The sequence below is a fragment of the Xenopus laevis genome, chromosome 1L, assembly GCF_017654675.1.
Source record: "Xenopus laevis strain J_2021 chromosome 1L, Xenopus_laevis_v10.1, whole genome shotgun sequence".
Classification (NCBI taxonomy): Eukaryota; Metazoa; Chordata; class Amphibia; order Anura; family Pipidae; genus Xenopus; species Xenopus laevis.
This window is the reverse complement of record NC_054371.1, coordinates 150,625,511-150,678,035: the sequence shown is the minus strand read 5'-3', so window position 1 is coordinate 150,678,035 and position 52,525 is coordinate 150,625,511. Positions and strand designations below refer to the sequence as shown.

At 39.8% G+C, this 52,525-nt stretch overlaps 1 protein-coding gene across 1 annotated transcript; it reads left to right on the top strand.

Moving 5' to 3' along the window:
* Positions 1-34,209: 34,209 nt before the first annotated feature.
* Positions 34,210-44,269, top strand: pck2.L (phosphoenolpyruvate carboxykinase 2 (mitochondrial) L homeolog). The gene is given in 10 exon segments (NM_001090833.1): positions 34,210-34,281; positions 37,906-38,160; positions 38,386-38,570; positions 38,875-39,078; positions 39,163-39,350; positions 39,485-39,647; positions 39,999-40,217; positions 40,364-40,501; positions 43,199-43,294; positions 43,437-44,269. Coding segments are annotated over 10 exon segments (1,932 nt in total). The 5' UTR covers positions 34,210-34,252; the 3' UTR covers positions 43,892-44,269.
* Positions 44,270-52,525: the final 8,256 nt, after the last annotated feature.

Below are 52,525 nucleotides of genomic sequence, written 5' to 3'. Positions count from 1 at the left end.
TCTCAGTACGCCTTATAGGTTCACTTTCTTCAGGCCTATTGAAGTTGACATCAGGAGTAGGAAAATGTCCTTCATCAAATGGAGCTTCTCCAAAGTCATATCTAACAGGAGCAAGATAACTTGCATTCCATATGCGTCCATCAGACTGTTCATATGTGTATGATCCTCGCTGGCGTCTCACTTGAAGTGGTGTAGTAAATTTAGATAGTCCTTGTTTCAGTATTCCTGGTTTCTTAATTCTGACTAAAGATCCAGGCTGAAAGTGCACTTCTCTGGCACCACGTTTTCTGTCAACTTACCTTTGTGTACAAAGTTCTTTGCACAGCCCAGTGAAGTGTTGCTTTGTCGTGAAACTTTAGACACTGGCTGTGTGGCAGGCACTGGTGCTGTAGTAATGAGACCATCAACTAATTGTAGGTTTAATGCAGATCCCTTCCAAGTATAGCAGTACCCTTATTCACAATGTAAAAGTCAGATTTTGCAGTATTTGATTCAAATTGTACAGTCACTGGCAAGCAACCAAGCACAGGGATTGGATCCTTTAAGTAACTGACCAGTCTCAGGGCAGGTGCAACAAGCGGATCTTTTGCAAAGTATTTCAAGAAAATATCCTTTGGTAGTATAGAAACAGCTGAACCTGTATCAAGCATCAGGTTAATGGAGTGTCCCTTGTCAGCAGACGCAGTATTGACACTGACAGTGCATATAAACTTGTCTGGAATAAATATACCAGCTTTATCCACACTTAATACTGTAACATTTGTAGTAGTGACTTCATCTTTAGCAGAACTACGGCAGATCTTAGCAAAATGTCCTACTTTTGTGCATTTGTGGCACCATTTAGCTTTTGCAGGACATGTAACATGATTTGCAGTGTGTTGTGTTGAACCACAGCGAAAACAGTATTTTCTATTTGTATTTGCTGCACGGTTTTGCAGTGTAGGTGAATCCCTTTCCTTAGCACTGTATTTTGCATGTGACTGTGCATTATTAGGCCACAGTGTTGAATTCACAATCTGTACATTCCCAGCAGTTTCCTGACTGGGATTTTTAGACTCTGCCACTGCTGTTTCAATTTGGCTGGCAACTGTTAAAGCCTTTGCAAGGGTTAAAGCCTGCTCTAGGAGCAGTCTCTCTCTAATGTGAGGTGAGTTTGTTTTTTCCACTATTTGGTCTCTTAGCATTTCATCTGTTAGATTCCCAAACTCACAGGTAACAACCAGCTCTCTCAAAGCTGCTACAAATTGTTCTGTGGATTCGCCATTGCGCTGTCCACGTTGGCAGAATTTATATCTTTCAACAACCACATTTACTCTTGGCATGAAAAAGTTCTTTATAGCAGTAAGAGCAGTTTCATAAGTCTCATCAGGTAATGGTAATGTATAGAATATGCACTGTCCCTCTACTCCCAGGCAGTGCATAAGTAAAGCACGCTTTCTAACAGCAGAAATCTCCCCTTGGTCAGCAGCAATAATGTAATTTTCAAACATATGAATTCAAGCAGTAAAAGGTATGGTAGTTTCACCAGGGTTTGCAAAAGGTGCAGGCTGCTGCAGAGGTAGAAGATCCATCTCGTCGTCAATCTGTTATGTTTTGGGTAGCCGAGGATGAGGAAAGTATAACAGTACTTTATTAGCAGGCTCTCATGCAGCCAGTACACACCAGTAACTTTCACTTTTAAGCTGTCAGGAAGTATGCACAGTATAAGTCTGAGCACAGTGACATCTACAGGCCATTTGTATAAACACCACAGACATACACACCCACAGGTGATAAAAATGGGTCAGGGTGCCAAGACAGGAATATCACAGCCCGCACTTGTTTTTTCCCTTTGCACCATGCCCCACCATCAGTAAATGACCCTCCCCCGCCTTATTTTTTTCCAAATTGTATATAGATATATAGAAGAGATGTAAGGAAATTGTATATTATGAGTTCTAAGGCTTGAAGACCAGCATTTTCATCAAAACAATCTTAAACTACTCATTCACATGGGAAACTCCTGTTTATACCTTATTCTTAAGCAATACTTACTACCATGTACCATGTGTGTGCAATTCCTATACACTTTAATAATTGCATGTTCCAGGTGTTTTACTAACTGCATGTTACGCTGAAGAGATTGCATCAATCCATATGTTGAGAGTTATGATGAATAAATATGTAGGTATCCTGTAATTTTGTGGCCCCTCTAAAGACAAGATGACAATACCAGGGCCTGTTTATTATAATATTTATAACTGAGTTTAAAGGGGTAGTTAAGTGTTAAGTTAACTTTTAGTATGATGTAGACCAGTGGTCCCCAACCAGTGGCTCATGAGCAACATGTTGCACCCCAGCCCCTTGGATGTTACTGCCAGTGGCTTCAAAGCAGGTGCTTCTTTTTGAATTCCAGGCAAGTTTTGATTCCATAAAAAACATGGATACTGCCAGACCGAGCCTTCTATAGGTTGCCAGTCCACATAGGGACAACCAAATAGCCAATCACAGCCCTTATGTGGTACCCCCTGTGACTTTTTCATACTTATGTTGCTCCTCAACTCTTTTTACATTTGAATGTGATTTACTGGTAAAAAAAGGTTGGTCCCTGATGTAGACAGTGCTAATCTGCAACAATTTACTAAAGCACTGCGTATCTTGACATGAGATACGCGTCCGTGAACTCCAATGCCCTGAATCTGCACCGAGGGGTAAGTAAAGAGTTAGGGGCTTTTACCAAAGGTACCACCTAGGCTGGGGGAGAGTAGAGAGGGGGTTCTATGTAGGCTAGGGGGTAGGGGTTGTTATTAGCAAGGGTTTGGTTCTCCTTTAAGGAAAACTAACCTAGAATGTCCTTTCTGACAGCCAGAGCTAAATCATATCGTGTTAAGATTTTGTGGCATGGAACACACAACAAGAAGGGAATATGATTCTAGGGGTGTCATTGGGTAGTAGAGATGGGCAACGTGTGATACATGTAATCAATGTTTGCAGGGTTATCTGTTTTATACTGAGCATAAATTGGAACTAGGTGCATTTTACACATCAAGTACACAGCTTTCAGAAATAAATACATAGTACAATTTATTTATATAAATAGGTAGGTATCTTAGGAGTGCCTTAATTCTCTTATTGATGTATACATTTAGTTATACTTTCAGCTTGATTTTCCTAACCTCAGATTAGAGGTTAAAGTAAAGTTCTTTTGTATTTCATTATCAATGTGAGCTGTGTGTGATTCATGTCTGACAAATGGACTTTGCTCCATTATTAGAATAATTTTCTAAGAACAATTTGTTTATCTTTTTTTATGCCTTCTCTGATAAAGTCCCATAGTCAGAGTTAGAGTAAATACTTATGAGTGTCTCCTTGTACTTTATAGCTCTGTGTCCATCGTGTAGTTGTAGCATTAATCCAGTATCATTAGAGAGACAGTTGGGTGTGCAATAACAGGCAGTTCTAGCAAACACCTTATTAGGCCACACATAGGCCAATGTTCTGCATATAACATTTGTTGTCTAGTCTGAAATTGTGCAATATAGTTTGGATAGCCAATCAAACTAATCTGGTTCAACAGTTTATATAGTAATTGATTGGATTACTAAATACATATCTATCTTTTGTCAGGGTAGGCTAACTTTCCCATTTATTTGGCCATGGGTGCAATCAGCCAAAAAGCCCACAGTTATTGAAAATATTAATTTAAAGAACACATGCAAATTTGGCGATCTCTTTGGTCCTTGTGGTTCATCCAAAGGAAAAAAGTGGTCTATACTGATTCCCAAATAAAATAAGGAAAGAAAGAATGACTAAAAATGTCGCAGATGCACTGGACAAATCTGTACTGGAAATGGATCAGATGAACAGTTTTTAATGCTCTGCTATCTTATATCATTATCAGAAGCTCAGGGAACATCGCTCCAGCTGGCAGTTTCAGGTGGAAGAGGATATGATTTTGTTTATGAAAGAAAGCTGCCAAAAAGGAAATTGAAGATGCCATTTCCAAACATCTTTTTAATAAAGAACGGGCAATGTCTTTTAACTGAAATAGTACAAACGTTCGAGAAGTGTGTTTACAAAGTCAGACATAATTTTCAATCTGAATATACAGTAAATACAGTTAAAAGTCAGTGTGCAACCTAAAGCCTCCCATCAGCCACATGGTCACATACAGATTATACAGATTTTAATTTTCTGAGTTGTTGTATTATGTGCTTGGATTCACAATTTCAAAATACAGACATACAGTGCAACACCACCATAAAAACCTGATTGCCAATACCACGCAGTCCCATATTCTGCAGCAAACTATGGATATGATAACAACATAAATTATGCTTTTTGTTACCTACAGTATTCATTTTTAATACCAGTTGCTACTAGTACCACAGATTGGGCATCCTGATATATGCTGTAGGCTAGGGTCTGAAGCCTTTCAGCTGGTGTGGACTGACAATTCCTTAGTAAAATGACGGTAGAAAAAATGCCAATATGGAACACAATGCCCTCAATGCATATGAAGTGACAGGGAAGGTATCAGCCTGTGCACATGGGACAGATTTTGGTCACCCAGTGTGCGCAATGACTAGGGATGCACCGAATCCACTTTTTTGTATTCGGCCGAACCCCCGAATCCTTTGTGAAAGATTCGGCCGAATACCAAACCGAATCCGAACCCTAATTTGCATATGGAAATTAGGGATGGGAAGGGGAAAATTTTTTTACTTCCTTGTTTTCTGACAAAAAGTCACGTGATTTCCCTCCCCGTCCCTAATTTGCATATGCAAATTAGGATTCGGATTCGGTTCTGCCAGGCAGAAGGATTCGGCCGAACCCAAATCCTGCTGAAAAAGGCCGAATCCTGGCCGAATCCCGAACCGAATCCTGGATTCGGTGCATCCCTAGCAATGGCAGACAGATACAATTCCTTTATGTAAATACACAAACAGGGTGGTAGGGGGCCATGTTGGCCAACATGCGATACATGTAGAATGTAATATATTTATAAATATATATATTGGAACATATTTTTAAATAATTCTAGAAAAGTGGGCTAATCTAAGTCTAATGATTTTTAGAGAATGTGTAGCCCAATGGGAAATTCGGAAATAAAAAGAGGCTTTGAGCCACAAGCCTTTGACACAGCTTTTATGCCACTTTTAATGCTAAAGCTTCTTTGCCACCAGTGGTCCAATTGACTTCTGTGAGTTCTTCTGGGTCAGAGGTCTTGTAAAATAACAATGTAACATACTTCTTTATACCTTTGCAATGGATTATTTCTGCCATTGTAATACTTGGGGGCAAATTTACTAAAGGGCGATTTTTCACCTCAGAAGGCTCCACCACAGTTCGCGCCACTTCGTCAGACATAATTCATATCGCATGAGATTATTCATCAAAATGCAAAGTTATGTCTGGCAAACAAACCCTGGTGACGTTTCGCAGAAAAAAATCATCAGCGCAAGCATTTCTGAGCAAACTTTCTGCCTAGCAAAACTCTGTTAGCACACTTATGCTTAGGTCATTTTGAATAGGGTGGGTACATATAGGTCATATATACTGTATGTCTTTATTAGTGATGTTGGGGAAATTGCTTGATGTGGCCACTTATTAAAAATGCCCAAGGAAGCAAAATAAAGACAAAAGAGATCCTCTATTGTCCTAGCTATGAGCCTATTCTAAAAAAAATGTAGCATGACCCTCAAATGGTTAAAACATTTATTTAAAAAATGTATTTAAAAATTACAACTTTTAAACACAATCCTACTTTAAAATATGAAAAAATGTCAGAGTTCTCTAGGTATAGAGAGAAACTTTGTTAGCGCCAGTGAATTGTCCTTTACACCTCTTAGTAAATTTGCGTTTGTCCTTGCGGATTGTATTTCTGGCTAATTTCCGCTAGAGACTGCCACTTCGCGCTTTAGTTAATTTGTCCCATGGTGTTAAATGAACTAAAATAATTGCATGCTTTGGAATAAAATATTTTACATATCTTTGTAAATATGTCCCAAGGAGTTTTATGTTTTGCTAGATTCAGTGTGGTGTAAGAAAATTCAGAATGAGACGTAAAATCAGTGGAGAAGGTGTAGAAAAAACATGAGATACTGCCCTCCAGTGGAACATATGAGAATTAAATGGATACAAGGCAATGGACTTGTGCGAATAGCTTCTCTGCAATAGTCCAATTCAATATAGACTGAGAATGAAAGTAATTGTTTGTCATGCTTTAAAGACATATGCTTTATCCTATAATAGTAACAAGGATAAATTTAACAGGAATAAGAAAACATGGCACCATAACAAAGTTATACTGTATCTGAATTATTTTTACCATCGTTTCTTTTTTTTTTTTTTTCAAATGTGTTTGGTGTAAAAACCTGATCAAAATTCAAAGACAAGAACATCTTAATGAAAATGAATATGGCTATTAAAAAAAGGAATGCTCTGTATGCAGCATGCTCTATAGCCTTGTCCATCTGTCAGCCGTACTATTGAATATCTCCCAGAAGCATACAGGTATACTGGAGTTTGCATTTTTTTGCAAATCATGAAAAAAAATAAAACTCCTCCTTTTATTTCCCATCATTTAGAAAAGTACCTAATTAGGCCCATCAGTAAGCTCTTAATAGGGGCTCCACCCCAAAATCTTGGAAAAATCATCAGTGAGTTGCAAGTCCTCTGTACGGCAGCAACCCCTAAATTATGAAGCTCAGATCTTGGCCTCATTCAAATAACTGCACAACCATTGGGGGGTTTCACAAATTGCCACATAGTTCCATGTGGTTTCTACATTTAATTTGGACAACATACCTTATCCTCCTCTACCAGGGATGGCAAAGAAGCAGACCCAGAAGCAACTGCACAATCGTCTGGAAAGGTAAACCAGGTCAGAGGTAGGTTTTTAAAAGACCATCCTGTAAACCTGTTGTGTGCACAGGGGATTTGTTTTGTTTGAAATGCAACCTACTGATGCACCATATTGGTTGTTAGAGTTCAGACTGTTAGTCTGAACAAAAAAATGTGTGAAAATCACAAAACCCATTGAAGTCAATAAGCAACAAATTTATATAACGTACGACAATATTTAATGGGCATTTTTTCTTGTGGTGACTTTTTTGTCATGGAGACTTTTTGTCCAAATGTATTATAAGTCAATGGGCGGTTTTTCCCAAGTTATTGCTCAGTCAAAATGCATTAAAGTCAGTGGGGGGGGGGGGGGTTTACTTTTTTTGTCACGCCACATTTTTGATGAAATGCTGAATTTTACACCAAATCCATACCTGGTGAAAAAATGTACTCATCACTAACATCTATCTATATACCCACACAAACTATATACCGGTACACCAATATCTATACTATATCTATATATCAATATGTATGTTGTGGGGCTTAAGATGAGCTTGCTCCCCATTCATTAGCTAGCATCTCACCAGAGCAAAAGCAAAAAGTGGAAGGTTTACATAAATGGATTATGTTTCCTCTGCACAGGGGATGTTTCCTGGTTTCACCATTTAGAAAGGGTAAAGCTGGCCGTACATATGCTCACAGTACACTGTATGAAAAACATGTCAATTATCTGTGCATGTATTTTGGCCACCAGTGCCATAGTACGTGGATGTCGGTCAGTCAAGGAATCGGGCAGGTTTGAACATTTCTCCTGCTGATGCACTATACCTGCTAGTGTATGGGTGCATAGGCAGCTGAGAAATTAAGATGAGCTGGAATTAAATAAACAGGCTGGCACAAATCCAAACTAAATGTGAAGACAGAATCAGCTTTTATTCAAAGAGGTTTAGTGACATCTTTATAGTCTCATGAAAAGCAGCATTTCGTGTCATCAGGGGCACTCAATCAGAATCTGCTTCTGTCTTCAACTTTAATCCAGAATTGTGCCAGTCTGTTTATTAGATTCCTCCCTATGCTGAAGGTCTGGGGCAAATGCACCCGGACCCACCGTTTATATCGGGAAACGTATACCTAACGGGCTACTAGTATAGAGGAGCCTCGGCATCTCTTGACTTTCTGTGTTTTCGTTTATTTGTGCACTCTGCGTGAATGATGGTAAAAATAGAAAGGTGCTGTTTGTGGCCACCATAAGGCTTGTGTAATATCAGCAAGACTTTATTGGATTTTTTCCAGCATAATGCAGCATTTATTACCCAATCATGCCATGCTCTGGCAAAGTTACACAAATATGTAATTTAATAATAATAATAATAATAATAATAATAATAATAATAACAATAATAATAATAATAATAATAATAATAACAATAATAATAACAATAATAATAATAAAATAATCGTGCATTATGTTTTTGTTTTATTGGATTCTCATTACCTAATATAAAAAAAATAGATCACATTTATTATTATTCATAATATGTATTCAGAAATATTACAAAGAGTTCACAAAAATGTAATCACCAGTGTTATTCAGGAGCATTGGGGGTATGCAGATAAATGCATTTAAATGGACACAAAACTGTACTGTTTCCTGCTTATTTGTGCTTAGAACTAGTAACATGTGGGTCGACAAAAAGTTAATTACATGTAGCCCCTGCGGCCCTAGCTAAGAGTTAATATAAACACTAGTGAATCATTGTGGCACTGTACAATTATTATTACACTTTCAAAGTGTAAGGTATTGCTTTAAATCATTCTTACAGAAGAAAGAGAAAGGTTAAAAACAAACAGCACAAACCAACCAAGAGGGGGCGACAGAGTACATCCAAAAACTGAAATAAAAAGGTAAGGAAGTCCAGTCTTATTCCTCTACTGAAAGAAAGGTGGAACTCAGTATATTTAGTAATATTTCTGCATGTTTTACATATTTATTTCTCCTCTTCAATTCTAGCTACAGTAATTTTTAATACTGGAACATAGAGTTTGCATTCTCTGTGATGTCACTGGCAGCAACTGCAGGTACAGCGCTTGCTGAGTTTAAAGGAACAGTAACACCAAAAAATGAAAGTGTTTTAATGGAATGACAATATTATGTACTGTTGCCCTATATTGGTACATTTGGGGTGTTCAGTGTCAGACTGGGGTGTCCGGGGCCCACCGGGTCTGCTGCCTGGGGGCCCCCCACCCCAGTTTCAAGTGTCACCACCACCAATCGCAAACCACCCCCCCCCAGAACATATCTTTTGCGTGCTGAGTTTGTGTGCCGAGTTTGTACGCGCCGGCTACGCAAGGGCACCGCATTTCCTGTGGAAGTTTCGAGCAGCGGACCTGGGTCGTCAGGGGCCCATAAGGGCCGGGGCTCAGTCCGACGCTGGGTGTGTTTGCTTCAAAAAGTCGACTATAGTTTATATAAACAAGCTGCTGTGTAGCCATGGGGGCAGCCATTCAGGAACAGGTTAGACTTGGTTTTTTCCAGGATAATGCAGCATTTGTTACCCAATCATGCCATGCTCTGGCAAAATTACACAAATATGAATCTTTGAATAATTTTCCTCAGTAAATAATTAACCGTGCATTATGGTTTTGACTCATTTGTTTTATTGCATTCTAATTATTTAGTATGAGAAAAATTAGATCACATTTATTATTATTCATCATAATATATATTCAGAAATATTACATTCAAAAGGGTTAACAAAATTTTTATCAACAGTGATATGAGATAATGCTCTGTGCATTATAACCCCCCACTCATTGTGTACAGAAAATAACACTCAGATGGTTATGAAACATAGGACATATATATGTTATAACAAGCAAAAGATATTGCTTATGCATTAGCAACAACAACAGCTGCACGGCCTGAAACGTTGCTGTGATGCCCCAAAGCTGAAATAAAGGCTTTTTTACAAGAAGACTACAAGTCTGGTGCTGTTCTAAAAACGTTTTTTTCAATGTGATATCAGACAAGAGTGGCCACTGAAGGACGCTCACCATCTCTCTTAAGGAGTGATAATCGTTGTGCTGACTGCTTTTGCTAACATTAGCAACAACAACCCATTGCTATAAGATAAAGTACATTACCTACAACAAAAGTAGTATGAGCAATAAAACCATTGGGCAGTACCGGAGAATTAATGTAGTCTTTCAGGTTTTTTTGCCTAGTGGCAATTGAAAGTATGGAGTGCCCCAAGAACTGTAGAAGACGGAGAACTCTGCAAAATTACAATTTACCCTTGAGATTTTAAGTTGGGGTATAGTCATGGCCAGACCCTACTGCTTACACTGAGGCATGGCCTCTCTGGTTAGTGCCAGATGGTCTCTAAGCAGCATTGTGTGGCAGACATTGGATGTTACATCTAGTGTAGCAACTGTAAATAGTATGTAGATGTATTAATGTAATAAATGGACACTGAATAATGCACTTGGGCATCAGGATGTAAAACAATTACAAATGTACAATACAATATGAATTAGTAGCATGCAATAGCACATAGTTCTCTTACACAGGTTGGTTTTACTGATGGTGCCTTAGATGCAATGGTCATCCTCTCTCTACAATCCCTTCATACCATTGAAGACCCTGCACCCAACATTAAGTTCTCAAATGTTTACCAGTTCCCAACCAGAATTCATGCCCCATTCCTATTGTTGGAGCATTGAGGTACTTGCTAACAGACTAGAGGTATCAGTAGGTCAGTATCCAAATTATGTCTGTGGGCATTTGTTAGACCTGTTTGCTATAGTTTTACAGTGGCTACATTTATGGCATCTCTTTGTACCTGACAAAACTTTGCTGTTTTAAGCTTGTCAAACCTGCCAGAAGACTTCAGATGCCACCATCCCAAATCTCCAGGTCATACCCACTATAAGCTTCTTGTGTTTTGAGCTTTAGACTGCTTAAGTGCTGTCGCACATGCTACAAATAGCAGTACAATTCAAATGTGAATTTGACTGCTCCTCTTTCACCATAGCATATGTAGTAAGAAGCTTGTGGCCCGAAAACATGCTAAACATGCTAAACATGCTAACCAACAGCAAATAGGAAGCATGCCCCATGTAATAATGATACATCTCTGTCTAGCTACCATCAGTACTGTTCTTGGGCAGATTCCCAGGGTTAGTAAATAGGGCCCATCGACTATAAATGGCAACATTTTAGAGAACATATAAATGGCAGAATTTTAGAGAACAGTCTATATAAGTATATTAGTTCTGTTAGCTCCTGTAAAAATCTGCAGATAAACTACACAGTGTCTCCTCACAAACAGCAATAAACTTTCAATATGCCTGTGGGACAAAATACAATTTAGCTTGTAAATATTTGTTTAGACAGACCTTGGGTAACAAAATCCTTGAAAATAAGCCACAGTTTATATCAAAGCAGAAAATAGAATAGACATATAAATGATAAATGACCACACTTAAATATAAATACAGGTATGGGATACATTACACAAAAATACATTATATAGAAAGGTCCAAATTACAGAATTATACTGAAAACCTGGGGCTACAGGGTACCCAACTCAAGGGCCAACCACCCACTGAAATGCTCACCACCCACCAAAATGCTCACTACCCAGCAACTGCCATTCCCCTCTCCTGTCATGCCCCCATCCACTGCCATTCCTGCTCTTCTGTGCTACTTACTTCGCTGTTAAAAAGTAAAGCAAAATGGAGTGCATGGCAGCTGATTGGGGACGCTGGAGGCTGAGGCTGCTGGCTTGCAGGCAGGTGGCAGGGCCAAACAGGGTCAGTGCCCACAGAGATTGTTTCCTGGTTTTCCTCTACTATGTTTTTTTAATTATTAATTCTTATGTGTTAGCAGTGGTTTAACTAGATTTTACTGGACCCATAAAAAAATCCAGAGCTTGTCCTGTTTTACAAATATACATTAAAACTGCTTGTTAATCAGGGCCTCTTGGGGTTTCCTTTACCTCCTGTGTCCCACTACAGCCACAGGGTCTACAAATATGAACATGAGCTTATTAATTTGCCAATTTCGTTTTTAGAAAAGCAGAGTCTGGAGGAAACATGGAGAAAATATAAATGCCTTGGATACAATTGTCTGGTCAAAAGTGAAGTACCGTATGCAGTTTTAATCACCAATCGTCTTCCACCCATACGGAGTAAAAAAGTCAGAGTGAAATAACATAGGTAATAAAGGTTATATAGTAATATACAGATTATCAGATTATAGTAATATACAGATTATCATCAGAAAGGAAAAAAAAGAGTCCAAAGTCCCATTATTCTAGCACTGGAGTCTATGTAATAACAGGGAGAGTTAAATGTGCTAGGAGTCACTATATTAGGCAGCAACAGACAGTCCATGGCCAGCCAGGGAATCTGACTAAAAGTCCTAAAGGGCAAAAACTAAAGAAGGCAAAACATGCAATTGAACTGATGTTTGTGAACAATGGGAACTGATCCTGAGTAAAGTTCATGTTATTGAGGTTTTACTGGTTCCCAGTAAAGTTGTCCAACCAGATATGTTTAAAGGGCAACATCCATCAAAATAAAAAAAATAATTACCTGTGCCTTCTGAAATACCTAAGTGAGGATCGAAATGTAGTACTCAAATGTCAAATGATTTAACCTAATTATTAGTCAAAATTACATTCTTATTTACAATTTCTTCCATGGATGCAAGGGGAGTCCGGTTTGGAGGAGGGGGTACTACCAGGGTTCCCATAGCATGTGGCACCTACATATGTAATTTGCTAATTTAAAAAACCTGAAAAAATTTAAGTTTTCAAGGGTATTTTTCAGTCAAAATTTGAATTTTCTTGTAAAAAGAATTTAGTTGAAATTAAAATTGAATACTCCAACTAAAACCTGTCAAGGTCATGTAGAAGTCTATGGCAGAGGTCCCTTGAACCATTTGAAGATGTTTGTAGCCTTCATGACGTTTGGGTTTTTTTCCGTTGGGTTTCATTTGAGAACTCGATTAATTCCAATGATTCTTTTTTTTCTGGGGAAAACTCAATAAATTTGAGTATTCCGTTTTTTTATCCCAAATTCACTGATTCCAGTTTTTCCATTCAAGTTTTTTCATAAATCAGAAAACATTCGAGTTGTGAGTTTATTTGAGGTATAAAAACCTCATATAGCTCATAAAAACGACCTTTGATAAATAACCCCCTTCATGAGAGGAGTACTTTTATTGTCATTGTGACTGCTCTCACAGGTAGGGTTGCTACCCAGCCGGTATTTTACCTGCCTAGCCGGTAAAACACCTGCCAAGGCCGGGGCCGGTATTACAAATTTACTGGCAATATAGTTGCAGGTCATTTGTAATACCCTTAAGAAAAGCCTTCGGTGGAAATTTACTTTTTCTTTATCCTCTCGGCATCTCACAACATGGCCCGCCCCTTTTGGCGGCAAGATCCCTCCACCCATTTTGCGTCACACTTTCTCTGCCCCGCCCCTTTTTGCATCATGACTCGCCCCTTTAGTTCCCGCTCCCACCACTGGCCGGTAAGTTTTTTTTTTTAAAAGGTGGCAACACTCACAGGCAGGAATAATTTTCTCCACCGCAGTCAATTAAACCTCTTTTTAGCTATAATCAAGGTTCTAATCTTCATGACTGATGTTAGCCTAATGTGTTTTGCAGGCCCATTAATTCGCTACCACTGTCTATACCAAGTTAGCCACAAGTTTTTTTCACTGCAGTGCGTTAGAACAGGGGTCCCCAACCTTTTTTAACTGTGACCCATATTCAAATGTGAAAAAAATTTGAGGAGCAACACAAGCATGAAAAAGTCCCTTGGGGTGCCAAATAAGGGCTGTGATTGAATATTTGGTTGCCCCTGTGTGGACTGACAGCCTACAATAGGCTCTATTTGGCACTATACTTAGTTTTTATGCAATTAAAACTTGCTTTCAAGCTTGGAATTCATAAATAAGCACCTGCTTTGAGGACCCTGAGAGCAAAATTCAAGGGGTTGGAGAGCAACATGCTGCTCACGAGCTACTGGTTGGGGATCACTGCATTCGAGGAAGCAAGACAAAACCCATTAATGCAAGTAAGTAATGTCAAAGTATACACCTCCATAGCAATGTGTTAGACCCCTAACATTTTCTCCTGAGTCTTCTCAACTTGATGAGGCCAGAAGGAACCTATCTAAGGTCAGAACGCTTTTCTCCTGCAGGTGTCTTCTTACTCAGAGGCCTAGAGACAATCCTGACTAGTGCAGCACACTCCAGTTTATCAACCTGGATTATCTTTAAAGGCAATATATTCTCCATTTTATTAACCTGGATTATCTTTTAAGGCAATATATTTTAACACATGCAAGAAGAGGAACCATATCCATGAAATGGTAACTTAACCTAACTTCTAATGAAACAAAGACTATAGTCAACAGGCATCTGAGTACTGCTGGATTTCATAAAATCAGCTTGATTCGATAAGGATCAGTCTGTCTATAAATGATGCAAGAGGAGAAAATTCTCACATCAATGAATCTTATATTCCACTGAAATTAAAATGTAACATTCTAATATTTTCTAATTACAGATACAGGTATGGGACCTGTTATCCGGAATTCTTGGGAACTAGGGTTTTCTGGATAAGTGGTATTTCTGTAATGTGGATCTCCATACCTTAAGTCTGCTTAAAAAAATGATTAAACAATTAATTAAATCCAATAGAACTGTTTTGCTTCCAATAAGGATTAATTATATCTTGGTTGGGATCAAATACAAGGTACTGTTTGATTATTACAGAGAAAAAGGAAATTATGTTTTTAAAATGATAAAAATGTATTAAAAAAATTATACAAAAATGAATTAAAATGAAATCTATGGAGATGGTCTTGGAGCTTTCTGCATAACGGTTTTCTGAATAATGGATGCTTTACCTGTATACATTTTTGCTGCATTGATCACTATCTATTAATGAATGAAAGGGCTGATATGGCACCACTCTTTTTTTCTTTTTTTCTTCAATCAGATTAGAAAGAATACCAGTTTACCAACTTTCTTACCTTCTTATTTTTCCTTGTTTGAAAAATGAATCTATACTGTTAAAACCATATACTGTGACTCAAATGAAATCTGAAAAATGATCTATATACTGATAAGCCCTTTGGTATTTATGTATGATATGATGTTTTTGATGTTTATTTTCTCAGCTTTTGGATATATGCTGAGCACTTCAGAAGAGATTAATTTTTAAACCTATTGCCAAAACTAAATATGTTGTCATGCACTTGGGTAACAAAGGTAACGGTCAATGTGGTTCTGTTCTCTTTGTTATAAAATTTTGTCCCTGAGACTAACCGCTATCATTTTTGTCTAAAAAAACATTAATATGGACAAAGGGCACAGCTGTTTTCAGCTCAGGACTGAAAATCCTATCCGTGTGATTAGTTTATGACAGAAGGAGGCAGAGCCCTAGACAGGAAAGTGCTTTGGAGTGCCGTCTTCTTTTCACACCACACTTAGGGTAAGGGCACATGTGAAGATTTGTGGAGATTAAGTCGCCCAGCGACTAATCGCTTCTTCTTCCGGCAACTAATCTCCCCGAAAAGCCTTCCAGTGGGCTAGAATCGAAATCACCGGCGGGATGGCACTTGGATCACTTTGTTTTGCGAACTCGCATGAAGTTGCCTCATGAGAAAACTTTGGGCAACTTCTGAAAACGAAGTGCTCCGAGTGCCATCCCACCAGCAATTTAGATTCTAGTCTGGGGGAAGGGTTTTCGGGAGATTATGTCGTTCAAAGAAAAGGCGATTAGTCACGGGGCGACTAAATCTCCCCAAATCTTCATGTGTGCTCTTACCCTTACCAGGAAAATTCTGAAAGGTCAGGGAAGTGCCACTACATAAGAAATAACCCCTATGTTATCCATAGCCTTTCCTGCCCCTCACTCCTGCACAAAAAAGCATTAAACGCAACCCGGCACAATTAGGAAAGTTCACATACCATGGGACTGCATTTGTGCGCAGTGATTATGACTTGAGGGCTTTCCATGCCCCCTTTCCCATTTCTGGGTTCCTGGAATTAGATAGCACCAGCCAAGGACACCCAGACTACTACATACACACCTGAAAATAGTATGATTTACAAGACAGTTCTGTTTGATTGATTTAGTAAGATGATGTTATTGCATGGCGATTGCACAGATACATTTTCATGTAGTCATCTCTTACTAAATTTGAGTGATAAATAAAGGTGTCAACAATGAGGTAAAGGGGATTCAGGTCCAGAGTCGATCAACAGGATAATCTAATTGGCTGCAGGGGCATGGAAAAAATACTGATCCATTGCTTGGCTATCATTTTGCTATCATTTTGCTTTGTACTGCTGCTACAAGACCATCCACTAAAGCTGGCCATAGACGCAAAGATCCAATCGTACTAATCCTCGATTTGTATGATTTTCAAATTGTGTGTGATGTGTCCCTACAGTTTACAAGTACATTAGAGGACATTATAGACAAATAGCAGGGAAACTTTTTACCCATAAAGTGGATCACCGTACCAGAGGCCACCCCTTTAGACTAGAAGAAAAGAACTTTCATTTGAAGCAAAGTAGGTGGTTCTTCACAGTCAGGACAGTGAGGTTGTAAAATGTATTGCCGGGTAATGTTGTGATGGCTGATTCAGTTAATGCCTTTAAGAATGGCTTGGATGATTTTTTGGACAGACATAATATCAAAGGCTATTGTGATACTAAGCGCTATAGTTAGTATAGGTATGGGTATATAGCATTTAATTAAAAGTAGGGAGGGGTATGTGTATGGATGCTGGGTTTTCATTTGGAGGGGTTGAACTTGATGGACTTTGTCTTTTTTCAACCCAATTTAACTATGTAACTATGTTTAATATGTACAGTTGATCGGACAGGTTAGAATATTTCTGCCGGCTCCTGATAATCTGTCTGCGTGTATTGCCGATCTGACGATCTCCAGTGGGAGACTGTCACTAGCTTTTGTCGGACATAACTTTTGTACGATAGCTGTAGGTGCAGAATATTGGCTGATCTGTTCTTTTTATACTTTATTCTATCTGAAAGGTTAGTGGCAGGTCAGGAGATGGGGAAGTCCGATAAGTCAGATCGTTCGAGGATTCGAATGATCGGATCTTTGCATCTATGGCCAGCTTAAGAGAAAAGAAGAAGAGTGAGTAATGGAACAGGTGGAGGACAGGTGGAGAAAAAAATACAAAATGAGACAATACAAGGAGAACGGGATCAAGCAGATATCTGTACATCAGTGATAAATATAGGTTAAACAATGAGGTAAAGGGGATTCAGGGCCAGAGTCATCCACACTGTAATAAAACCATGACAAAAAATATTCTTGCATGAAGAAGTGAAATAATTGGTGTAGTAATTCATATCAACAATTAACATTGTTGGTATTATTGGTCCTTTAACAATGGTTTATATGTATTTCCGTTTTGTTGAAGGATGAAAATGTATTTATGTACTACCATCATAAATAATAGGATCTTTCCCATTGGGGGCAATTAGTGTTGGCATGCATGCCTTCATAACACTACAGTTATAACTGTACACCAATATTTCAGAAAATACTTTCTGGTTTACATATTAATATATGCAACAATTTGTCCCAGTTCAGCTGTCCATTCAGAGCTCTGAACCTGCATAAGTAGTGCCTGTCACGCTGGTTCTACAGCCTGACCATGGAAAAGAGACTATCCCAACGAGCTCTTATATACGGTTAGACATGGCCCCCTGTGTGATTGGTTGAATTATAATTGTTTTTCTATGAAAGCTTTAAAAAAAAGAAGAGATCCTGCCATTGAGCTGATTGGATTTACTTTCACCAAAGGGGTTAGTGTCCCACAATGATTATATAGACCGTCACCCGAGCACTGGCATTCAGCACCCACCTTACCGTGAATTGAGATTCATAGATTTTGTACCTCCTTTTCTCCCAAATTTAGAATATGTGGCCTAATACTTTACTATCAGAGGAGTTTGCAGAATAGAAACATTTTCCACCCTGTAAGTAATTGGCTGTGTTTGTTTTCTCTTTAGGCAGGAAAAGAAGTGCCGAGGGAAGGAACACTACACTCGTACAAGTAATGAGTATCTTGTGAGTATCTACCTGGGGGTGCTGGGACAGAGTTGTAGAGGGACATAGATTTCCCATCAGTGCTGTGAACACTGGCAGCTTAACAGAATTCTCATGAGAGGAGGCAAGTGGAAATATTTTGACCAAAACCAGAGCAGAAAAACATGTGAAACCATCGTATGTTCCAGGCCTCAGGCTTAATCACTGCCTTTATGCTGTTGCTGTTTTTGAGAAGATTTGGGGTTACAACACACACTGTATTGCCCTTACTGAGTGGCATGTATATTACCCCCTTGTGGAAATGATTTGTATGTGATTTTTCTGTGATTGTGTATTCCTCAGCCTGGTTCTGTTGGTCCTACTCAATGTCACCCTGTTCCTAAAGCTGAGTAAGATTGAGCAAGCAGCCCAAAGCTTCCAGCAAGCTCAGCACAAGCAGGAGCACTATGCCAGGTAAGCACAGGCTGAATATATTGTTGGGATTTTTACATATTCTTCCTTAATCTTGCAGCATCCAACAAGATGGAATTGGTGGAGCGGATCAGCCCTACAAAGAAAAAGTATTCGGACCAGGGCTAATGGGACTTCTACAGGACTCCACCATTGAGTAGGTAATGTTGATACATGAAGAGCCAATATTATTTGGCCCCTGGGCTAACAATCAGATTTTATGGTGGCCTGTTGAGCTGGATTGAGGGTCTGATTTGGCACCCTCTCATTGGCCCATGTATGACCAGCTTTGTTCTTCGATTGGCTGAAGGTAGGTCAAGCCCTACAGACTTTAAAACTGGTGTTTCTTTATTTCAATTGAAGAACTCTCTGCTCCTCCCTCAGAAAAGCTTTGATCTGCTCAATAGGATGCGGGAAGAGGGTGTTGCTGGGAGTTAGCACCCGGATATGACTTTGGTGAAGGAGAAGCATTTGGGAGTTGTAGTTGCAGAGGATTGGTTACAGAGACTGGGGACGTAACTCAGGAGCGGCTCTGCCACCAACCAAACCTCGGGGCCCAGTTTAACCCCATGAAAGTGGCGTCACACCCTTGGTACTTTTATTTAACTCCTACTTTGTATTTGTGAATTGTAATTCTGTTTTCTAATGTTCTAGAGTTATATAGAGACTCAGCAATGGCCGTTATTTATAATAATACTCCCATGTAAATGTGCACTTATAATAATAATACTCCCGTGCATGGGAGGGGCTAGAGGTGCCCCCACAAGTGCTGCTAATGAGGTTCTGAGTGTATATACAGGAGTTTACACTGAATGGATTTACAGGAAAATAGCTGGAGGAAGGGGGTGACTGCTCCCTGTCCCTCACTTTCCAAAATTTCTGTTAAGGGTTAATAAAGGGAATATTTAGCTGGCCTATTTGTGTCAGTGTCACCCCCAAACCCAATTGTATGGGGATCATAATCTATTCACACCGGCAGCCCTTAGATTGACTGTATGGGAGAGACTGGCATTGCCCCTGCCCAGGACTCTATTTTTTAATTTGTCATTTAAGTGTAATTTTATCCTTAGCCCAGGTGGCATTTGGCCCATTTATATTTTAATTTCCTTGGACAGAAGAACCTATAGACTGGTCTTGTCTGATCTTCCCTCTCAATATTGAGGAGGATCAAGTAGATTTTGGAGTGTGTGTGCCTATTGGGTCCCTTCAAAACCCGCCTCCTCAGGGTCACATGGCATTTGTTTCTCCCAGTAAATACAGGGGAATGTGACAGTTGCAAGGTTCAGATTTCCGTTTTCCTTTGTATTTTATTTCTTTGGGGGCTAGAGATTCATATTCGAGGTCTAATGCCCCCAAATACCTAAAGGTGGGTAATTTATTGCATAGTGTGGCTACTGATTATTTATTTAGGTGCTGGGATCAGCTGCACTGCTGTCTTCTCTTTGGTGCCATATACAATGTTTGTTCTGTATAGTTTAACTACAGCTCCCAGCAACCACTTCTGCTTCCTAAAGAACACATAATTGTACGTCCCATTTACAGATTCTCTCTATGTCGCTCCTGAATGATTTCTCTCACTGAAAGTGATTCATTTCTGAAACAGGAAGGATATAACTTTTCCCAATGTCCATTCCTGTAGCCCCATCATCCTACAATTTGGCTACCACCCAGGGCTGTGCTTATTGGCAGTTGGATCCTGTTATTCATATGACTATTCAGCCCTCAGTACACATCCCACCCCCCCACAGTTTACAGGACAGGCAGGAACTGGCAATTAAAGGGTAATTATACAGTGAGTGCCAGCTCTGAGCCAAATATTCAGCACTTGTTTCACGCCACAATTAGGGAGACGCTTTCCCCACACCCACCTTAGTCATCTGAACCCAGAAAGTACTGTATAGCACTGGCAGAGCCAAGGGCAGGTATGGGATCTGTTATCCAGAAAGCCCTTAAATGCACCAGTGTTATTTAACCCATTTACTTCTGAGACAAAAACTTGTAACCAATGGGAACGGAGCTGCAGAACTCCATGTTGGTGGCACAACAGTCTCATTGGGTTTTTCTGATGTTTAGCCTTAAAGTATGGTGACCAAATTATGGAAAGATCCATTCTCAGAAAATCTATAGGCGAATAGTCAGTCAGAGGTCTGTGGGGGTGTATAGTGCAGCTAAGGATCTAGAATCCACTACAATCCCTCCCACCTACAGACTCATATCATCCTTTTTGCCTTTTTCACAGATGCCCAACCATTTTCTTGTGTAAAATCAATAAAATTTGAAAATTGAAATCCGTGTATTGTACAGTTATTTATTGTCTCTTACAGGAAATTAAATATAACATAATCATTCAATAGCAAGTATGTAAACATTGGGATTTACAGATCTGCACACTGTTCTGAGAGCAGAAAATTGTATTCCTGTTGGAGGGCTTTTCCCAGATTCTGTAAATATATGGGTATGCCATTCAGCCTCATGCCTTTATATGGTCACAGAACCCCTCAGTGTCTTCTAATATCCTTATAATTTACAGTAGGGGGTACATTACCCCTTATAATACATGAGTGATACTCATATATGATATATACATACAGTATGTATATTTGGTCACAGACTAAAGGTGGCCATACACGGATAGATCCGCTCGTTTGGCGATGTCGCCAAACGAGCGGATCTCCCTCCGATATGCCCACCTTGAGGTGGGCAATATCGGGCTGATCCGATCGTGGGCCCTAGGGCCCAACGATCGGATCCTAGCGTTCGCCAAACGGGCGGTCGGATCGCGGGACCGCATCAACGAACAGATGCGGCCGCGATCCGACGGGATTTTTAACCCCATCCGATCGAGATCTGGCCGACTTTCGGCCAGATCTCGATCGGGGAAGCCCGTCGGGGGCCCCCATACACGGGCCAATAAGCTGCCGACTTGGTCTGTCGGCAGCTTTTATCGGCCCGTGTATGGCCACCTTTACTTGCTGTGTATAACAGGGATACAGTCCTTCTCCAGTAGAATTGCACATAAACCGCTTCTCTCAGCCAGGCAATAGAGTGAATGGCCTGGAAACACACAGTTTCCATATAAAATCCAGTAAAACTCATGTAAAGTCTGTATAATGTGGCAAAGAAACTCATTGTTCAGACTGGAGCCCAGATACAACTTGTATGAGTGTTATTATTATTGTCAGCTGTACAGAGCAAATCTACAGATGGAGCAGATAAAGGAATGTCAACTAAATGGCCTGTGGCTTCTAAATATTACTAAACATTCATTTAAAGGTGAACAACCCTATAACGCTAAAAGCATGGATCAGCCTGTAGCAAAGGACTTTAGGCAATGGACACACGTGCAGATTCTCAACGCAGTTTTTTTTTTTTTTAATAAAAGCAAACCACTGTGTAAATACATTGGCGGTTTCAAATTTAAGCAATAACACATTACACTAGCATATTTACGCAGCAGTCGGCTTTTAAAAAACTGCACCGTGAAGTGAAAATCTGCACGTGTGTTCATAGCCTTACAGAACAGAGACATAGGGGCACAATGCAGGAAAATGTGCAAAGTACAAATAAAGACAACAATGGGCCCCAGACAGGGTCAGACTGGGCCGGTGGAACACCGGCCCCCATGGGCCCCGCCATCCCAGACCCGCTCCCCCAATGGTGCGGGCTGGCATGTTGTCGTCTGTGCATGCGCGCAGCACGTTGCTGTTGGCACATGCGTGCAGGGAGATGCCATTTGCGCATGTGAGCAGGGGGCCCCTGAAGTTTGGAATCCAGTGGGCCCCTAATGAGCCAGTCCAACCCTGGCCCCAGAAACCTGCAGGATGGAACTCCTCTGTAACTTATAATATCCTTATATTTTACAAGAGGGGGAACTTTATTCACTATATCATATTTGCCACTGCCAGGGATTCCCCATCTCTATCTTTGGGAATGGACGGATACATATTTCCATCTTTATTGAATGATTTCTCTGCACAAGCACTTTCCCTGCCTAATGAACCCCTGGGATACCCCCTCATTTATACCCTGAATATTGGGAGGATTCTTACTCCATGGACTCGTTTCTATTCATTCTGTTTATTAGCTTTACAGCACTTCCCTGGGCTATTGAATTTGGGGCAGACATACTGCACCCGAAACGCTTTATTCTTTCTCCCCTTTTACTAGCAAATAAGGTTGGTTATAGATTTATATACATTATTTATTTATTTTATTTTTTTTATAAATTCTTTATTTACGTGTTTTGCAAAATACAAAATGTACAATGGCATGAGATTCCTGCAATAGAGAATTCAAGCATATGATGCAGTGTTTGAACATACAGTATCCCAAAATAAAGATTATTACAAGACACCAGCAGGTTACATATCTCGTAGTCGTACTTTGTGAGTAAGAAACCATTGAACAAAAAAAAAACCAAAACAGAAAAACAAACTATGTTGGGCACATCTACAATCCTGCAGATAGTAGCAAAATGGTGGGTGGAGGAGTAAGCACAGAAAAGATAGGGTGGCAAGCACTATGCATTAACTGAGTGTCGTGATCGTATATCAATGAAATATCAATTGGATATCAGGGGGTCTCATGGAAGCAACGGACTAACAGTGGCCATTTCAAGAAGTAAGGGTCCGGTATTCCTGTGATTCGGTGAACTGGAGCCAATAGAACCATTTCTGTGTCAAGCTTTCTTGGTATTGCGGATTACTCGTCTCTGTCTTGTAGTGTTCAAATTGGTAAATTTCATTACTTTAAGCGCCCAGTCTTTGAGTGTAGGGATTACTTTCGATTTCCAAAATATAGGTATCAAGGATTTAGCTACTGTAGTTAAAGTTGTGATGAGCGTTTTGCGATATCGTGCGGGAGACATTTAGTTGCAATGCAATTATATACATTATATACATTATTTTATTCTTAATTTATCCAGTGGGGTATCAGTGCAGTATTGCCGGGATGCTTAGTCTTGTATCTTATTTATCTAGTGAATCTGTTATGACTTTATATGAGATGTGGCTACTGAGACTCCCATGCTCCCCAGTCAGGCAGAAGTCGGGAACAGCAGTGCAGCTGGGGGCCACAGGTTGAAGATCCATTGGGACCAAGAGTTACCGGACTAAACGGCTGCAGGTTCCAAGGCAGCAGCATCTGAACTGCTATATCCTCTATGCTGAGTGTACCCCACCTGTCCCTGACTCTGACTCTCTCTGCATAAAGACCTGGGTCCCCCCAAAATATATATATATATATATATATATATATATATATATATATATATATACATAAATAACTAAATGAATGAAGCATATAAGATGCTACTGGATTAAGGTGGCCATACACGGAGAGATCTGCTTGTTTGGCGATGTCGCCTTGAGGTGGGCAATATCGGGCCGATCGTGGGCCCTAGGGCCCAACGATCGGATCCTAAAGAATAGTAATGGGCGGTCGGATCGTGGGACGGCATCAAGGAATAGATGCGGCCGGGATCCAACAGGATTTTTCGTCCCATCCGATCGAGATCTGGATGAACGGGGAAGCCCCTCAGGGGGCCCCCATGAGGTGGCTCCCATTGACTTCAGTGTCTTAAGTGTCGTACCTTTAGGCCCAAGGTCCCCTCAAAATATCTTCTTCTGGGCACTACCCTCCACCTGTCAGATATTGCAGGTCACCTGGGGGCCCCCATACAGAAGAAACAGACCCCTGCAGCTATAGGGTCTGTACCCCTTGTAATTAGCCTGTGCACTTTCATATACTGATATGCTCCCCCCCCCCCCCCCGTGGCTATTTTGGAAAATGCTTTTGTCAGACCGTACGATGCACAGTGGAATTTTGGCGCTGCTCTTTTCCCATCCCTTCCTTTATATTACACAAACATAAGCCATAGAGAAAAAATAGAGAAACCCTGATGCTTCACATGAACCTGACTCTATTATTTGGCCTGTGGGATAGAAGCAGCGCACCCAGAAGGCACCCACACAATCACTGGCACAAATCACACACACATACAGTATATATTATATATAGCGTGCAGACCATGCTGAGAGGACACAGTAGCTGCTTATTAACCTGTGCAGTTGACTTGGCCACATTTCTATAAGGGATATAGAGAAAAGCTGAACAGCTACTGAGGCAGTTCAAGTGTCAGTGATACGAAATTAAAGGGGAAATTAATCTTAATTTAAGCTTAAGCAACTTTGTAATATACATCAATTAAAAATATGCAGAGTTCCCTAAGCCTAGCCCCCCGCTCTCCTGCTGATCTGTCTGACTACTTAGCTGAGCTGTTTGACCACTGTTACTTTCCATCAACAGACAGCTGTCCTTAGACTGCATCCTCCAAACCCCACAATTTCCTGCCCACGTGATTTTAATAAGGAAAGGAATGTGGAATGCATTTTAGGACATCCTCCAGAAAATTCCTGTCCTCCATGCGATGTCCTACAGCTTAGGAATGCCGCATCAGGTGCTTTTACCGTCACTCATCTTCCAAATCTGCAGTCATACCTCTGTCCTTTACCCTCCCTTCTCAGCTGTCAGCCATACGAACTCCGCCCTCAGCCCTCCGTCTTCCTCCCTCAGTCCTCCGCCCTCTTCCCTCCGCCCTCAGCCTTCCGCACTCCCTGCTCAGCCCTCTACCCTCTTTCCTCAACATTATGTAAAATGAACATGGTAATTAGGGGGTGTGGTCAAAGAAATAGGAGTGGCCAACAAAAAAAATTTCCCTCTTTTTATTTCCAAAATGTTGGGAGGTATGCTGAGCCTGAAGGGGGGGACGGCTTTGTTGCACTTTTCAAATTAGCCAGGCCCCCCCTTAACATTTCATGCACTTCTGAAGTCCCAAAGACCCAAAGCTGTGCCGAAAGGACTCGAAGTTGAAGTCACGAGAACCTGGAGGAGCTGCCTTCTGCCCCAAACCCCATAGAGGAACATGGCAGATGCTGAGACAACGTTGCGCGCTGGAAGTGGATTGATCTCCAGGATTGAATATTGCCCTGCTGCTCGCAAAGCCTCTCCAGCCGCCGCTAATACAAGTGGGGAGCTCGCAGTGTGAGCTAAACGTGAGCATCCAGCTGCTTCTGCCAAGACTTCTGCAGGGTCTATCTTGGTATGGGCACATAGCACAGTGGCAACCAGGTCCGGACTGAGAATTAAAATAGGCCCTGGCATTTCAGGTACAGAAAGGTCCAATCAGCCTACATAGAGGCCTACTAAATACTGACTTTCTATGGCAACTTATAACAGCCCCTCAGGCATTTGCCAGAACCCACAGATTGCCTGATTCCTGGCTGTGCAGAAGCAACAGAAGAGCAGTCAAGGTATATGGGGCTGTTGTATAGGGCAGCGACAAGTTTGCACAGTAATTGGTGCATGGAACAGGTGATTATGTTGGGCAGAATTGTCTATATTACAGAAGTGATATCATTGGACAGGGACCATTGCATTGGACCAAAGTGATTTAGTAGTAAGTCATTGAGTATATTGGGTTGTATTGATGTGTATCAGGCAGTACTGTAGCTAACATCAATGGTATTATATAGAGCAGTAATGGGTATATACTGGGCAGAAGTGATTGTACTGGACAGCTGTACAAGGCAAGAGTGATTGTGTCTGATAGTAATGGGAGTATTAGGCAAGAGTAACTTCTGGTGAGTACTATGTGTATTAGGGTCATGTATAGGGGGGCCCTGACCACCAATGATTTTTATAACTTGTGAGTGAGGGGGTTTACCGTTTTTAGCGCTGATGTCTGTGTGGCCTTTTTATTGTGGACGGAATCCGGATGTGTGTGGCTTGTGGGTGGGATCTGGGGTGGTCGGGGACCAGGGGGCCAGAAAATTTTGCTGTAGGGGCCCTGTGATTTATGATGGTAGTCCTGATATTAACCAATCTGATATTAATGTTTATAATGTTTAACTACAGTATATCAGTTTAAGCTTACTTCTTATTAAATGCTCTTTGATAGACATGGGTATGTTAATGGCTGCTAGTGCTGAGAACTGTGCCTAAATCATAATAAATGTGCTCAGATCATACAGGAAGTACACTGGATGAAGTAATTATGCAGCCTATTAGCTGTGTAGTTTTAAATAGTATAGTATAGTATAGTAACACAGTTGCTGATGTTTTGGCAAATGTATTTAAAGTTTTGTAAGATGAAGTAGTTATGCTACAGGTATTAACTGGAATGTGTGCCATGAGCCTTAGTCTGGAACAGATATAGCTGCTACTATGGAGCATTACTCATAACTGGTGTAGTATGTTGTTAAATTCTACTAGTTTGACATCCTAGCTCTAAAGAGTCAAAAAGAGTCCATCAAGAAAAAATTGAGACATTTTGGTAGTGCTTTGATAATAAACTGGCAATATTGATTTACAACACTGTAAACATTCTTAAAAATGTAGTTTTAAGTAGTCTTGGTAACCATGCACTGGCCAAACCAACAATAAAGGTCAATATGTTACAAAAGGAAAAACAGCATGATGATGGCCTCTGGCTGTAGTGGCTCCTTAGGGCAAGGGCACATAGGAGAGCTCGCTACGGAGCACTGATCGGAATAATCCAGGAGACGGTTACATAATATCAATCCGGCTTTATTACAACGCTTAAAATTACATGGAATGGAGGGGTATGTGAATCTCTCTAACGCGTTTCGTGCCTACATCCTTGGCACTTCAAGGATTTTTTTTTATATAATATTTTAATTATAGAAGGAATGTGATTAAAAAGTAGTGTTTCGGGTTGATTTATGGAAAATGTCTGCAAAAACCCCTTCTAGTCCCACCCATTTGTTTTACTCCTGTCTCCTTTCTCAGGCTGTGCAGGGGAGCCGGTGACACTCAGCACACTGCACTGTAGGATAGGAAACATAGGAATCAGCAGCTAGACAGACCTGATAGGTAACCGAAGCCTGTCTTTGCTTGTGTGAGTGCAGGGCTGTGATTGGCTATCTCCTTCCTACTGTGCTTCTGGCCGGAACAGTTAGGACACGCCCACCCGTCATTTAAAACAGGTCTTAGCAGATGTATAGGGAGCTCCAATAAAGGGACCGATTTAAAGATAATATAAAATTCCAGCCCAAAGTAAAACCAGCACCATATATTATTCAATATTGCTTACAAGATAGAAGGGGTTTTTAGTTATGCTTTATGTCTCCTATAAAACTCCCTCTTGCTCACTGTAACATAAATATCATTCTGCTTTTTTGCTGCTGAATGTGTCAAAGATCATAGCACAAAGCAGGGAAGGATATTCAAAGTTAAACAAACACATGGCTGCTCACTGTGCCTGTCAGCACATTATTATGGAAGTCATTATTACTGTGGTACGTAAAATTTGAGTATGTCAGATAAAGAAAGGGGTAAATGTGTAAAGAATGGTACACAGCAAAATGGGAAAGATAAGATACAGATTTAACTCTGCGACAGATCAATTGTTACAATTTAATTAATCAGTTGCTGAAATGTCTCAGCTGCCATGTTCCCAGTAGTAGCTTGCAACAAAAAGGCTGCTGAACTGCTACTGGGAAACATGAAAGTTGGGGAACTAAACTAATAGAGCTTTTAAAATTTTAGTTTTTGAAAAAAATAAGAATAAAGTTAACTGTGGTGTATTGCTTAAAAAACAACTTTTGTAAAGGGAGATGCATGTTATGCCAACTGGTTGGACCTTGTTTCTTGTTTATTATCAGTGGAACTATTGTCTGCTGAGTATGGAAATCTACGTAGAGGCTCCAAGCGTACAGTAAAGGACAGAGAGAACTTAACATAACAAGTATGTCACTGTACTTCAACTTAAGAGCCTGGTCATTGTGGGAATCTGAGAACTGGCTGGAGGAGAACAGAATGCCACGACATTGTTAGATTTACAAATAACTTAAATATTGTTATACAGTGTAGAAAGTACCCTCTCAAGTAAAATATAAGGATATTATAAGTTACCGGGGAGTCCCATGACCTTCGGCCTCCTGTTTTTATACAGGTCATGGAACTCGGAGTTGTCTTCTAATATCCTCATATTTTGCATCAGGGGGCACTTTATTTATTATAATACACACATTTCAGTGAGTCAGTGAGTCAATCGCTGCGATTATAACCAATGACATCAAGCACTGTTTCTAATGATACAATTAACAGGATATTCATGGCTCTTCTGTATTATAAATGTAGAACTCATTTTACAATTATAATACATGTTACTTGGAATTAACTTTGCTTGGAATTAACTTCACTTATGCAAAATTTTACATTTGATACAGTTAATAGTTACAGGTATGTGATCCAGAATCCAGTTTCCAGAAAGTTCTGAATTATAGCTTCATTTAGACTCTGTTTTATCTAAATAATCCAATTTTTTTCTCTGTAATAATAAAATAGTACCTTGTACTTGATCCTAACTAATAATTAACCTTATTGGATGCAAATCTAGCCTATTGGGTTTATGTAATGTTTTCATGATTTTCTAGTAGACTTAAGCTGGGCATTGATGTTGAGATTTTTAAAAGATCCAATCCTCATCGTGAGACCACGATTATCTCGGTACGATTGTACGAATTGACCATCAACTAAAAAGACCAATTTGCCAGGAAAATAAAAGGAGCTGCCTGCTTGGCCCTGCAAACATAGAGAGATTGCACTGGGACCGACAAAGATTTTTTAGCCTGGCCGATCAATTTCCTGACAGATGTCGGGTGAAAAATCGTAAGATGTACAATCATTTGAATCCCACTAACCGCACAATAATTTCGAAGGGTTGGTCGGACTTCGCTAAAATCGGTCGTTCGGCAAGAAGAATCGTCGCGTCTGTGGGGAGCTTAAAGGTGTGAAGCTCCAAATTACAGAAAGATCTGTTAACCCCAGGTCCCGAGCATTCTGCATAATGGATCATAGATGTTCCATGATGCTACATGGAAATATTAGGTCCCCAGAATGCATTGCCTATAACTGTGTTATATAAAAGAGGAGTAAACAAGTGACAGTAAGGGGGGGGGGGAATATGGTCATATGAAAAAGTATGGAAACCCATCTTAATTCTTTGGAGTTTTGTTTATCATTGGCTGAGTTTTCAAAGTAGCAACTTCTTTTTAATATATAACATGCCTTATGGAAACAGTAGTATTTCAACAGTGACATAAAGTTTATTGGATTAACAGAAAATATGTAATATGCATCATAACAAAATTAGGCAGGTGGATACATTTTTTGCCTATACATTGAAAACTACTGACAACTACCACAGAATGGTTTAAACACTTGGGCCTGAAGGGGACTGAAATACTACTGTACTAGGGAGGGCCCTAACAAAATTTCCAAGTATTAGGGGGTTATTTACTAAACCTCAATTTTTTTGGTTGAGGTTTTTTGGGTAAATACTTAAATTTTTAGAGGAAAAAAATATAAATCCCGAAGCTACTAAAAGTTCGAATTCGAAAATCCATCAATTTAAAGATATTCTGATCTGCGATGGGTTTCATCGGGGTTTGGCGATAACTCAAAAAAGTCAAGCAATTCGGTAGTCAAATTCGTTTTTTCGCTTGATTTTATTGAGTCTTTTCGAGCTATTTTATTGATAAATAAGATAAAATCATGGATGGGAGTTTGGTTGAGCTTGGTTTAACAAAAAGATAAGATAAGTTTGAGTTTTTGTAAATAGAAAAAGCCAAAGAAACTAGGCTAGCAATGTAATATATTTTGTTTTATTGTTGTACCCAGCCAAACCAGTTAGCTCATCTTAAACAGCTTCACATTATGTTCATATTTATTACAAAACATTTATGTTTTTAAACCATAAATTAGCAAATGATTAATTTATCCACACAATAATAATCTGCACAAAATTTGCACAAGGAAATTGTTTTCTTGTGATTAACTGGTGTACAGACCTACTATAATAAGCAAGCAGCAGCTGGCCTCTCTATTCCATGTATCTTATCTCTGAGGTATCTGATGAGGGAAATGTGTTGCAGGTTTGATTTTTCTAGTTGCTTGGGTGCATAGCTGTGTTCCAAATAAACAACTGAACTCTCTCATCTTAATAAACACACAAGGCAGTAACAATCCAGGAATTCTCATTCATTTTTACCCAGGCCTAATAAGCTTGTTATAGTCAAGCCTCACCCATCTGAATCATAAATACAGTCAGTGCTAAAAGTACAACTGTCTGCTAAAGAATCCTGCTATATGGAAAACCCCATCTAAACACACAGTACAGCAAGACTTGCTTCTGTGCAAGGTCATGCCATGAAGAGCAAATGTAACAATTTACAGAAAAGTGTATCCTTTGTCAGGTAGTCAACATAGCAATTTTATAACTAATAACAACTTGGTTAATTGTTTAAATTGTTTAAGTTGTGAATTGGAAACATTATTTACACTGTACTGAATAAATATCCCTCGGTCTGGTGAAAATTCAAGGCCATATGTCTGCTCTTCTTAGACCTTGCTGCACCGATGGCCATACTTCTTGCCTATTGTTTTCATCATGTAAAATATAATCTAATTAAAATATAAATGGATTATCTACCATACATGGGATATCTTAAATTTCTCCATTTAGCTCAAGACATAACAGTAATCAATGATTTATAGTGATTAATATAATAGGCAAAAAGTATCTTCTGCACATTGAACTCATGTTGAACAAGGGGGTATACATAACCATTTATGATGTGACCAGTAGATCATGGTGGCCCAGCATAATCGATCGGGGTACTTCCCATTATTCAGATTTTAAAACGGCAAGTAGCATTTACTGTTTAGTCTTTTGATAACAAATATCTGATTTTTATTTTACATTATCCTAGCGTGGCAGACTCCGATGGGATAGACCCCACATTGGCAAAGTCTGGGCTTTAAGACTGCAGCAATAAATCACTGAAGATCATAACCTGTATGAAGGAAAAATAGTAGCAGATAAAAGAGTCTTACTGTTCTTTTCTGATCAAAGTTGTACGGTTCTTCATACCCTCTGCCCTACCAAGTCTCTGCACTAATGCTCCCTCTTAAAGTTGCTTAGAAATGACCATTCTATACATATTAAAAGGTAACTTCAATTTAAATGAACATTATGTTAATATGATCAAGGGCTATATAAATGATACAGATCAATGATGTGCATGTGGGAGGGAGTATTGGGAAGGGGAGTCATATGTCATATGAGTAGAACCACTAGCATTTATACATATGAGGCCCACTAACTTTTAGAAATGCTGAGGAAATGGCCTCTGATTTTTACTAAATTTAGGACTACATTAAAGTGTTGTGCCCACTGGGGAAAAGAAGGCTGGCAGATTACATTTTTTGAACTAGGGAAATAAACTATCTTGTGCCATCTCTGCACATGAACATCTTGTAAACATTCTAGTGGGCTACAATTAGGGATGCTCTAAATGGCAGGATTCAGCTGAATCAAAACCTTTTATTGGCTGCGCGTGGTACAACAAAATCTGAACCCTTAAAAACACATGACTTAAGGTCACGTAATTAAGGAAATCCTCGATTTTTTTCCATGCTGCCTGAGCAGATTTTTAAAAATCCTTCTATTGATCTAATTTGCATATGCAAATTAGGATATCCTTTGGAATTCAACCAAATCCTTTGTGAAAGATGTGGTATTAGGCAAAATACAGGTATGGGATCCGTTATCCAGAAACCCATTATCCAGAAAGCTCCAAACTATGGAAAGGCTGTCTCTCATAGACTCCATTTTATCCAATTAATCCAAATTTTAAAAAATTATTCCCTTTTTCTCTCATAAATCAGTACCTTGTACTTGATCCAAACTAAGATACAATGAATCCTTATTGGAAGCAAAAGCAGCCTATTCGGTTTATTTAATGATTACATGATTTTTTTAGTAGACTTAAGGTATGAAGATCCAAATTATGGAAATATCCATTATCTGGAAAACCCCAGGTCCCAAGCACAGTGTCGGACTGGGACACCAGGGGCCCACCAAAAACCCTTGGACCAGGGGCCCACCCAAACACCTTTAGACCAGGGGCCCACTCTAAGGGGCCGATTCACAAAGGGTCGAATATCGAGGGTTAACTAACCCTCGATATCCGACTGGGGAATTCAAATCCTTCGACTAATCTAAAAAAGTTAGCCAAGCCTATGGGGACCTTCCCCATAGGCTAACATTGAGTTCGGTACTAGATGGCGAACTAGGGGGTCGAAGTTTTTTCTTAAAGAGACAGTACGGTCGAACGATTTTTAGTTCGAATAGTTCGATTCGAAGTCGTTGTCGTAGTCAAAGGTCGTAGTAGCCCATTCAATGGTCGAAGTAGCTCAAAAAACACTTCGAAATTCGAAGTTTTTTTACTTCGAATCCTTCACTCGAAGTTAGTGAATCGTCCCCTAAGTATTATTTTCTTCCTTTCCTTACTCAACCTCTATTCTCCTAGTCTCTTTTCTTTACATACTATAACCTATTATTCTATCTATTTAGCCTCTTTATTCTCGTAGAAATAGGTAATGGCCATGACATAACCCAAATGTTTAGAAGCAGGAGGGCCCACTGACACCTTGGCCCACCGGGAGTTTTCCTGGTATCCTGGTGGGCTAGTTTGACACTGCCCAAGCATTCTGGATAACAGGTCCCATACCTGGACAGAAAAATTGGTTTGAGTGCATCCCTAAAATGAGGGTATGCTGGTGGAGCAGGAGTTTGCATGGTTTTGTGTGTTTGTGCCCGTTCCCCCCACATGCCAATAGTATACAGGTAGGTTGTGCTGCAGCTATTCCCATAGTTTTTTTTTTCAAAAATGTTTTTATTTTCACATGCTTTATAAATGAAATAATATAGTTTATATGTCTGCTGCAGGAAAATGACACTGTAAGCTCCTTTGGAGCAGGGAGTGGGACAGTTGCACGTTTCACTATATCAATGGTAGGTATGACTCATTTGTTGTCTCTTAGTAAATAATAATTATATAAAAATAGGAATAATACAAAAAAACAGGTTGACCCCTGCAAAAAATAATGTTGGGCCTCCCTTGGACAAATATCTCCACAGTCAGTGAAACATTGGTGCCCTACACAACTGTACAAACTGTACTTTTCAGGAAGAAGTGTGGTCCTATTGCAATTGTTCCCTGTGCATCTCACTGATCTGTCGCTCCTCAATCAGAGCTAAAATCATAATTTTCTATGAAAGAAAAAGCATCCAGCACACGCAGTTGTCACTGAAAGGAGTTGTGTGGCCTATTGCAGCAGCACTCACACTCATGCACTGTTCACAAATGTGTATTTGCTGTTATTTCTGTAGAGGAACAGTGGCTCAGTGTAATGAACTAGCTCATATGCTCAGGGTGTCACCATATAACATGTAGCAAGAACTTTCATTACTAAGCGTCTAAGGCACACGTACGCCAGGCAGGCCCATGTGTTTGTGGGGGTACATGCCTTAAGTTACATCAGCTGCACGAAGAGGAGGGGCGCCCCAAGTAGCACTAATTGCAGCCAGTGACTTGGCACAATTCTCACTGCAGTAGGGAGGCATTGTGAGGGGAGGTGGGCGTGGCGAGGGGAAGAGAGGCTCGGCTAGACCGAGCCAATTGAGTGAGAGGTACGTCCGGCTAGTCTAGGAAGCTGGGGAGGGGTAAAACCGGGTGACACGATGACTTGGGGGTGTGCGCTGTAATGGTTCTACTGATGCAGGATGTAACCACACGTACAGATAAACACGATCAGACCTTTAGCCTAATTTAACCACCCCCAACTGGTCTTTCTCTTGCCCTGCCCCTCCCCGGCCTCCTTTCACACCCCTCTCTTGGACCCTGTATCCCCGCGCTCTGCCTTTCCTCTCCTCCTGCAGGAGCAGTCTCATCACCTCTGCTCTCTGTTACTACTGCTGCTGCTGCTGTTGACATGCCGTCTTTTTACGTGCGCGCTGTGGGGTGAGTATGGGGACTGGGCATGGGCATGGCACAGCTGTTCTACTAAGGAAACTGATATTCCCTCTAATGAGCTAGAGACAGTCACAGACATTCCTGCATCTAATCCAACTGTGTCTCCTTCCCATTAGCTGCACATGGCCAGGCAAATGCAAGTTTAGAGCTGATGCTTGGATCACACCTGAAGGCACTTTAATTAGGGCTGCTGTGTCTTGTTTTCCTGTATACACAGGGTGGGATACAAGTCCAAGTCATATATTGTTGGTCATTTTTAAATGCTCTCAGTAAATACATCAGACATGTGGAAGTCCAACCTGCAGCCTTATAACCGCTGTTGAACTACAACTCTCAACCCCTGACAGTATTTGGCCTTCTAGCCTTACCCTCTTCTCTGCTTCATGTTTAAGGGCTGCAACTTACACAGTGAGGTGACACATACACTTATCATTTGGAAAACAGGGGCAGTTATCTGTAGAACCCTGGATCCTGATTGCAAGCTGATGCACAGCCACATTTCTCACTTCATATCATTTTATTATGAATTAATAAATCTACATAGGGATTCCGTTTAATTCTGGAACGCAGGGATATTAATGCCTGAGACGCAGGGATATATTAAGTGATGTGTTCAAAGTCGCAGTTGACATTGTTATTAGTTACAGAGTCCCAAGCACATTTTAAGACACTCAACTGGGCTTAAACCCTGAAGTCTTTGCACTAACCTTATTAGAATTTGCTGGTAACTTGATGTGAATAAAAGCAAAAACAAAGCAAAAGCCAGTTTTACCTAGAACTGATTCCTATGTCATAACTACAGAAATCAGTGTTGAGTGTCAGCCAGTGGCATAATGTTACTTTTCTGGCCCACCCTGCAAAAATAAAACTGGTGGGGGCCCCCTCCCACCAGTGAATGGATCTGACAGTATAGTTGTAGGCAGGAGGGTCTGCTGATATGTAGTTACATCACTGGTTTCACTCTAACGGCATCAGTATTTTAGCCCACCATGTTAGAAGAAGGCATCTTCTGATTGTCGGTGCAGTGGAGAAAACAAGGGCTGGCACTGTATGAGCAATTGCAGTCATAAACAGGAACAGGGAAGTGCTGTTGTGCTTGCGCTGAGTGAATTGTATTGGTAAGGAGGAATAATAGGGCCCCACTGGGATTCACCATGTAAAATGCCCGAGGTATATATAAGTATCCCCATTCTGATGGACATGCATCTGGGAGGTCTGTAACTTTAATTATTTTAGCCCTAATTTACTCATCAGAAGTGCACATATTTCCCTACTCGTTACTCACACCAAGCTGCCAGCAAATTCTGATAAGGTTAGTGCAAATACATCAGGGTTTAAGCCCAGTTGAGTCTTAAAATGAGCATCTGTAACTTATAACTAATTACTAAAATGTCAAGCTAAAACCATATACTGCTAGGTTTCTGGAGCATGTCTGCCCCAATGAAGAAAGCTAGCTACATCAAAGCTGGGACCTCCTGCTTTTTAGTTTATATGTACACAGAATTACAATTATTAGCATATGATCAGGAGTACAAAGATTGAGAGCTCTAGCCTACATCTGCCTCGTTTAACCCCCCCCCTTGTTCAACATGAGTTAAATAAATAGGGCTTGTGCTGTACGTACTTTTTGCCTGTTGTTTTTAAAATCTGTGATTTCTGGGAGATGATTAGATAAGCACTGCGGGGATAATCCTTGACCTCTACTTATCTGTAAATCCAAGCAGTCACAACAAAGGGTGGAGGGAAAGGGGCTTTATACCGAGCACGGTATCGCTAATGAAACTATCACTGCTAATAAATGGTGAATGGTGAAATCAAAATAATGCACTAGTACTGCTTTAGAATAAAATATATATGCAAGTCAAAAATATTTTTAGCATATGATTCTATTTATTTTGCTCATGTTGTAAAGAGGTTTTCATTGGTGTACTGGACCTTTAAACAGCTGTAGCTGTGTTTCTCATATCGGTGATCTTTTAAATGTACATTATTAATGACCAGCTATTTCTCCGCATTCTCTTCTACCCAAAGAATGCAGTAGGATTGTGCATTGCCAGGATATATACAAATATTCTGAATGTGTATCTGTCCAGTAAAGGAAAGACAAACTGTGACTTTGTGTTTCCCCAGTGATGGTCATATCTGGTTGGGTTCCTAACTGACAGTGGCTTATGTGCTCATGTGGCTGGTCCTGTTAAGAGCAATGGGTTGTATTCTCATTAACTTCTTAATAAAGTGCTGCACATATTAAATACTGTAAAAACATAGTATTTCTTCATGCAAATAAAATAAAACATCCTATCTTCTGCTATGTAGTGATTACCCACTGCGTTCAGGTCTGTTCATAATAACCCAACATCTGCAACATTCTCAGCCAACTTTATTGTTAGGCTTGTGTAATTAACCCTGTCTGGGTGTCTCATCTGTTAACTGGTCTCACATTTGCAGTTGCTGGTCTGGTAAACAGCAGCTTGTCTCTGGAGCAGTTCTGAGCTCCCTGATAAGGCCACAATGGACAACTCTATAAAGCAAATAACTGATAAGCAGTAAAATAAAATAATTTTTGTGCTTGTGATAAGGTAGGGTCAAAAGTCATTTGTGGCTGTGTCTATTCACATGTAGAATAAAAAGCATTCATGTGACAATGGCGTTTTATCTCCAGGGACCTATAAGAGGAATTGCAGGGTGTACAGTACATTTTATCACCTGGAAAGAAGAATCTGTGCATGTTTGCCATTAGCTAAACAATTCCTATTATCTATAATATGAAGTGATTGGAGTTGGTGCTGTCTTTTTTTAATCTGGGAAAAACAGAGACATAACATTTGCTGTCCATACACTTTAGATCAGCTCCTTTGGCAAGCCAAAACAACCTTAAATGACCTTAGCTCTTGGCTATTTGCTGTTTATTCCATGTTGGGGGTTAAAGGTCAGGTGGAAAGGACAGAGTAGGCCTTCTATATAAGCTTTGAAAACCAAGAAGAACTGGTGTAGACTGGTATTGCTCAAAACATATATCTTTCTGTGCCAGAAAGTCTGTGTGCCAAAGACTGCCTGAACTATTACCTATATTCCAGAGAACTGCAGCACTCTAATTTGGAATTGTTACAAGGCAACAATTTTGGACTCCCATTAGGCTGATTCTCGCATGAGTCAATAAGCTGCAGTGTACCACTGACAGACAACCTGGTTGAGTCGTCTGAAGTAGGAAAAATATGTTAGGTTGAGCATGCACACTATTAAACCATTTAGTCAAAAACTATTAAGAAAACATATTTCTGAAAAACACATTTATTTCAGTGACAGTTCCCCTTTAAAATAATTACACTGAGCAAAGTATTATATATAAACCTGGTAAAACCAGGTTCTTACTGTGATGGCACATCACCACTGACACTATCTGCGCTTCCCACTATGGGCCATTATAATATCAGGCTTTGTAAGTTTACTGGCGCTGCATTTTATGTATATTTGTAGTTCATCTTTTATGTCTTATTATTATAATCTGTCATAATTTAATTATAGTTTTATTGCACAAAAGTGTGAAAAACACAATACATTACAGTGTTTTTGTTGTACTGCATGGAATGTCATCCTTTATCTTTCCTTCAGGCCTTGCTCCCGAGTAGTCAGAGGATGGGTGGAATCACAAAAAACAAGATGCAGAGGGGCACATGCAATGCGAGTTTTAAATGGGCATATGGAGCGGCTGCCCCCTGCAATAAGAGAATTTGTTGTGAAAGGAGCAGAACTTTGTGACCCCAAAAACATTCACATCTGTGATGGAACCACCACCGAGAATGAAACGATAGTGACAGTACTGCAGCAAGAGGGGATGTTGAAGAAACTGCACAAGTACCCCAATTGGTAAGAAAACTGTCTCCTGTACATGTTCCCCTGTGAACAAATACAATTTCATACTATGCTGTTACATGTGGGTCCCATTCCTAATTCTGTCTGTGATAAGATTACTGCTGAATCACCTACATTATACAGCATATTTATGTTTTTTTACAACCAGCAGTAAATGTGGCATTATGCCTTTAATAAATATGCCAATAAATACAGCAATGTCTGGTTTCCTCATTACAGCTGGCTGGCTAGAACTGATCCAAAGGACGTTGCTCGTGTTGAAAGTAAGACTGTGATCGTGACAGAGAACATGAGGGACACGGTGCCGATCCCTACACCTGGAGTCAAGGGGCAGCTTGGAAACTGGATGTCCCCACAGGATTTTGAAAAAGCAAAAGCAGAACGCTTTCCTGGCTGCATGAGGGGTCTGTTCATTTTCTGTCTCACCTCTTTAATATCATAACATTCATTTCTGCTTTATTCGTTCTACTTGCTTAACTCTCTTCTTTCTCTCACTTCTTTTCTGCTTTCCATTTATCACAGATTTTTCATTTTACCTTTATTATCTATTATTTAAGAATAGCACTAATTCTTTCTTATTACCATCCTCTTCAAATACGTTGAAGAGGATGGTAAAGTTCTTTGACTATTAACCATATTTTTCTATACATTCTTTCACTCCTGATTCACTTCACTTCACTTCAACTCTAACATGTCATTCTCTTCCAGGTCGTACCATGTATGTGCTTCCATTCAGCATGGGTCCTGTAGGTTCCCCATTGTCTAAATATGGCGTCCAACTCACTGACTCCCCTTATGTAGTAGCCAGCATGCGCATCATGACACGGATGGGTTCACAGGTCCTTGATGCTTTGGGAGATGGAGACTTTGTAAAATGCTTACATTCAGTGGGACAGCCACTTCCCCTGAAAGGTAATGGTTCTCCTAGTGGCAAAAGAAGACACTAATATCCTGAACAATACTGTGTGTATGTAACACCCACTTTCCCTTGTGCAGCACCCCTTGTAAATTCATGGCCTTGCAATCCAGAGAAGACACTTATCGCCCATGTTCCAGACTCTCGTGAGATTGTGTCCTTTGGCAGTGGATATGGGGGAAACTCTCTGCTAGGGAAAAAATGCTTTGCTCTTCGTATTGCTTCCCGAATAGCCAAGGATGAGGGATGGTTGGCAGAACATATGCTGGTGAGAGAAGAGCTGCCTGATCCATGTGCCCTATCTCTTCTGCACCCTCCACTACCTCCACTCTGTCTTGTCTTCTGCATCTTCTCTCTTCTACTTCTGTGCCCTGAATTTATGGGCTGTGTGTCACCTGCCAGATTTTGGGTATCACAAATCCTGCCGGTCGTAAGAGATACATCGCTGCTGCCTTCCCAAGTGCCTGTGGAAAAACCAACCTTGCAATGATGCGCCCATCTTTGCCTGGCTGGAAGGTACAGTGTGTAGGAGATGACATCGCTTGGATGAAATTTGACAGTGAAGGTGAGGTTGATGGAAACTGAGTGAAAAAAAGATGCAAAGTATAAGCCATGTGAGCTTTAGAAGGCAACATATTTTAGAGGTGTTTAACAGTGTGTCTTTAGTTATTGAATGGCACATAAAGCAGTGAATGGTTAAGGAGCCTGTACAATTAGATTAGATACAGTTTGAGATTTATGTGCAGTCATGTGGCCGTAGGACAGACTTCTATTGTATAGCAAGTTACATTGAACACAGGAAGAATTAAATATATCTTAGATGAATGGACGTCTGCAAGCTTATTGTGGGTGACTGAATTTGCTGTGCCTAATGAGATGGCAGTTCTCTAGCAATTTTATTTTTTCACCTCCATAGGCCGGCTTCGTGCCATTAATCCAGAAAATGGCTTTTTTGGTGTGGCTCCGGGGACATCCGCAAAGACCAACCCCAATGCATTGAGTACTGTGGAAAGAAATACTATTTTTACCAACGTGGCAGAGACCAGTGATGGAGGAGTGTACTGGGAGGGACTGGATCAACCACTTCCTCCTGGGGTCAATGTAACTTCTTGGCTTGGAAAATCATGGAAACCAGGTAAGGATTCCACTGATCTGCATAACCCAGTTTTATAATAATTCAAAATACCAACATATTTCCGCCTTAACATGGCATATGGCAGCCTAGTGATTCCCTTTGCTTCGGTGACATATCTGTATGACTGTGCTTGCTTCTCTGTCTAGGTGATAAGGAACCTTGTGCCCACCCAAATTCACGTTTCTGTGCCCCTGCTGCTCAGTGCCCCATCATGGATGATGCCTGGGAGTCCCCTGAAGGTGTTCCAATAGATGCAATTATCTTCGGTGGGCGAAGGCCAGAAGGTATGTCACTGAGTTGATGGGTAGGCGAAAATGAGGTGTAAAGGTTTTTTGTCCTGATGTCCGCTGATAGTTTGCATCTGTGAGTTTAAAAGGTCTTGCCAGTTCTGCTTTATAACGTTTAGAGGTAAGTTTTTACATACGGTATACCCCATGATTGTATATAGGATATAAATGTTGGTGGCAATGTTTGTTTCTATTTAATTACATCATCTTGGCCTCTAAAACAAGCTACAGTAAGTGTAAGGAAGGTTCTGTAGTATAGTATGGCAAAGAGATGACCAAAAAGTGTTAATGATTTTATATTGATTGGATTGGTTATTTACATAAACCTATATTCATAAAAAAGTGAAAGATTTTACTCAATAAAACCACAATAAGCACACAAACTCATATGAAACAAATATACTCTATAAGGACACACAATTGAATAAATAAACTAAAATTACACACAATGGCCCTTGTTCCACACCATACCTTATAAACGGTCTGTTCAACCTTTAACTCAGACAGACAGTCTAAGTATACCTCTCCTTAGTTTCTGTTTGGTGCCTGGTCCATGATGTAAGGGTTCCTTCTGATCTGTTAAGATGGGCAGTCCTCTCCTGGGCCCAGTGTGTTTACTTTGCCCTACTGTAGCCATACTTATATACAGTATAGGTGGGCTTTTAGAAGTCTCCACTGATTAGTGCATTTTGAATGGTGCTAGCATATTAGTTATTTACAGGAAGTTATCCATACAGCATTATGGGTATACATGATTCTGGCAGTCAATGACCCCTTTCTGATTGCTGATTATGCATACTGTGCTTTATGCTGTCATATAAGGGCAGAACTAGGCCTGTGGGAATTATGTGTACTGTGTTTTAGGCTAACATATGAGGGTTGATCTTGGCATGTGGGGGAAAAGCAGTTTCCAGGCCAGACCTTTGAATTCTAAATTAGAGAGGACTCCTATTGTTTGGACCAGACAACCAGGTGACAAATTAGGCTGTTTCATCTCCCAAATGTTTCAGTGTTAATTAAAAATATATATTAAATGTACAATTCCCATACAAATTTGATAGTAATCTTACACACTAGGATTATGCTTTGTAATTGTCTCTACTCAACATACATATACATTAGTATATCTTGCATTCTTTGTGACTACAGTGGCATTCTCGCTTAATTGTGTACAGGTATGGGATCTGTTATGAAGGATTAGGTTAAATAGTAGCTGTAGTCCCAGATATTTTATGCAAGCAGGTATGTTGATGTGTATCTAGGATGTGGCTTTATAATCACAGAACATGCTGTGCACGGCAAACAAAAGTATTGGGTGCTTTTCTATGTGAGTTGCAGGTGTGCAGTACAGTGTACTTATTTGACTGTGCATTTTGGTGCCAAATTTGCCTTTGCAGGATAATATATTGCATGCTTTTCAAGGACACAAACACACCTGTTCCACCTCCATCCTTAAGCTCTGCAGTCTCCACGTAGTCACCTCTGAAACCAAACTGGTTTCTTCCCTGCACTCATCCATTTCCACAGTAGATCCAGTTCTAACTCACTCTCTCTCTCTTTGTTCATTGGCAACACTCCAATGTTTCTTACACGTTCACTGTCACACCCAGTTTCCTGAGCTTTTTTTGTAACAGCCTCTTTCCTCTCTTTCACCCATAACTACTTAAATAGCCAATATTTATTATCCCAATTGAAAAGATATTTACATAATTCAACAAGGCATCTTCCTTACCATTAGAGTGCACACAGTAATTTGTGACTCTGAACTTTCTTTTCTGTTAAACTGTATGTTAACTTTTCAAAACGCCTGCATTTTTTTGCAATTTTTATTTTTCCACTCCTCCTGTTTCAAGCCATTTCCCGCAAACAAGACATTGTCTAATTCATGCAAAAATGTGTTGCAACCAGTTCTTCTAGTCTAAAAGGGGCAGCAGGAAACCAGGCTGTATTAATCATCTTGTAATCCCATTTAGCAAATATTTAAATTTGGGTATATTTGTATTATCTTATGTTTGCTCTTATTTATAAGATTATTTATTAGTTCACATCTTCGCAGGATGGCGTCAGCTCAGGACGGTTGTCCTCAGTTACTTGTCACTGAACTGAAACCACCACACCTGTGGCACAATTGGGTGGCAGTTGTGGCTTGCTAGTACCCAGTTGCCCACAAGGGAAAGTGACATTTTGTTGTCCCTGTGTTTTTCCAGAATACATTACCAGCTACTGAAATGTGCATATCTTCCTCTGTGACATTAGTCTTACGCAAACAAGCTGTAAATGACAAATGCATGTGTATAATTTGTTTAAACCCCTGTAACACCCAGAAGTGAAAGCTGAAAATGTACTGTATTAAAAGGACTACTCCAACCAGGGTGTCTTAAAGCGATAGTTGGGTACAAATGCTTGTTTACTATCCTGCAAACTATTGGGAGTGTGACTGTAACAATGTTGTGTTTTTATATATATATATATATATATATATATATATATATATATATATATATATATATATATATATATATATATATATATATATATATATATATATATATATATTTTAACCTTATTATAGGCTAAGAATAATTTTGTTCCAAAATGTGTCTTTAAACTATAAAGGTCAGGTCTGGTTTAATAGTTCAAAGTAACATTGATGGTTATCGGTATACAAATATACTTTACAAATATACTTTTCAGGCGTTCCCTTGGTGTATGAAAGCTTTAACTGGAATCATGGAGTATTTGTTGGAGCCTCTATGAGATCAGAGGCCACAGCAGCTGCAGAACACAAGGGTGAGGACAAAACAATGTTCTTTTTTGTATCACCTCTTCTCCCAGAATCTTCTAAAAACGCTATTATTCCCTATACATATACTCTTAATCAACAGCCACGGTGTTCACACATCTCTCTTCCCTTTCTTCCTTTTCTTTACAGGTAAAGTTATAATGCATGATCCATTTGCAATGCGACCTTTCTTTGGTTATAATTTTGGCCAGTACCTCTCTCACTGGCTAAGCCTACAGAACAGGCCAGGCCTCCAGCTTCCCAAAATCTTTCATGTCAACTGGTTCCGAAAGGATGCAGAAGGAGGATTCCTGTGGCCTGGATTTGGGGAGAATGCCCGTGTGCTTGACTGGATCTTCCGTAGGGTAGAAGGAGAGGAAAGTGCCCTTCAGAGTGCCATTGGGTACCTTCCTGCTGAAGGGGCACTCAATCTACAAGGGTTAGGGGGGGTTGACACAAATTCATTATTTTCACTACCAAAAGGATTCTGGGAGAAGGAAGTTCAAGATGTTGGGAAATACCTAACAGAGCAAGTGACTGATGATTTACCACCACAAATCATGGAAGAGCTGCGAGGCTTGGAAGGAAGGGTGCAAAATATGTGATTAGACAGGAGTCAGTACTGTGGGGAAAAATGCTCTTGTATACAGGGCAAGTAGCTTATCGTGCTACCATCCTGAATTGATGTCTTCCTGCCACACAACACAATTTAAAACATTATTGCCTCATTGCATTCGAAAAATTAAGCAGTGTGGTTGTACCAGTAAAGGTACTAAAGGGGTGGGTAAATAAAACGTTTGATAGATTCCAACTGCATATTATGAGCCAAAGAGTAAGTGCAGTGTTCAGTGCCTTAATGTAACCAAAGAAAAATATCATCTGTGTCTGCCTCTGAAATGCACTAGGGAGGTGAACTCAGGAATTAGACTTTAATTGTGGGATTCTTCCTTGCCTTTTTTATTGAAATAAATTTTGTAATGCTGTAATGAGTGTAATGTTACAGTATGAGGGGTAGAGCCACTGAAGAATTGCTCCAACATCCAACATGCTGGTTCAGCCTAATTTGATGAATGTTCTCATACTTCTGTGTGAGGGAGGCCTGGAATTGACATCTATATTAAACTAATCACTTTCACTTAGCCTGCACCAAAGAAAGTACCCATTAATGCCCTTATTTATGATATATGTTATATATTGGCTGTGCCTTAGGTCATGCCATTTGCACACAAATTAACAAATGATAACATGGGCTAAATGCAACTTATCTTATGTATCGTTGAATTGCAGCATGTGCTACTTCATACGTGCCCAACATTATACTGGGATTTTAAAGGAAAGCAGGGCATTTGTAAATAAATCCTATTGTCCACTTCATCCCAGAGCATTTCCCAGTTGTGTTTGGCCATAGGGGGGGTAGATCACCTTACACTGCCTAATATAGCTCTTAAATATTTATCTATGATCCCTTTTTTCCATGACTTGGCTTGATAATCACCTTAAGTTTACATTATCCAGAAAGCATTATATACCATATGTTAAAGGGCATGGAATGCTGAATTCATAGAGGCTGGCAATTTCCTAGGCAGCTAATTTAATTGCTCAGTTTTTTCTTGTACAGAGCAAGGCATGCTGAAACTTACACTTTGCTCTCTGCCCTCCTCTTGGTAAATGACCCCAGTGTGTCTATTCACAAGTAGTTTGACTGACGTACATATTGCTCCCTCTTGTGACGGATAGTTGGTGCTGAGCTTCAGGGATAAATAAAAAGTCAAAGCAAAGTCCCTTGTTTCCCCTGAGACAAAACACTGACATAGGCTATACAGCCTGTAGCATCTCTCTTCTCCCATATGTGTGGCACTTTGGTCCAAGAGTGAACAGACACTTTTAAGACCAATGCCACTCCAGAAAATGCATCAACATTCAGTAGCTGCCACACTTCTTTGTCAAAGTATTGGCTATGAAACAACCTTCTTCCTATGTTGCCTAATCTGCACAACAGAAACTATTTTCAAAGGCAAATTGTACATATGCCCTGATTTCAATGAAACATTGGCGGGAAGGGTACTAAATGCTGACCAATCTCCTTGTAAATGGGAAGTTTAGGAGCGATCCTGGGATACCTTTCCAGAATTCATTCTGCTTTGCATAAAGACGAGGACTTCTCTCCTCAACAAAAATTCTGTTTTAATGGATCCACTCCCTGCACACTCTGCATTGCACTGATGAGCTTTAAAACCCAGTGTGTGTGTGGTTCAGGCCCTAGGTGCAGTGATCCCCAACCAATGGCTGATGAGCAACACGTTGCTCTCCGACCCCTACTATGTTGCTCCCAGTGGCCTCAAAGCAGGTGCTTTTTTTGAATTCCAGGCTTGGAGGCAAGCAGAGCATCTTACTGAGAGTGCCATTTTAACATTTTATGTCTGTCTAATATTTATGTTTATAACGTTGGAATTAGTGTAATCAGTTTGCAAAATGTTCTTGTGGGATATTGACCTAATGCTATGCACAGCAAGCTGCGCTGATTTGACAAGGTTTCCAGCTGAGAAGATCTTTCCCTGATTTAGCTGCCAATATACTAGACCAAAGTGTGCTGATCTGATCTTTTGGCTCTTGCCAAAGAAAGGGATCCTAATGGAAGTCTATGCTGCCATCCTCCAGATGCAGGTAGGCCACATCAACTCACTGATGCAGTCATCATTCTATAGAATACCTGCTTCATTGATATTTCCAGCCTTGGAGGCAAGTTTTGGTTGCAAAAAAAACATGTGTACTGCCAAACAGAGTCACCTGTAGGCTGCCAGTCCATATAGGGGCTACAAATTGGCAATCATGTACCAATCATTTGGCAAGGTTTCCAGCTGAGAAGATCTTTCCCTGATTTAGCTGCCAATATACTAGACCAAAGTGTGCTGATCTGATCTTTTGGCTCTTGCCAAAGAAAGGGATCCTAATGGAAGCCTATACTGCCATCCTCAAGATGTAGGTAGGCCACATCAACTCACCGATGCAGTCATCATTCTACAGAATACCTGCATCATAGATATTTGGCCAATTTTGGACAGATTTTGGTTAGAAGAATCTGTATACAGACTAATAAGTTTTTGACTTCATCTGGAGTGGTCAGCTTTTATCAGCAATCTTTACTCTCAACATGCTTCGTAGTATGGTCAACCAATTTGGCTGTTTTTCTTGAGTGTAGAGATCTATGATGATTATTTTTGCATTTGTTCCATTGTCTGATTTGGGAAAACCTACCTGTTCTTGGCTTTTCCTGTGTTCTGATCATTCAGCCATTAGGCTATATAACTGGATCAAGGCGGCTCATTTTTCAAAATCCACCCAAGATCTGGCGGCTTAGCATGTGGTATAAGAGTTTTGATTATGGAATTCGTTCATGCAGCTCCTCTGAATAGATATGTTCCACGTCACAGACACTGCTGAACAGTGGTTACGCTTGTCTTTTTATGAACTTTGTAATCACTAACCAAAGCAGTAAAATTTGCTTTAGTCAACAAGTTATGCAGATCCTTGTACCAGGGAAAGAACTGTCAATTATTAACTAGAGTCCAGCAGAATGATTTAGTAGTTTTCTTGGCCGCATAAACTTGCAGAGAAATATTACAAATGTATTAAGAAGCTAAATTTTACTTCTTTGCCTGGCAAAAAAGCTTGCGTCTTCGTCTGTATTATAGAGTTGGTTAATGCAATGTTAACATTTTATTATCAAAACAAAAGGGTGAAGGCATTTGCATAACTGTAAGGCAAAACAGTTTCTTAAATAAATAAACTATGTAAGAGCTTACATACTTTTGCAAAAGTCAGTGCTGTCCCAGTGCCAGAAGCCAGTGTTGTACTTTAGACATGTTTGTGGCTGCAAAGAGAAAAACAGAGACCGACCTTTATCCTTCTATAAACACTTGTACTGTGCAAATTACAGTACAAATGGATACTAATACTAATTTTATATCAGCTTCTAAGTGTACACTGAAAGGTAGTGGCAGACTGGTCCACCGGGATACCAGGAAAACTCCTGGTGTCACTGGGCCTATCACTTGAAATTATTTGGCATATTTCATGGTCATTCCCTATTTCTTCATGGTAAAAAGGAGGCTTAATAATGGAAGAATAGAGTATAGTATGTAGAGAAAAGAGACTAGGAGAATAAAGAGGTTGAGTGAGGAGAGGAGGTATAATAGTTTGGAAAGTGGGCCCTCAGCCGAAGGTTTTCTTGTGGGCCCCTGGCATCCCAGTCAAAGATCAGATACTGTATTCAGCTTTGGTCTGTGTTTCATACAGTATATTTTAAAGACCTGCACATTGAACTTCAAATTGCTGAGGGGTGGCCACTGCACTTTTCTCCAGAATATAGCTGGGGTGTGTACTGCAGATCACCCTCCTCTACACACTGCATGAACAGGTAACTGTTCTGCATTTATTTTATACCGCAAGTGGCACTGTTGTTTCCTGTAGCCCCTTATGATACCAGTGTCATTATTTCCCTCGGGAAGGGAGGTATAGAAAAGAATTGTACAGGGCTTCTTACATTATACTTATTATACATTATCTTTATGTGCCAACTCAAGAATAATAAGGAATGGATACAGAGGAAAAACTTCTACTGTACCAGTAACATTAAGGACAATGTTATTATAAAACTGGAGCCTATTGTGTTTCAGCCATCCCCTTCAGAGATGGTGTGATTTTTTTGCTCTCCTTTCTGGAGCTTAAAGGAAGAATAACAGCAAAAAATTAAGTGTTTTAAAGGAATGACAATATAATGTACTGTTGTCCTGCACTGGTAAAACTGGTGTGTTTGCTTCAGAAACACTGCTATAGTTTACATAAACAAGCTGCTGTGTAGCCATGGGGGCAGCCATTCAAGCACAGGATACACAGTAGATAACAGATAACTTCTGAAGAATCTCATTGTATACTACACTGTCTATTACCTGCTGTATATCCGGAGCTTTTTCTCCTTTTTCAGATTTGAATGGCTGCCCCCATGGCTACACAGCAGCTTGTTTATATAAACTATAGTAGAGTTTCTGAAGCAAACATGTCAGTTTTACCAATACAGCACAACAATACATTATATTTTCATTACTTTAAAATACTTTCATTGTTTTGGTGTTACTGTTCCTTTAGCTTTCTAGAAGCCTTGTACCCTAGAAGAGAGTGATCTTTGTGTGTGAGCGGGACACAAATTTCTTCATAGAATCCCTGGGCCAATTTCATATACCATATCCCTGCACACATGGCAGGAAAAATGCAAGAGGTAGAAAGTCAGCACACTGGCACACAAGACTGTTGTTGCAGGTAACCCCATGAATTCATTTTAATGCAGAAATGCAACGTTTCGGGGCACGCCCCTTTCTCGAGCATATCCCTGCACACATGGCAGGATAAATGCAAGGCCATATATATGTTAAATACCTTCCAAAACACATGGCATGATAAATGTATCCCAATTTCATGTATACGTCAGAACACAAATTTAATGCAGGATAAAAGCAGTGCCAGTTCCATGTATAATGCCCCAAAAGAAATTTGTCTGGATACATACAGTGCATGTTTAACTCATAATATCGCCAGAACACACTGCACAATACAAGCACTGGCAATTCTACATATACTGTAATACCTCTGAGAACATGACAAAATGCACACAGTTTCAAATGAAACCATGACAAATTGGTGCTAGATTGCTAGAATGCTAGATTATTTAAGAAAAAAATTTAACCAAATATGTGCATTCTTGATTTGCTGTGGGAAAAAGTTGCATGCCAGCGAAAAATCACATTTCCCAAATGAGGATGGAAAATCTCAAATGTTTTAATAAACTGAGGAAATGTCAGGCTTCAAAGAATACCAGGAGCTGCTTTGGTACTCAGCCAGAATTCAACCTTTTTCAGCAAGATTCGGACGAACCAAACCTGACCAAACTGAATCAGAATCTTTGAAATCACGTGAATTTTTGTCACAAAACAAGGAAATGTTATTATTAAATAATGTATATTTGTGGATTGGCCATGAGTGTTTCAGACATTCCTCCTCCTCTTTTTCTACTTGAAAAATCCACACATGATCCACACATGATTAACCAGAGATATGTACTTCTCCTCATTGCTCTCTGTTTTCTACCCCCCCCCCCTTTTTCTCTTTTCTTCCACATGGTAGTTTATTGTACTATTGTCATACACAACCCTTTATAAACTGGAGAGCAAATGGAAATAATGTTGACATCTCAAATTCTTTGTATTTTTATTCTGATAAACATAAAAAATAATGTATATTTATTTTTATAAAGATGTGGTGGGAGTCAGGGCCAGGAGCTACCTCATAGTTAGAGAATAGAGGCATTGCAATGAAAAAAAGGTGATCCCAACATAAGTTATCGTCAATTATGAATTAGAAATTAAATTATAAATTATCGTAATGCCATTTAATATTTAATATATATAGAAATATGTTTATATCACACATAAAAATAGGATACAAGTACTGATGATACAAGCAATAATATACTAAGGTCCTGACCTGGTAGGGGTATTTGAGGACTGTAATTGAGAAAGCATGGCAGTGGCATATGTTCCCAGTAGACAATGGGTACATCATGTGCTTATTCTGTCACACTGTGCTGCAGGCTGCTAGGGAGCAACTTGTAACCTGAAAACAAAAAGCACAGATACGTATATATATCACTGAAAAAAAATGTGTTCTTCAGTACAGTACTATGGGTTACGAGTCAAAGTGAAAAATCAAAACTTAATATAGGCTTCATCATACTGAATTAAGACATTTTAAAAATAGAATCAATGAAAAGTACTCTCTTGAAATAAAACCTAAAATATTGGCATCCCCAGTGATTATACCGTTCCCTCTAATTTAATATTATATTTTGGGAAATGTACAGCTTATCTTCATATAATATGTTAAATTGTAGAGCTTTTCTTTATATATTGTGCAAATTATCTTTATATAATCTGGCTATAAGAAATGTAGATTGAGCATTTAAATTCTGATGTGTCTCCTTTAATTTTGGACAAAGACAAAACTAGAGGTCCAGTGGGCTTCATGGAGATTTTGGGCCTGGTGTCACCTTGTCTATAAACTAATTCATCCTTTTTGCAAAAAAATGTTCAATTTTTATTTTTTTCAAACAAATTACAGCAAAATAATAAATGGCTATATAACCAACGGAAATGTTTACTAATGATAAAGAAAAGAGGAAGGACAGGAAAAGCTGAAGTTGTTAGCAGCCTGTGGGGCTAAATTTCATAATATAGCAATCATTAAGCATTTATATGAGATCTGGGAGAGGAGATCTAGTTTGTAAGTTTTTTCCTACTTTTTCCTAAGTGGAAGAAAGGCTACCGGCATGCCATAGCCAATAGTGTTGTTGCAGGTCTCATAATATGTGTGGCTATTGTTCTAACTCATGCAGCTGACAAATCGTCTCTTCTTAGGGCGACTAATCTCCCCGAACTGTCTTCCCGCTAGCTAAAATCTAAATCTTCAGTGGGATGGCACTCGGAGTGCTTTGTTTTCTGAAGTCGCCTGAAGTTGCCTCACAAGGAAACTTCGGAAAACAAAGCACTCCAAGTGGCTGGAAGGCTTTTTGGGGAGATTAGTCGCCCAAAGAAGAGGCGATTAGTCGTCGGGTGACTAAATCTCTCAGGGGCAAATTTACTAAAGCGCGAAGTGCCCCAAGCCCCAATGACTTGGGGCAGCTGGGAAATTGACAATATGTCTAGCCCCATGTCAGATTTCAAAATTGAATGTAAAAAAATCTGTTTGCTCTTTTAAGAAATGGATTTCAGCGCAAAATTCTACTGGAGCAGCACTATTAACTGATTCATTTTGAAAAAACATTTTTTCCCATGACAGTATCCCTTTAACTACTAAGCAAAGGTTTTTTGATAGGGTAAAGGCTCTGAATTGGGCTATGTGTCCAAGTCTATAGAAACAGTAGCCATTGATTTACAGTGATTAGCTGCAATTTCTGATAAAAGGCTTTGAGTCTGCCCCCGCTGTCCAACATTGTCCTAATCCAAAAGTTAGAAACTGAGGTTTAAAGAAACAATGACACCAACAAATGAAAGTGTTGCCCTGCACTTGTAAAACAGGTCTGTGTGCTTCAGAAACACTATTATACAGTAGTTCATATAAACAAGCAGCTGTGTAGCAATGGTGAAAATTTAAAAAAGGCTGTATGGCACAGGTTAAATAGTGGATAATACCAGTATGTTCTACAGAGTTTATCTGCTATCTGCAGTGTAATCTGAGCCTTTTCTCCTTTGAATAGCTGCCCCCATTGCTACACAGAAACTTATTTATATAAACAATAGTATTGTTTCTGAAGAAAACACATCAGTTTAACCAGTGCAGGGCAACACTGCATTATATTTGTATTACTTTTAAAACAGTTTCATTTATTGATTTTGTTGTTCCTTTATGGAGAAAAGAGTAAACTTACAAATATGTCCACTCTTTTCTAGTCTGGAGTAGGAACTTAAACCGCCAAAAAGTATGAGCAATAAAGAATTGCAAAATCTTCTGCTTTTTTTTATCCACACCACTTTGCAGAGCTTTCCTTTCAATGGTATTCCCCATCCGCTTACACGCGTTTCGTGTTCCAAACACTTAATCATAGGCCTATGATTAAGTGTTTGGAAAACGAAACGCGTCAGGCTGTTTTGACACAATAAACTTCTTCACATTTGAACATCTGCCTGGTGGAAGTTTTTGCCCCTGAGTGCCTGCTCCAATTTGAGATTTCAAAGTGAATGTTCTGCCCAGAAACCTAGTGACAGACATCACGCACCAAACATTTCCAGGGACAGAGGGTCAAAACAAAGGACCATCCTCTGCTCCCCTGTGGGATTCATGATACAGAAATGTTGGCATTCTTTGTCTTATCATTTTACCTTACAGTTGTTGATCATGTTACAAACTTGTTACAAACAAGTACACATTCTGTGCAGGGCGCTTGTAGACTTTTAAAAATCCAGGTAATCATACAGTTGGTCTTTACACTGTAAACTGTACAACAAACAGCAATAAGTTATGGCTTCTCTTAAAAGAGTTTATAAATTAGTAAGTGCTAAAGTGTAAAATTAATCTCTGGTGGTTGCGACCTTCCTTTTGCTGCCCCCACCCTTTCCACGGCACTCACCTCTTCAGTGCCCGAGGGGTTCGGGTGGTCCACGTTGCACCAGAGGGGTCGGGGATGGTCTACG